Below are 53,667 nucleotides of genomic sequence, written 5' to 3' on the forward strand. Positions count from 1 at the left end.
GGAAGAAAGTGCTATGTAGGCTATATCATACAGTGACGGGGGACAAAAGTGATATGTAGGCTATATCATACGGGGATGGGGGACAAAAGTGCTATGTAGGCTCTATCACACTGTGACCGATGACAAAAGTGCTATGTAGGCTATATCATACAGTGACTGGGGACAAAAGTGCTATGTAGGCTACATCATATGGTGACGGGGGACAAAAGTGCTATGTAGGCTATATCATACGGTGACGGGGGACAAAAGTGCTATGTAGGCTATATCATACGGTGACAGAGGACAAAAGTGCTATGTAGGCTATATCATAAGGAAACGGGGAGACGAGTCCCACAGTGTATGTTGTCTGTATCATGTATGCACACCACATTGGTGGAAGACAAACTGTCCACAATGCATGTTTGTGGACTATGGAAACTGACAACACAAGTTTCACTAGCCGCTTGTCACTAAGGCCTCGCAAGCAGTGAGCGCAGGGGAATGTACAAATTCCCTGCCCTTGACTGATTTTGAACCTGCACACCGTGAGCCCCAGAGATTGAAAGGCAAGTATATATGCTTGAGGTTTAGCATTGTACCGGGTACTTAACAATTTTTTAGTCATATGTTCAATCATTAGGTGTGTGTGTATATATACTGCGTCTTTTTGTGGCGGGACAAGTCCATGCCATGAAAGTGCTGATGCCACTGAAGTATCATGCCGAAGACACCAGACATGACATTCCACCCAGTCACATCATACTCACGCTGGGCAAACCAGTCCTGTTTCCTTGCTCTAACCTCTCAGTGTTGAGCGCCAAGCGAGGCAGCAGAAAGCACCATTTTTAATGTCTTTGGATTGACCCAACCTGGGTTAAAAAAACAAAAGATAACCTCAAGAGTGACAAGCGCCACTAACGACATCCTCATTTAACTCGTAACAAAAAAATCTAGAAAAAATAAATGAATCTTTGCACATCTAGTTTTCAGCTGAGCATCTGATGAGTTTTATGTGATTTTTTATAGTTATTTGCCACTTGGCTGAACTTAATTGCCCTTTTCAGGCCAAGTTACAAATCAACATACAAGTATACATAAATCCAGCCACAGTGAATTGTGAAGTGTGGTTATGAAAAGATTAATGTATGTTTCATTGATTTCATTGAATTTTATGCTGTGCTAAAGAAAATTTTTTTTGACTGCTTTGCTGAGTTTGAGTGTCCGTCTCAAAGTCAGGAGACCTGGGATCAAACTTGGGTTGGGTCACGCCAAAAACATTATAATGATACTTGTAGCTGCCTCGCTTGGCACAAAGCACTAAGGGTCAGAGCAAGGAAACAGGACTTGCCATGCCACAGGATTCAGTCCATAAACACACTCATAATGACTTCCTGCTGTCATATGACAAAAAAATAGCTGGGCAAAGCATATATGCACATGTATAAGAATAAACAGATATATCTGTGTCATCTGAAAGCCTTTAACAGCAGAAAAATCCACACAATCTTATTTTCACTCCATTTTGTGTTTTTTTAGCCTGTTGGCTCGACTGCAGAACGCAAAATATAGTTGGCGTCACCTAACTTATGTCTCTCTCCATAAACAGATAACTTTTGAAAACAGTGAAGGAAACACGGTTCAATGAACGTCCTCTGCAAAGAACAACAAACTCTCACTAAAAGTTTTATAAAAAAAAAATTATTACATACATATACATCTATTTACAGCCAGCTTTAAATGAAATATTTTACAACAGGCTTTACAGAGTGTAACAAGTGACCAAACAAAGCTGCAACCCAGTTCTGAACATTTTCACTCACCCAACCCGCTCCCTACTACACCTTGCCAAAAATTGAACAAAATATCTACAATATCTAGGAAGCATTGGTGGTAAACTTTACTCTGTCGTTGATTCCTCATGGAATTATCTTGAAAGGTTTTGTCTATCGGGACAATGTTAAGTTTTGAAATTTGGAAGCAACCATTGGGTGGGGGGGTGGTGGAGAAATTGGCAGACTGCCAACACAGACAGGACAGCTCTTGCGTAAAAGTTGTAATGGGAGTTTCAATAAACCTAAGTGAAAATTTCAAATACACAACTGTTTGGGTAGTCTTGGTCATTTGATAAATATTTACAACCTGTTTGATTGAAACTTGAACATTTCCAATCACAGTGGATATACTTATCACAAACACCCACGCATCCCAATAACCCTTCCAACCAGTCCAAATTTTTAAAAAATTTGGAATATATCTCACAACAATGTCTCTCAGCTTTGCTGTACAACCTTGTCAACAAAATCTTCACAAGTCTGGGCAATCATTATTTTTGCATTCTTCGCTGTATTTCTTGAAATTTTTCACAAACGTTTCAGCAACCAAGAGTGGAAACAGTAATGTGGCTTCACCAAACACCTTAAAAAAAAAAACAACAAAATTTTATGTCAATAAATAAACATGTTCAACTCATAATACTTGTATATAAATATTTACTGTGTTGGATCTAAAATTTCGTCAATGACTAAGTCACTCGTTACACAGAATTCTGATTTTCTATTGATCTTTGTTCGTGGGAATGTCTGCCAGCAACCTACAGATGGTTGTGGGTTTCCCCCGGGCTGTGCCCAGTTTCCGACCATAATAATGCTAGCCGCCGTCGTATAAGTGAAATATTCTTGAGTACAACGTAAAACACCAATCAAAATAAAATAAATAACAATAAATAAATCTATTGATCTTAAATAGAGAATGTCTCAGTTTAGAAGGTAGGATATCCTTCTGGAATAAGTTTCACTTAAAAAATAATAAACCTCTCCCTTGTTACAGGACAGTTCATTACAACACGAGGCTCTACTCAATTAAACACACAAATGTGTCCCCTGGCCCCGGTTGTTCGAAATTGTTTTAAGACTTAATACCAGATTTAACTTTAAACCAAGTCTTCAATTTTGTAATTAGCCCAAAAATAATTGCATAACAGTATATTAAATATGACCTTAGTCTGCTGCTGTTATACTTTAGATTTTGGCCAACTGTACTGGCTGCTGAAATTGGCTAAAATCTCAATTATACAATTTGACTTCATACCAGTATTAGCTAATACACTTTTGAACAACTGGGCCCTGAATATTTCACAAAGTCGTTTTTGTTGTACACATCTGTAGATACATATACATTCGAAAGTTTCAGTTAATGTCAGTCATATTTGAAATGTGTAGGAAGTCTTACTTAATAACATGGTGTCTTAGTTTAGGGCTGTAACTGGCAATCACATACCTTGACAGGTGTGGCATCTGTCCTAATTTTCCCCCAAGACACGGCCTCATCAGGACTGGCTCCAGAATCACTCCCGTCAAATTCAGAGGCAGTGTTCAAATACACCGAGAAATTCGCTCCGTTTCGCTGTCAAACAAAACACAATTCTTTCAATGCTGAAAATTTTAAGTATGTAACAGTTCATAGTACAAACATCTACATCACAGTACATCACAAAATTTTGATTTGATATTTTGGTTTTCATAAATGAAAACCCACAAGACTACATGTGCATTGAAAAAGGGTACAAAATCACTTTCGAGTAGAGTGAATTATTTTTTATTAAAATGTGAAACTTAATAATTTATACAAGGGTAAGAGAGACCATGAGGTTAACATTACAGGTGTGGTTTCTGATCACTGACCATGGGGTTAACATGACAGGTGTGATGTTTGATCACTGACCGCGAGGTTAGCATTACAGGTGTGGTGTTTGATCACTGACCGTGAGGTTAGCATTACACGTGTGGTGTTTGGTCACTGACCATGAGGTTAGCATTACAGGAGTGGTGTTTGATCCCTGACCGGGAGGTTAGCATTACAGGTGTGGTGATTGCTCACAGACCATGAGGTTAGCATTACAGGTGTGGTGTTTGATCCCTGACCACGAGGTTAACATTACAGGAGTGGTGTTTGATCATTGACCATGAGGTTAACATTACAGGTGTGATGTTTGATCACTGACCATGAGGTTAACATTACAGGAGTAGTGTATGATCACTGACCATGAGGTTAACATTACAGGAGTGGTGTTTGATCACTAACAATGAGGTTAGCATTACAGGAGTGGTGTTTGATCACTGACCGTGAGGTTAGCATTACAGGTGTGGCGTTTGATTACTGACTGTGAGGATAGCATTACAGGTGTGGTGTTTGATCACTGACCGTGAGGTTAGCACTACAGGAGTGGTGTTTGATCACTGACCGTGAGGTTAGCATTACAGGTGTGGTGTTTGGTCACTGACCATGAGGTTAACATTACAGGTGTGGTGTTTGATCACTGACCTCAAGGTTAGCATTACAGGTGTGGTGCTTGATCATTGACCATGAGGTTGGCATTACAGGTGTGGTGTTTGATCACTGACCATTAGGTTAGCATTACAGGTGTGGTGTTTGATCACTCCTCCTCCAATGATGATCATTCCTGTGTTGATCGCATACACTGCCTGACTGTTTATTCGACGAATATCTGAGAAGAAAAAAATGAAGAAATGATAAATATTGAAAGCAAGCATAAAATCAGCCACTAAAGCTGAATTAATCAGTAAATTAGTATTCCAGAAATGTTTGAAAAATATTTTGAAAATTCTACAGCCCTTACCAACAAAATAAATAACTAACAATCGTCACTACCTGGCCACTCATTTGGTGACATGATTTTGCCATGTTATAGCTATCTAGAGTGACATCACAAAACCTAGGAGCTCTCCCGTACCATCGGTATTAAACAATGTGAAAATGAGAAAATAAAAAAAAAAACACAAATATACACAAAAAATAAACACAAATATGCCTGATAACCAACCAAAGAGTTTCAGCTCTGTTCCGTGTTTGAAGGGCCGATGTTTCTTTCAGTTTTGCACTCAGTCAGAGCAATGTTCGTGGACACAAGCGTTGTGTTTTAGCGGCCTTGCTCGTCCTTGTCCTGCACAGGTGTAGGCATTTGGCCTAGCTGGCAGTACCAATTTCAGGGATTTCACTGAACATAGCATGATTCTGATTGATAACAGACCCTTTCATTCATATTTTAAGGAGATATTTTCGTAATAAATCTGACATTGCTAAAGAAAAAAAATGCGAAGTCACAATATTTTTCTTCAAGCTCTCCTGAGGCAGTTTTCTTGCCAGCTCACCCTGACAAGTTGTTGCAATATCTTGCCCAGTCTCACAAGGGCAGCTGTTCTCAGTTCCCTCTTCCTAAACGTGTAGTCCAACATGCATCAGCTTAACACTTCAGCTAACCGCAAATTCCAATTGATTGCATCAGTATCTGTCTATCCACTAAAAGAAACCACCCTGACAATCGAGAGCCAACAGGTAACAGTGTTAATGATTGGCCAAGTTCGTAAGTGCTTCCACAACATGGCTGCTCGCAGCCGTCAGTGCCATATGCCCAATGCTGAACTTCATATTCTCAACTTTCAAAACTTTACAGAATTTTGTTACATGTTTTTCTGTGATAACTGTCCTATATCATTTTTTCTATGTATATATAGTGGCAGACTTTACGTTCACTTTAACACAGCCTCCCTCCTCCCCAAAACCAAGGCAAGACTCACTTATCAAAACAAGCTTATAATTATAGCAACATTGCAAATGTATTAAAAAAATACAACAAAAAAGATGTTATAAAAGTTCAACATGGTTCTACATCCATATTCCAAATTCAAATCTGAACGCCTTTTCAGATTTAGTCAATGGTTTGTTCAACAAATTCATCAAACTGGTTTAATTAATTTTGCAACATATATTCTTTTCAAGACACTGTCCCCAAAACAAGCCGAATAATTGTAAACGACACAAGACAGCTCAACTGCAAACTTGGGGGCCATTTTAGGGATTCCTCTATTCAGGATTTTAGAGACTCTGACATTTAACACACACTTAAAAATAGTCCAAACCCCATCAGCGCCTCTTTGTAGTAGGGATTTTCAACCAGTAACTAAAGCAGAAATCTTTAACCTTTCCTTAATCTTCAATCTTCCACTGTGAATGACATTCAAAATCTTGTCGCCATGCCGACCACTACTTCAACTTACCCTCCACAATATCCACGACTAGACCTGGGTTCTTGTACGAATGGAAGTATAACATGTCGCCAAGGGAACCGTCCGTCAGGGCAGGAGAAAACATTGGAATATTGTTCTGGAAATGTTAAACACATGCATATGTTTCTGCATTTACTTCTTTAATGTTGACTAGTAATTATTTAAATTGTTTTTTTTTTGCATAGGTATTTTTTTCCGCTTTGGGATTTAGATATATCTGCTTGGTTACAACCGTCTTCTGACACAGCTCCATTTTTCTGTCAGGCAGTTTGTCAACTACAACTGTATTCTAACATAGTAATTCGCATGAAACCATGCATTTTCAAAACATATTATTTTTGGTGCTGAAATTCATTCCTTCCAAACAATCCCTGAAAAAATGAGTAATCAAGTTATGTTAAATATAGAAATCACAACTTTCTGCCTTATTCTAAAATAATATTTCACTTGAATTTCAACACTCAGGGGTTTCAACAGTCAGGGGTTTCAACAGTCTTGGACATAAGTGACTGAATGATTGTCATTTGACACACAAGACTCAAGAATTTACCTTGTAAGCCCAGTAGCATACAGACTCTGGGTTGTCAATTTCCTTTCCCAATCTGTGGATGATTTTGGATGGCGTCCATGACATTCCTGGAAATCAGAAAGTGACAAATTACTGACAGTGCATTTGTCTGACACTGTTTCAAACAGGTCCCCTTTGCATTTGACTGACTGTGTTTGACACCCTATCTGACAGACGGGCTGTGCATTTGTCTGATTGACTGTGTACTTGGCACCCTCTCTGACAGAATGACTGTGCATTTGTCTGACTGAATGTGTATTTGACACCCTATCTGACAGATGGGCTGTGCATTTGTCTGACTGACTGTGTATTTGACACCCTATCTGACAGGTTGGCTGTGCATTTGTCTGACTGACTGTGTATTTGACACCTTATCTGACAGATGGGCTGTGCATTTGTCTGACTGTGTATTGGACACACTATCTGACAGATGGGCTGTGCATTTGTCTGACTGACTGTGTATTGGACACCCTATCTGACAGATGGGCTGTGCATTTGTCTGACTGACTGTGTATTTTGACACCCTATCTGACAGATGGGCTGTGCATTTGTCTGACTAAATGTGTATTGGACACCCTATCTGACAGATGGGCTGTGCATTTGTCTGATTGACTGTGTATTTGACACCCTATCTGACAGATGGGCTGTGCATTTGTCTGACTAAATGTGTATTGGTCACCCTAACTGACAGATGGGTTGTGCATTTGTCTGATTAAATGTGTATTGGACACCCTATCTGACAGATGGGCTGTGCATTTGTCTGACTGACTGTGTATTTGACACCCTATCTGACAGATGGGCTGTGCATTTGTCTGACTAAATGTGTATTGGACACCCTATCTGACAGATGGGTTGTGCATTTGTCTGACTGACTGTGTACTTGACACCCTATCTGACAGATGGGCTGTGCATTTGTCCGACTGACTGTGTATTTGACACCCTATCTGACAGATGGGCTATGCACTTGTCTGATTGATTTATGGGGGGAGGAAACTGAGCAGATCTATGATGGTGAAACCAACACACTTTATAAGGTATGTGAAACCTTCCAACAGAAACAGAGATGAACCATCAAGAACCTTGTTGTCAAAAATCTACCACAGGACTTAATTCTCAATTAACTCTCTCAATCAGCTGTTGTTGTCGTAGGATATTTCATTCTGTTGTACATTTTCTATTACAAACCTCCTCTTTTTGCTCCCTTAACATGTCATCCAATATCGGCATCAACCAGTCCTCAAATTTACAGTAGTTTTCATTCGGGACCAAAAGGTTGCCAATCCTGTTGATGCCCTTAGCTCGGAGTTCCTTCCCTTTAAGGCGGAAATCGCCCAGGTAGGTGGATCCCAGGCATTTGATAAGATCTTCTTCAATTCCACCTGCTGTTGTTGTTATGCAGTCAACCTGTTTGAGAGCAAAAAAAAATAACTTATCTATTTATCTTTTTCACTGCAGTTTAATGTTAGAGAATATTCCACCGTGGTAAGCTTCTGTTTACGGGTGGAGAAAACTGGGCATAGCCAGGAGAAAACCACATCCTTTTGGCATGCACCTGACAAACCTCTCGATTTAAAGCTGGTGATGAACCACTAGGAGTTGGATTTGAGTACATCTAATAGCAGAAACTGGAGGAAACCTGGCAAAACCTGGCAGAAACCAGACAGAACCTGGCAGAGACCACAGTGGGCCTTCTTTCATAAAACTTCGTACTGGTAATCATATTTCTGGTATGACAACTTTTTTTCGATAAAAGATGTGGTCTAGGTGACAGCGCCACAAGGCAACATCATTTATGGGAAAAGTTACAAAAAAATGACATTCGAAGTTTTGTGAAAGTAGTCCCAGAGGAAAACTAACAGAACATTTGACAGATTGAAGAAAACCAAATTACCTCACCAAGCACCTAACAAATCTCCTGATGTAGGCATCAGTCTTTGGCAATATTGATTTTTAGTTCAACATAATTTTTAGTTTAAAATGAAATTCCTGTTACATGTAACAGTGAATTACATGTACTTTGATTTCCGGTTTTAATACATTTTACAAGAAAACAACACAAACAAAACAGATGCTTAGTGGGTTAGCATTTTGTGCAGCAGTTATTTGATAGACAAAAAAGAACTTCAAGGGGTTATTAAGGAATCAGATATCATTTCATTTCGCACATCAATCTTTTTTTTGTAGAAATTATTCTTCTTTTCCTTACCATGTTATGTTGCACAAGGTATCGTATTGTCTCCCTAACTCCAGACGATATCAAGTTAGATGTGTACGCCAAAAAAATTGTGCAATTCGTCAGTTCTCTTTTGCACGGATTCATGTTGATTTCTGGTCGCTTATCTTCAGGGACTGGTTGGAATTTGGTATAAATCTGTATTAAAGAAGGGAAAAAAGATAAGAAATAAACATAATTAAAATACTGTAAACCTTAATTTTTCCTCACCACAAGTAAATCTGTTTTTGAACAACAAACCAACTTATGACCATCCTATTACCCTTATTCCTCAACCTTTTGTCACATGAAGGAGCAACTTTCAGTGCACTTTATGAATGTTTTTAATTTGATATTGGAGACAAAACTTACTTTGGATGAATTGGCCTATTTCAGGGCTTCACAAACATATAATTTTATAAGTCTACATAGAAAAATGCCCTCAGAATTTGCTAGAATAAACACCTTGCGAACTTGCCAAAAAGGTTGAACAATTAGGGCATGGTTCTATACTCTTATGTTCTCTTTAACAGAGGTATTAACAAAGAAACAAGCAAAAATTTGCAATAGCTGCCATATTGCACAAAAAGTCGACCGTGTCAGGTTTGTGTCAGCTTGCACAAAGGTCTTACCAATCAACCGACAGATAGACAGTATGACTTACACAGCTGTTTGCTGACCTTAGCTAAAAAAAGGTCAAAGGTCACATGTGTCTGTGATCACCTTTTCCAGCCAACCTTTGTAACCTATAATTCTTTAGTATGACCTTCAAAAACAATCAAATGAACTACCCTAATTTGCATATGAAACTTTCAGTGCAACTTATGCACATTTCTAATTTGACTTTGCAGACAAAACTACACTGGTTGGATTGACCCAGTTTCAAGGCTTCACAAAAGTATACATTTTTTGGGTCTACACAGAATAATGCCTTCGTAGTATGCATGAATAAACTCCTTGCAAACATGCGAAAAGGTTGAAGAATTACAGTACATTTTTCTGTTTAGTTATGCTCAAGGTTTTTTAAAGGAGAACCCCTACGGCTTTATTTTCACACTAAATGTTATTTATGCTAAGTTAGCTTGAAAAGCGCATTTAAAAAATATTATATTGACTAGTTTCATAGGATGTTCTGCCTGTTTTGTCAACAGCAGAGCCCTGGCCAGGTGACACCCCATGAATCCCCGCCGGGATTGTGTATCGAAAAGCCCTGCAATGCATAGCCAAATCCATGCACTAGGCCTACCCACAGTATGCTTTTCCAGAAGCTATTGTGCGACTTAATCTACAGTCACCCCTTACATGCACAGCTCTTATTCAGCACCCTGAAAATAATACAAGTAAAACAATTTTACAACAAATATTTTGAAGCATAGGCTAACGGAGTTGTATTAGATCCGGGAAAAGCCTGTACGGCTTCGAGGCTGGGCGATACAATGGCCGATTCTTCGCTCACATATACACCACGCATATGACAGAAATGCGCTCCCATCTGGTTTCTCTGAATTTCACATTCGGACATTTCACCGAATTATGGTTGTACCTGTGGGGAATTTGGCATGCTTTCACAATTAACAGAGTGTAAATTTTTACAGCCAAATCGAACAACGCTGGCTGCAACACAAGGATCCATGCAGTCAGGCCAGCCGATTGCGAGTTGCACTGATGATAACAGTCTGTCACTCAACACCGGTGAAACTAACAACTGTGTTTTAAAAAAGTATCACTGGCAAAAATAAATAAGGCTTGAATTATATTGAATGGAAACAACAACTGGTATCACACGGAAATGTCTGGGTTCAAATGGTGGGCTTTTGGGTCTGGTTTCCCATTATGGGCTTCAAGGTACGGCATGCTGTGGCGTTTAACGAGCGCATAGCGGTCTGTAGGCAATGTGTGAACTAAGCAAAGGGCAAAGGCTATAGGCCGCTCCCTACAGTTCCTGTCACAGCCTGCGGCTTCAAGCAAGCAAGTAGCCAGACAACTTCTGCATCCTGGGAGTGAAAATCGGGGACATCTCTTTCGTTTGGTTTTTTGGGGGTATTATAATGCTCGTCCTTCGGCCTTATATTTTAGTACGCATGACTGAATGAGCAAGTCGCATACGAATATGATTGTCCCCCTTAATCAAAGAGCGTTTTTGACGAGATCTTGCCCATATTTTCTAAATCGATGCCATTTTTAGGCCGTGTATGTAACTTTACAGTACCCTGAGTTGTGTTACTGCAGTTGCAAAGCCACACTTGGGCAGGGAATAATCTTGAAATCAGTTGTAAAAGTATAGCGATTGTCTTCTGTGGTCTCTGTTGTACACAGAGAAGCCTCACATGCATGCAGGGAATGTACCGCTGGGACGTCACAAGGTCAACAGTGGCTCTGTCGTATTGGAGTAAATTTTCTGATGTTTGATGACCAAATTCTGCTGTTTTTCTTCCGTTTTCGACATTTTGAACAAGCGGACTGGATTCAGGGCTAAACCACCAACCTTTGGCAAGTAACTGACAAACTTTTCCAATAGACTTGCACACCATGTTGGTGGGAGACAACTGGTCTTCAACAAACGTAAGATTGCTCAAACAGCCCATCTAGCACCACCTACAGGCCTTACTGTCTCAAAGATCCCTGGACAAAATTTGTAAGCCATTGAAACTATGTTTCAGGCCTGTATACATAAAAAAATGGGCCGTACTTTGAAGCTGCATTGCTCCATTATCCTTTGTTCAAACCCTTTCAAACTTTAGACATTCAAATGGCATGATTTTGTTAATATACTGACCAATTTTCAAAGTCATAGCTTGAGTAGTCTGTACACAGGATTAAAATGAAAACATAGCCTCAAAAACGCACGTTCCGGTTACCCACATTGCATCACCTGTCAGGTGTCATGAGTAGAGCATGCGCTGCACCTGTGTGACATGCGTCAATCAAGTGTCCTCTGGAAAAATTGTCTGGCTTTAGTGTCAGAGAAACCCTTCTGACAGACAGGCACAAGTTTTGCTGAATCAAGATGGTTTTCTCTGCAGCAGACAAGGAATTGATCACCTTTTCAAGTAAAACAAGGTAGAACATCATTTTGAAATGTCCGGAACATGTGTTTTTGACTCTATTCTGATTTTGGCCCCATGAACATTAAACTTAAAGGATGAAATTGAAATTTAGTCCGTACACTTAAGACATAATGGCTTTTGAGTGTGTAAATTTTCAGGAGCTGACGTAAGAGGGTTTCGGAGATATTGAGTGTCAAAGTACAGCCCATTTTTTTATGCCCACCCGATGTATTGCTTCATTTTGTTATCTGAAGAATGAATTACATTTCGCTCACAACCATTTACATCAAAGTCCTACCATTTTGTTGATTTCCTCCACCGCCCGACCAAAATTTGTCGCCTGGAATCCCGTAGTAGTGTATGACTTGAGCAACTCGTGGAAATCCAGCCCTTTGTTGAAATCGTACCCCTGGACTTTGATTGCATCTTCTGCCATCTGCTGGCTCTCTACCAAGACTGCTGCAGCAGCCACCTGAGGGATGCCACTTTGTGACGAGTCCATGGCCGACAAGTCTGAAGAACAGAGGGGTGTTTCTCCGCTTATTTTATTGTTTGATTTGGGTTTTAAGTCAGCTGTGCTTAAGAATATCTCGCTATACTAACTGAGAAAATCTGGAAAATTACAAAAGTATGGCCGTTTTTACAAAAAGCTTTTTTTTTATTTGGGCTTTGATTGATTGATTGATTGATTGATTGATTTCTACTTCCATTTCTACTTAAGAGTTTTCGACCTGTACGTAAGGTTTTGGAAAGGGGATAACAAACACTATTATCATATATGTACTAATTTTTGTCGAAAGACAAATAAAAATAAAGCCAAGAAAACACAATTTGTTAACTGCAAGTAATTTATGCGATTACTGCCGTACATAATGCAGTTTACGCATAACTTTTCCAGCTGTCAACTCCAATTTGAAGGCAGAGAACTATAGTGGTAAGTTGTAAAGACTAGGTTACGCTGTTTATGTTATGCTTTCCGCATGACTCCTTTCATCAGTTAATTCATGCTTCCAAGTTCCCCGAATGAGCCTGAGTGGACAAAGACTGCAAGCAGGAGAGACCATTTTCCAATACTGTGCACGTGACAAAAGTATGTGACACACAAGCGCATATGCATTTAACCCTTACCACATTCGTCTTTCTCAAACATTTTCACATTCAAATTTATTTATTTATTTGATTGGTGTTTTACGCCCTACTCAAGAATATTTCACTTATATGACCGCAGCCAGCATTATGGTGGGGTTAAACCGGGCAGAGCCGGGGGAAAACCCACGACCATCCACAGATTGCTGCCAGACCTTCCCACTTATGGTCAGAGAGGAAGCAAGCATGAGCTGGACTTGAACTCACAGCGACCGCATTGGTGAGAGGCTTCTGGGTCTTTACGCTGCCTTAGCGCACTAACCAAATGAGCCACGCAGGTCCCCTTCACATTCAAATGGTTTAGTGGTAAAGACAACATCGGGCAACTGTATGGACCCAAAGTGCTGTCTGAGAACTGTCTGATGGAAGTTTGAATCCAATTATATTCACGGGAACCACAAAGGTAACACAATTAGATGTATACAATCCACTCATGACTGTACATGCAAGTGACATAGTACAATACATAGTATGAAAAAAATGCATTTAAGCTGAATCACCATTTCATTTATTTATTTGATTGGTGTTTTACGTCGTATTGAAGAATATTTCACTCTTCCGACAGCGGCCAGCATTACTGAGAGAGAAAACCCAGCAGAACCTGAGATTAATATTTCAGGAGTCTCACAAGCTCATGCAGGTTTATGCGAGATAAGGTGAAAAAAAAATAAATCGCATAATAACCTGGCTAAAACATATGAGTTTACGGAAGCTGCTAATGCCATTGAACTGATCAAGATGTTTAGGGCATTGTAAAGATTATTTGTGCCATAAGGTAGAGTGACATCAATAAGCCCAATCCATTATACGAGTCTAACAAATTCACCCAGATACAGGCAAAACAAGGTGGGGGGGTTCTCGCAAAGTAACATAGATAAAAGGCATGATTTAATTGTAGTTGCCAGATAGCAAATACACCTGTCTGTCAACTCAACACTGCAGTTTGCACCTGACATAAAATCACCTCTTTTAGCCGCTGTAGTTTGCAAGAGCCATCCCCCTGTTTCACCTAAATCTGCGTGAGCACCCACAACCCCGAAACGCTGCCTGGGGATGTTCATGCGAAGAACCCCCATAACAATGAACATCTGAAAAGTGGGTCAGCGACCATAAAAAGGTATCAATCACATTAGCCCCGAAAGGCTCCAACACCTTTTCTTACACTGGCCTAGCGTAGTTGGAGTCTTGACGCTTACAATGTGAATTTCATACTTACTGACAGTCCAGGCTGATTATCTTTGTCATAGAAAAAGTCTTGCGCAAATAAAAGACATCAGTCTAAAGACCTGCTTTCTGCACCCACCACATCGCACCATAAAGGCTTCTATGGTATATACTCCTCTGCAACTGCGGCCATGCTGAGGAGCTACGTGCATGTCCTGCTTCATAGTGGAGCAGTGGGAAGATGGCAGCATACAGTGGAAGCCTTCATGGCTGTTATAAATCTATTCTAAATTGAGTAAGGGCGTGCATGTATGGCGGTTGTGCAGTGGGTGCGGAAAACACATCTTTAGGTTGGTGCCTTTTATTTGTGCGAGACTTCTTCTAGACTCCAACGACACTAGGCCAGTATAAGAAAAGGAGCTGGAGTCTTTTGGGGCTAGAATCTTAAATTAACTTAAACCTCTTTTTGCAAATCAAATATCTCTACCATTCTTTTTGTTAACCAATGACCTGACGATTCCAATGACCTGCAGAGCAGCAGGTAAATAGCAACCTAGTCCTTACAACTCCCCTGCGGCGTCCATAACGTCAACATAATGTCATTAACAGCTAAGAAAGTGTCAAGTTTCAGTCTTGCTCTAAACCTCAAGGACTCACGTGGTGCTCAGATATCGTCACTGTGTACTCACACTTTGAGATCTTGAAGAGGTCGTACGTATAGTCAACTAATGACAACAATGAAAATATTGTTCACTTAAGTTCAACTTGTTCTGTGATTGCACAGGCATGGAAAACACAAATCGTCGTTGCACAACACCAATTAAATGTCAATCTTGCACGTGTTTGGTAGTAGCGAGTATGTACACTGAATTTGATTTAGTAAACAATCGTGGATTCCGACATATTTTACCCCGAAAATCAAACACCCCAAGAGTTGAATGACGTGGCTTTGTGAAACCGAAATTTGTTTTCGGACGAGGACCGAATTGATAATTCATTGCAAAACATTGGTAAATTAAACCCTCAGTTAGGTTAACCTTGAATAACTATATTTGTGATTTTATTTATGTCTTTACTTGATTTGGTGTTTTTGGAGTTTTTTTTTGTCTGAAGCAAATATAGCAAGGAGTGCATGGCTACTGTTAGGTAGGCCGATAATATGAAATGTAAAGAAATATCAAGTGGAGTCTTACATTTTATAAAGCATGCAAGAAATAGCCTATTCTTTGGTGTTGATTTCTTCAACAATGCTCTTTCGATGTTTCTAAAGACAGATTATCACTTCTTAATGGCCGAGATTGACAACAGAGGCATTTCTGGTACTTATAGACTCAGGATCGATATATTCGGGACAATTCGGAACTATATTCGTGTTATATATTACAACCGCAAACGTTTACCGAACAACTACTTGGCCCTCATGCCGATACCCTAAGTGATATTTGGATATGCATTTGTATGCCCCTACATGTACTTATAATATATTCTCCGAAAATTTTGCTTTTGTCATTGATTACTGTCTTTCATTTTGCAGAGAATCACCTACATGTAGGCCTATATGTTGTTTACTATTACTGTTTTAAAGTTTTGCCGAGATTCTAGAAATGGTCATGCGTGTGTGTGCGTGTGTATAAGGTGCAGTCAGGACTCTGTAAGGGTTGTCATGGTCGGCGTTGAGCACATAATGGCCTGCATGACTAAAAGTGGTCTGCACGGAGGAAAATCGGCCTATCATGATTTGGAGAACAGACTCGTACGTGTTGTTGAACACAAAATCAAGTTTCCTAAAAGATTCACTAATACAATAGCATTATCTCGGAGAAGACTTCTGCAAGTGGAACTTTGGGAATCCTATTTGGCCCTAATTAATGGCAGTTATTCGATCTTCATCACACAGAACAAATTTTTATAGACCTAAGTCATGAAAGAACTTTCAAGAATAAAAGAGTTTTCAAGTATAATTTCAAATTGAGAGGAAAAAAAAAAGAATGCTTCAGAGACAATTTATATCTCGAGATTTGGATTAAGAAGCATGGGTTGATACCATAACGTAGTACAGGTGGGGTAGTATTATTGGTGAAACAAGGATATTAGAGGAAACTTTCGTGCTTTCGTGCCTCGCAATTGTTCATTTTTCTCTTAGACATATAATGTGATACAATAAAAAAACATCTACAGCATTTTCAAAACAGCCTTGATGAGCCGAAAAATAATACAGATGGCTTTTTTCACCGATAGATCGATGGTTATATACGTTGTATATTATTAACTAGGGTTATATTTCAGTGGGATGTAATCGGTGTTTGTAGTAAAGTAGTTTCAGTCTACAACCGTAAAAAAGCTTGGGTCCACTTCCGCATTTGCGCTCTCCGTTTAGATTGCTTCTCAGGCCATGAATTAAAAATGGTATTGTTGCGACAGTGGGTGATTTCTGTCAGATTTGACTGTGATTTTCCGCGGATGAATACGTAAAACAGCATCTTTTTCATCAGTTGGTGATAATTTCCACGTTACGTCAAAGGTGCGTGGGTGACATTTTGGTTAGAGAATAAGCCGCAACCAGCAAACAAAATTCAACATGTCGTCCGACGTAGGTATGGATGAGAACGAAAGGAAAATAGTGAACGAATTCTGTCATCTACTGGAGAAATCAAAGCAGCTTTTCAACGGCCTCAGGTGAGTTTAGCAATTCTGCTAACAGTTTGTGCCATTGGTTCAATTATTGCACTCTCAGTCTGAGAAAAAGGCGCAAAATGTTGCAGTTGATAGTGACGCACGTCCAGCCTAGGCCTTAGGCGACGTGTGTTGACAGCTGACAGAACCCTGGCATTGTCATCTCGGGCGGAAATAACAAAGTGTCTGACATTTAATTGTTAAGCCAAGACAGTCAGCTAGCAGATCTGTTTCTCATATAGAAGGCATAAAGTCTCTAATTTTTAAGCTGTTGCTTCTACACAATGAAATAGTAGGCATCAGATGTAGATAGTAAAATGATAATGTAGTATAGTCCTAATGCTAAGTCTGCACTACTTCCCTAGCCAGTTCATCACTCAGCTTGTAGAAAAGTCAAACTCTGCATTGATAAACTGTCTTTCAACATTAATGGAGCGAAATTTTTCATTCCAACATGTTCGCTATCGTTGAAAGTTGAAAATTAACTTAAAATATTTTAACACCAGCCTTGTGGACCTTTTACCTTTTTTCTGATAAATGATTTTGCTCTCTGCTTATGACGGTTTAATGTCCATCAACTAATCCAACTGACTGGGTTTGGAAGAAAAAGAGAGCGTGAAGAGTAAAGTACCATTTCCGGGCTGCGGAGAAAGCCCACTGGTTGTCTATGAAGCTGTAGATTTCATACTTGCGTTCTTTTTTCATGCACATGGATGGAGATCAGCGATATAGGTCGTATTTATATTATACTAGTTATAAGGCAAATATGCTTGTGTTAAAAACAAACCAAACCAAAACATTATAAATCAACTTGCTTTCATATTTGTATTTTGTTGAGTACAGTGTAAGACATAATTTTCTGAAACATTGAAATATTTATGGATTTCTTTCTGTTACAGAGATCTGCCTCAGTATGGACATAAGCAGTGGCAGGCATATTTCGGACGGACTTTCGATGTGTACACAAAGCTTTGGAAGTTTCAGCAACAGCACAGGTGCCATGTTTTGTTTTTTTGTGTTGTAGTTTACTAGGTTTAAAGTTGAAGAAGCTGTAATGCCTTAAATGTTCAAAGTACTAGCTCGCTGAGACTATCAGGCCCTTGAGGTCACAGGTTCAAATCCAGCTCTCGCTGTTTTAGCTGCGACTTTAAGTCAGCAGGTTTTTCAGATACTTGACGAAGGTAAGTGGTTAACCCTGGAAGCTCAGTTTTCTCCAACCGCAAGCGTCGAGTCCAGTGGGGTTTATCAACACAACACAGATTCATGAGTACAACACCACTCCATAATGTACAAAAAACTCGCGAACTGGCCAAGGACTTTAATATCAAATACAAATAACCCCGAGTAGAAATACCTATATAAAGTTGATGTTGTATAAAAATATGAAAACTGGCTTGGAGAAAGGTTTTGTTGATCGCCATGTTCTCATCAGGCAGTGCACTGTGTATCCAATGCTTGACTATTCCTGACTTGCTTTTAGTTTTTGCCTTTGTACATGTATTTTGCAGAATTGAAGAATCCACAAATGTGTCAACTTTTGAGAAAACACAGATAGCCGTTGACTTCCAGTTGCCTTAAGCATTTTAAGTTACAATGTACCGTTCTTTGCTACTGTACAATACAAAAAATTACGGGTCTTCAGGATCCAATATATCGCCAAGTATGGCATCTGATTAATCTGATTGGACCTCAATGCTACGCGGTTCAAACCAAACTTTTGCAGATGTTTTATACTACTGCTTAGACAGTGTGATAGTTTCATGTCGAATACTGTACAGTCAATGACCGTATGGTATGGCGCACTCACGAATCCTTACGTTAGTGTCCAGAAGCTATACGGTACCAAACATTTGCTGTGCAGTACTTTATATAAAATATTATTTATAACAGTGTGTTACTGCGTATGGATCTTTACACTGCTTAGTACATGTAAGTTCTGCGTGTTAAGCGCACTGCACTATGCAGTGAAAGTTTTCATATGTAGTACCCAATGATCCAAGCACAAGTAATGTTTGAAATCAAGACTGCCATATCAAGTACAAAAGGTACGTCATGTAATATTAAATTTAGAATACAGCCTGACCATCCTGACGCAGAGTTGGTAATACTGTTCGCCTTAAAGTTGAAAATGATGTCTGCTTCCATTGTCAGATGAACAGCTCTGGGTGGTCTGGTACTGTACCTCATATCTGTGCTACTGTAAATCTTCAACATTTTGGCATGTTTGCAAGGTGTTTATTCAAGCACATTCTGAAGGCATTTTTCTATGTAGACTGATAAAATTACTCTTTTGGTGAAGACCTGAAATAGGCCAACCCAACCAATGTAGTTTTGTTAAATCCAATTAAAAATGTTCATGTGTGGCACTAAATGTTGCTCTTTCATGTGTAAAAAGAGCAATTAGGGTATTTATGTGTATAAGAGCATGGCTATATCTTATGTAAAAAAAAACCCTGAAGTTTCTGATCTCAAACTTTGAGGTGACATTGTCACTGTACAGCATTAGATGCAACTCAAATGATGCTTTCTGAGAGCTTTTAAGTCTGTGAATGAAAGAAATTTGTGTAAACTTTTTATTGGTAAACTATCATGTTTTTGATCATTTTATGTAGTATCATTAGAACAGCTTAATTAGTAGGGCCCAACGGTTTGGGAGCCCAAACCCTCTCCAGAACTGACAAAAGGGCCCAGGACGTGGCCTAAAAGTACATAAATACACCGAACACATTTTGCAGTTAGTATACAATCTCCATGGAGAAAATCATCAGGAAACGTTTCTTTGCTCACATTATATGTTGAGATCCATGCTCCATATTTCCTGACTTTTTCATTTTCATTGTCTCATCTTTTTTGGTTTTTTTTTTGTTAGCCAGTGTACATTTACACCTGCAGAGTGAAAGAGTTGATATGTGCTTAGACAGTAAATGTACATGTGTTGACACTGGAAATGTACGTTTTTACACAGGAAATGTACATGTACATGTATTTACATAGGAAATGAACATGTACATGTATTTACACAGGAAATGTACATGTACATGTGTTTACACAGGAAAGGTACATGTACATGTATTTACACAGGAAATGTACATGTACATGTACATGTATTTACACAGGAAATGTACATGTACATGTGTTTACACAGGAAAGGTACATGTGTTTACACAAGAAATGTACTTGTACATGTGTTTACATAGGAAATGTACATGTGTTTACACAAGAAATGTACTTGTACATGTGTTTACATAGGAAATGTACATGTGTTTACACAAGAAATGTACATGTGCTTACACAGGAAATGTTTATGTACATGTGTTAACACAGGAAATGTGCATGTGTTTGTACATACAGTTTTAATGCTGATTAATGACTAAAGTTGCAGCTCTGTGTTTTAAACATAGCTAAAATAAAGTTTCAAGTTATTTAAGTTAATCTTACAAGGCACATGCTTTGTACGAAAAGTGTCAAAGGCACTGTGCAAGAACTTGAACTGTATTTGACTTTTATCCATGGCTCAGGTTTCTTATATGCTTCATTCTGGGAGCTCTATTGCTTTGAAAAAGGTATTTTGAGGTTTGTTGTTTTTTTAGCAAGGTAGGATGATATTCTGCTGGTCAAGTATACATATAACACCACAGGTAATATTTCACGACATTTATGTGCATCTTAAAATGTTTTTCGTTGGGCGAATTTTTAGGGCAAAAACACGTTCTCTATAATGATTTAGCGTGTTATGATGGAGTATATACAGACAAAGCGTGAGGGTGTTGTTCAATGGTCATTATCCCAAACAATCCTAATTTCTCAAACCGCTGAAGCTGGATCATATTATGTAAAACAAAGGACTACAACATGGAGAGCGAAACTAGAACATCAGCATCAGCTTGATCAATAGTCCCTAGTAACCCGGTGAAATCTGGCCTCTTGCCAGTTTACATCAGTTCCCAACTGCTCATTTAAATGCTAAAAAGGTGGCAACTTTATTAATACAGGCCTTCTAGCACCATGGCTTCAGCAGAATTGCATACAAAAACATGAATCCAATGATTGCGGTATTTATTGCAGTTTATTAGACATCACCGGTCTAAAAATGACTCAAAATACTGTGTTGTCATCACATTTAATAAATATTTAAAGTGGTTTTACTTATGATTTTTGGCCTATTAAAGTTTATCAGCAGTAATCCATTCAAATTTTAGCTGTAGCCCATGTGTTAAAAGGTTGAGGAATTAGGGTAGATTGAATTGTAAATTTGAAAAAGTTATAATGCGACATTTAGGAAATTTATTCCGGATTTTAAATGATGACTTGTGCACAGATGAGACTGAAGTTTTGTGAAAGGTAATTATTTGGGCTACAGCTAAAATTTGATTGGATAAGTGTGCATAAATTGCACTGAAAGTTGCTATTTTATTTGTGAAAAGGTTGGGGAAATAGGATAGACTACATGTTTGTCCATTTTGTAGAGGCCCACAGAGCACATATAGTTTTACTACAATTACGCGTACATAGACAGTGCCTGTCTGTAGTGTAACTTGCACACACACTGTATGCACATTGTTAAATTCTGTGAGGCTGGGCGATTGTCTGACACCACATTTGATTAATTTCGGCTTTTAGTGCCACAACATTCATTGTCTTGTCACTACATTTGACATTGTCACGGCATCAAGGTAGTTGTTGCCATGGCAACGCAGCATGCCTTCCTTCGTATGTATACATACACTAGTATATACTGTAGGTGTATGTACCCGAGCTTTTAACTGGGATATTATGATGCAATACAGATCGGCAAGCGCCTCTTTAATATGGATTTTATGGTAATCATGTTAGATTGGAAATGTTGGAATATTCCAGGCCTTTAAAAGATTTGCATATATATCATAAAGCTGTTTTCATATATGGGATAGATAATGAATGTTAAACAGGTTCTGAAATGAAAACCAGAATAACTGATCCAATGCATTTATTACTTATTTGAAATTTGATATCAGTAGTAGTAGTAAAGGTTATATTAGATTGGGACTAGCAGGTTATTTCAGGCCATCCCTAAAATGAATTCGTTTGGTATAACTCAACCAAAAAAAAAATAATAAAAAAATAAAAAAGAGAAAAATGGTAGGGCTGTTTTTTTTATTTAAAGTTTAGGTTATTAAAAATGATAGAAATTTTAAAGAATTAACATTGAAAGAAAAAGTAGAAAAATCCAGAGTAGGGCCCTTTTTTGAGGGTTTAATTGACAGCTTATCCCAGTCAGCATTTTTTTTTTTTAAATCATGGCCTTAGACGAGAACTGGTACGTTACTCTTGATTCTAAATGTAATGTAAATCCTTATGCAACGTAAATCCTTATGCAACGTAAATCCTTATGCAATGTAAATCCTTATGCAACGTAATTACAATAATCTTATCAAATAAATAATACATATGTAAATGGTATTTACATATTCCAGGCATAAAAGATGCTTTTCAGGACAGTTCTGTTGAAAGTTTCTAGTTTAAGATAGGAAGCATACTCCAAGTATACATGGTGGAGCAAAAGTCTGGACCCATAGGCAGTTGTGATTTATGCTAACAAACCAAGAACATTACAAGCATTAAAAGATAACATCACACACGAAATTGAAACCATAAGAGGGAATAACTCTATACTGGTTGATTCTGGGACCAATCCTATTCCCATTATATATAAATGACATATCGAAAGTAACAGACGTTCTGAATATCATAATCTTTGCGGACGATACTAGCACAACTTATTCCTGTGAAAATGTCGATGAGGCTATCACGACTTCATCTTACAAGCTAGGAAAGCTGAACACTTGGTTCTGTGCAAACCACCTTTCACTAAATGGTAACAAAACAAAGTATATGTTAATCTCGCCCACGAGTTGACATAGACCACAAATTACTGTTCCCTTGACGGTTCTGGGACAGATGTTAACGAGTCAGGGAGTTCAAATTGCTTTGTTTTATGTTTAACGAAAAGCTAAATTGGACGTCACACATAGATTGTATTCGTAAAAAGGTCTCGAGGAATCTAGGTATATTAAACAACTTTCAGGATTCAGTGAATAAAAAACACTTTTTATCCTTTGATCTACCCCTATTTTTCATAAGGGAATATTTTGTGGACAAACACGTATAAGTCTCACTTGCAACATCTGCAAATATTGCAAAAACGCGCTATTCGAATTGTGACTGTCTAGGTCCCTAGAACACAAAAAGCCATTTTTTTGTGCTGTTGAAATTCTGCCCTTATCTGAATTGAACATTTTTTCTATTAATATGATGTTGCATTAATTTTTCCATCACCCTGAAGTATAACCACCTAGCTTTACTAATTACATTATTAAAAACATTGACATATGTCACTACGGCACAACACCTCGGCCATTAGATCTGTATCGAACCCCCTTTAAAAGTAATCTGTCCTATCGTTCAATTCAAGTGACTGGCCCTCGGGAATGGAACAAACTCCCTTCATACTTACGCAATATTCAGTCAATTTCCTTATTCAAATCTAAACTGATATCGTATATCCTGCAGCACTTATTCTCCGTTTAGTCTAACACACAATAATATACTTTATAGTCGTTACCATAAGCACCTGTATATATTATTTATTTATTTACTTTTTTTTTTTTTCACAGGAACAGATAATCACCATGTTTATAAATCACAGTAGTTCACATGCCTGTAATATTTACATATTGTATGTTAATAGGATAGAGCAAGTTTCACGGAGCTTTACTCCCGCGAGTATGTTTCTGTATGTTTATATAAATCTTATGTTTAGTATATTATATTGGTGAATAAACAAACAAACAAACAAACAATACTTCGAAATGTGCAGAGATCATGTGTCTCCTGAGTAAGAAAGTGTTTGGAGGAAGGTGGAAGTCAGTTCGAACACTTATGGTAAACTGTAAATTGTTATATAGTAAATTGCCTATGGGTCCAGACTTTTGCTCCACCCTGTATATTAGCAAAATTCCTCAATCTTTTCACATATTAAAGAGTAACTCTTAGTGCAATATATGCACATTTTTAATTTGATTTCAGAGACAAAACTATGTTGGTTGGATAGGCCATTTTCAGGTCTTCACAAAAAGTATAATTTTATCAGTCTACTCAGAATAATGCCTTCAGAATATACAAGAATAACACCTTTCGTACATGCGAATTCCACCAGCAAAATTTGAGTACTTTGCACGGTCTCTGCAAGGTTAAGTGTATGAAGTTAACATTGTCCAAATATGAATTTAAATCTAAATGTACCCTGGCAAGTTTCAAGGCTTCACAAAAAGTATAATTTTATCCGTCTACACAGAATAATGCCTTCAGAATATGCTTGAATAAACACCTTACAGTTAGACCTTGCAAAAATTAGAGTATCAGTTTTCGTGTAGAAATTGGGATGTCTGAATGAACATTACTGACTGAACATGTAGTTACGTGTACTGTGTTTCACATAAATTTAAGCATTTTTCAAGTGTCGCATTTTGTTGGATTCTGATTGTGTCATCCACGTTATAGGACCACTTAACATTTTGAAAATTTTTTTTGTTAAAGATTAATTTCTTTAATTTCTCATTTAAATGTTGGCATCAAATGTGTCTTTTTTTTTTGCCTTGCTGAAATTGCAGATTACAGGCCAAACTTTAGAAATTGACATATCCCCAGAGTTGGGTGTGTATTTACTGTTACAACTCATTCAGAATCCCAAACCAAGTCCTGCTGAACACTGAGATTGTTAATAGCATCACAGAGACACCTGCTAAATCATGGGTGCTAAATCTAGACATGGATGAATTATTTAGATCGCCATTTCAGAGTTGAATTGACAAACGCTGAGCTAAGCAGCAGTTTTCCGTGATCAGATTAAAAGGAATTGATTGTAAGTTCATGTATATTAAAGGTGCTATGCGTGACAAATTGTACATGTACAGCATGCACAATGTCGCAGGATACAGGGGTCGAGTTAAGAAAAAAAAATTTGTGAGTGGGTTTAGGTTTACTAAAAGGCTGTGCAGGTGAATTCTTTTGGGTATACCAGTTTTGGTGCAAAATGTTGGTTTAAACCATGTACTTTTACGTTTGTTATCTGTCCCTGTATAAATCAGTTGTAATATCTATCTGACTGTCAAGTTTTTTTATTCTGTTTATGTATTTATTTATTTATTTGATTGGTGTCTTACAGCGCACCCAAGAATCTCTCACTTGTCCAACAAAGGCCAGCATTCTGGTGGGAGGGAACTGGGCTAAATTGTGGACATCCTTTCTTTTAACATTGGGCCTTATATCTTCTAATATGGGCCATTCTCTTAGTGAAAAGGGCCTGGATGCACAGAATCTTCTGTGGGGGGGGGGGGGGGGGGGGGGGGATGTCATGTCTACACATGGAGCGACTTAATGTTTAATTGCACTTCCTGGACACGTAATTCGTATAATTGAAATGGAAACGTAATTGTCAGTATACCCTAAACGACCTAAAATGTCACAAACAAAAGTGCATTTTAGAGGCAAGTAAATGTCACGAAATATTTGTTTTTGGAGCTGAACCTTTCAACAGTGGAACATGAACCCATTATCCAAGCAAACTTCAAAACACCTTTTTAAATTCGTAACTCTCGGAATCAGGAAAAATTGGCAAATTAGTCATTGACGAAATTTAGGGTCATTTAGGATACTTAGCGAGTTAAGTTGAAAGTCAGAACACAGTGTTTGGTTGTGGATGGCAGTAGTTTTTGTTGACTTTTTGGGGGGGGGGGGGAGATATTTCTGTTTGCTTCTTTCTTTTTGCCTCTGACAAGCTTTTAATGCATAATTTTCAGATTTAATTCGTCACAGGTATTTATGCAGCTGACTGAAAATGGCAATTTTTTGACCATACTTTGGCTTGTTTGTGTATTAAAACAGGTCTGCTTAGTAGAACATCCACCAAAAGAGCATTTGAATTGACTTGATTACAACTATAGGGCAAAGGCGTGGAACTTCAGATGCTCTTGGCCAGTGGCTGAAAAACGGTGTATGTGCATGTAGTAGTTAGCTGAAATATATCCGAATTACGAAGAATTTCAACATGAGCTCAAACCTGTGTGGTAAGCAGCTTTTCCCCAAACTTCATTTATTGGCGAAGAAAAATCAAGCTGTTTACATTCAAGGGACCTTAAAAATTTTTTTTTTTTTTAACGAACAACTTTATATATAAAAACTGATTTTTCTTTTACGTAATAACAAATTCAAGCCCAGAGCTAGATAACGTTTCCTGGTTTCTCCCTCCACCTCTCTCAGAACACCTGAAGCCTAATGTACACGTTTGGGCAGGGCATGTTTTATAATTGTTGAGCTAATTTCAAATCTGCCCCAAGATACCCAAACGTCCTAATATTACCCTACTGGATGTATGTATCTGAATAGTGCTGACTACAACTGCTACGTTCAGACTCACTTTGGCCTGTGTACAAGTGTATAGAAAATAGGCCAGCGGGGGTGCCATCCGCATTATTGGGAAATGTCACAAATTTGCTAACAGCTTGTCCATGAACCCATCAGGGATTTAAAATGAATATTTAATTAAGGTACAAGTGTATATTTCATTCAGTTCATCACTACCCTGTCTTTATTTGTCGGTTAGTATCAAGGCTGCCAGCTGGCCGTTTAGGTTTTGTTAATCTTGTCTGCATTAAACTTTACACCACCTGCTCTGAGGTATTCATATACGTACATGTGGCTGTGAATATAATGGTGACTCTCTACTAGTCTTAAAGGAGTCTGGGCAGTCAATGCAGTTTTGTTTCCAAAAAAAATTAAAAATGTGCATGCATTGCACTGAAAGTTGCTCTTTCATATGCAAAAAAGTAGAGGTATTAGGGTAATAAAAGCTTTAAGAGTAGGGCATTTATTGAAGGCGCCCATAGGTAATGCCCAAAGAACATATTTTCAATGATAGCCTTTTACAGTTCCAGTATTAAAGGAGAAGAAAACTTAAAAACACGACACTATAGGTTGAAAAAAGCACATTTTTTTTTCTATCTGGTGGTGCCTGCTGCATAATTTTGCGATTTTTTCCTCGCCATGCACGTAAAGCCTGAAAACGGCAAAGCTGGCATAAATCGCTGAGTCAATCGCGTCCTCCATTTTTAACACCCTGTAATTTATGCTGGGGGTGTGTTCCCTCTCAGCCATTGTGAGTCGTTAAAACTGCCAGCTTGTTCGCGTAAATTCGGAACCTACGTCCAACATTCCGGTTTCCTGATCATCAAGCGGAAAATGAACTCTACTGTTCGCTACCTTCTGGAAAGAAGAGTTCTACAGGAAATTCGACAGCAATTCTCCTCCTAACACAGAAGACTTCAGGACTAGTTCTTAGGCAATATTGAATCACCCGCAGAGGATGTTGGCACGGACTTTATTTATGATTTATCAACTTGAGGTACATATGAGAATTTTTTTATGGCATGCACGTGCGAGCAAATGCATACTCTTTTCGATGGTATTTGATTGATATTTAAATTTTCTTCTCCTTTAAACTAGGTAGGAACATTTACTGCGTGTTCAGTGTTACCCCCCCCCCCCCCCCCCCCACCTCTCCACCCCTCCACCCCCTCCACCACCCCTCCAGTGAACAGAGATTGAAGAACAACAGATGTAAATGCATCCTACTTTGTCATAAAATAGATCAATGAATTATAACCTAAGGAAGCAATACGATCTCGGTAAGGTACTGGTAAGATGTGGTTACCATAGCAACATGATCATGATCGTGTTTATGATCCTGACCTTACATTACAGTGGTCAAAGTGTTTGATCATTCGCTTGTTTTTAAGAGCTCAAAATAAAAATGATGACCTCAAATTGTGCACAAGTCGTCATAAAGATGATTTTTGTATCGTGCAAATTTTCATAATTTTGAACTCCTGGATGGTTGTTATATTTTATAAACTTCCATGTTGCTTTGCCTTCTGGTAAATGAAATCTAATACATTTGCCACCTTTACTTCGTGTTCGATGACCGCACTTTTTGTTGAGCTCATCATTTTCAAGAGCTGAAAATACCGTACATTCTGACCCTTGCATCATTGAACATTCCAAACCATCATCTAAAGATAAAGGGAGTCAAGTGACATTTCATAGTCATTGGTCACACAATACCAGTTAAGTTGCTTTTCTTGAAAAGTTATACATTTAAGTGCAATAAGTAATGCTTTCAATGGATGGCAATATGGGTTCAAATCCAGCGGTGTTGAATTTGACTTGATATATAATTTTGATCTAGGTCTGCCAGCAACCTGTGGATGGTTGTGGGTTTCCACCGGGCCCTGCCCGGTTTCCTCCCACCATAATGCTGGTCTCCGTCGTATAAGTGAAATATCCTTGAGTACGGCGTAAAACAACAATCAAATAAATAAATAAATAAATAATTTTGATCTTGTTTGCAGGCCTGTGCTTGATGGAAAGTATGGACTTAAGCGATGGCAGATTGGGGAGATTGCATCAAAGATAGGACAACTTTACTACCACTATTAGTATGTACACTTTGTATAGAGTTCTTGTCTGAAAATGTGAACTACCTGTACATGAAATTGAATAGGTTAGAAGAAAAGAAACAACAAGGAAACAAAATAAAAAAAATTAAAAAATCAACTGGTGTTACTACCTTTTAGCGGAACTTAGTACCAGATTTAACTTTAAGCCAAGTATACAATTTTGTGCTTTGCCCAAAAATAATTTCTCAGAAGTATATTATATATGAAGTGAATCTTCTGGTCTTATACTTTCAAGAACAACTGCATTCGGCTGCTGAATTTGGCTAAAATGTTATATGTAAAATATGACTTAATACCAGTATTAGGGGGATTCGTGGCCGTGGAGGTTAGCACACCAGCGTGCGGCAATGAACCAGGAGCCTCTCACCAACGCGGTTGTTGTGAGATCAAGACAAGTAAGGCAACCTGTGAATGGTCCTGGGTTTCTTCCGGGCTCGGCTTGGTTTCCTCCCACCACAATGCTGGCTACTGTCGTATAACTGAGATATCCCTGAGAATGATGTAAACCAGCAGTCAAATAAATTAATAAATAAATACCAGTATTAGCTAATACATTTTTGAACAGCGGAGTCCCCCATAACAAGCCACAGTAGGATTAAATATAAGCCAGATTAGTACACATCCAGGAAGAGCTTACTTGTAAAAGGCGCATCATTGCCAAGGTGTTAAGATGATTATCTTCAAATGTCTGGGAAACATGAAGTGTCAGTTCCATCCCAGACAGTGGATTTTGATGCCTTCTCTGCCATTTATGCTCGTATTGGGAGCCTCGGTGGCAATAATTTGTTGACAGCTATCATAGAATAATTTGTGTGGTCTTCCATGAATTTTGTGAGATATCAGTTACTTTTTACATTTATGCCATGCACATCATTGTCTGTCAGTGAAGATCAGTGTGTCACATGTGGGAAAGTTTGTCAGTTATTTGCCAAAGGTTGGTGGTTTTCTCTGACCACAGATGTGTATGTGTGAAAAATTCTCCATAAGGGAGAATAAAACCTGTTCAGAAAAATAAAACCATAGAAATGTCTTGTAAATGATGGTGTGATTCTGTACAAATTGTGAATCATTCCAGCTTTAAGGCTTTGCATTCGCAGATATGAGCCAGATGAAATGTGCATGCATACATTGCTTATCTTTGGGTGGGTATTGGATGGGACAAGACTGGATGGGACAAGACTTACTGTTCCACCTTACTAAGGGTTCATTCCAGCAGTGTATGTATGTGTTTGTCAAGATGTTAGGTCAATCGATAATTTTTCTCCCAGCAAAACAGTCTAGAAGAGCAATGTCTCAAATGCTGTTGAAGTCCACAAAGAGATTAATCACTGGCATTTGTTTTCATCCAGAGCATATCTCTGCATAAAGTTCCCCACTTAAAAACAGCAGGGCTTTGCTAAATAACAGAAGTAGGGCACTAGAGAAACTTACTCAGGGCTTCTCAATTCTCTAGTCCTTGAGTGCTTTAAATGTATATATATATACTGTATATATAATCTTGTTGTTGTTGTTGCAGCCTACGTACCAGCGAGACTAATTATCTGAACGAATCTTATTCGTTTTATGCCGCTATTCGAATGAGAGCGTACTACTCCAAAGCAGCTAAAGATGACAGGTATGTCAGCGATGTTATCTGCGTAGCTACATTATTTCATTTTAATCCCTTTGTTAATCTGGATTTAGCCCCAAATGGGTTGGTAGCACTAATATCTTTCCCCGCCTACAACCATTATATAATAGTTTCATGTCTGTCGGGTTTTAGGTACTCAGCGCAAAGTCTACAGCTTTTTTATCTGTTGTTATTAATAGTGATAATATTATGGTATGATATTGTCTGTCCATGAAGTTTTTGATGTTACCACTTTTTCTGCGGAGCAACTTTTAGGATTTTAGGTGTTAGGATTTTTTTTCACTTTTTCCGAACAGAATCCTACTTAAAAATGGAATGACTTTGCTTTCAAATTTATTCCCACTATTTCTTTTTACACAGACATTTTCTATATCATCACTACTTTACTTAGTTCTTTGAAATAGGACAACCATATATGTATTTCGATCAACACCAAGCCTGGTGGCCTCAGAGGTTCCAAGTCTGTTGTTGTCACAGGAATTACATGCTCTAACTAAAAGATGTTTTTAAAATAAATTTTGTGGAAGATGAAGTTGAAGGATCACAACATATGTTAGTTATACAAGTGTTAGAAAACTGGGATTCCTGCTAATATCATTCTAACATAAAACGAAGGATAACAACAACAACAACATTCTCATCATCAGTCACAGTGCTGAAAACTGGATCTTAAATTTAGTTGGAAGTGTTTTTGTACAAACTACATGAATTAAAATACGTTCAAAATATTTCCATTCTAAGGTGGGCTGTGTAGGCCATTTTGATGGTGTTGAGTGTCAATGATATCACAAGCCTTTCTTCATTGTATTTATAGCCATAATAGCGCTTCAGTGTTGATTTGTGCACACTACATACATAATACACTTATTTACCATACCAGTATTTACATTGGCCAAGTTTAAATGTTAAGAATTTATTTATTTATTTTATTTGATTGGTGTTTATGACGTATTCAAGAATTTTTCACTTATATGACGACGGCCATCATTATGGTGGTAGGATTCTAGGCCGAGCCTGGGGGAAGCTCACAACCATCCACAGGTTGCTGGCAGACCTTCCCACAGTTGGGCAGAGAGGAAGCCAGCATGAGTTGGACTTGAACTCATAGCCACCACAGTGAGAGGCTCCTGAGTCATTGTGCTGAACTGGCGTGCTACTCCCTACGGCCACGAAGGCCCCCAGTCCCTGTGAATCTCAGCAATAAAAATGTCACCCACAAGGCTCACCTTAGATTTCAACCATTTATTATTTTACACTAACTTCTTTTCCATATGATATTGCTAACTGAGTTGTCTAGCCTGTGTCTGAAGAGCAGGTCTGTTGTTGTTGCTGTTGTCCTTCAAGTTCACTTCCTGATGGTATTCATTTATCACCACAGCTTCTCGGAGTGATCTCCCTTTGAAAGTCATTCAAGCATTATATAATCTTAAAGTTGGTGTTTGGGATCCTGCGCAGAACGGGTGATAAGAAGGATAAACAAAGGCACATGACCATTTATGCTTATACAGCCTAATACAGACTTGAACGACTGCCCAGGATTCAGCTTTTTTTCTTTTGAATTTTTTTTTATTAGTTTTTTTTTGACTTAAAATGGCCTCAGGTGTCACGAAATATGCAAAATTTGTGTGTGACTGCCTGGGTGATATTGCTTTAACATGGCCGAATGGTTTTGTTTGTCCCACAGCAAAGAAATCCCTACCATGCACACTCAAAACAACTATTACACTTAACTTGGAAGGGTTTGATTGGCTTCCAAAGGGAGATCACTCTGTGCGCCTGTGTTTACCACCTTTCTTAACCCCACTAACCTTTATTCTGTCTAACCCACACCTGCCTACTAAAAAGAAAAGATTCCAGGAGCTCCAGAGATACCAATGACATTTCCCGGGACTATTTTCTGGGGCGAAGTGACTCGGTTCTACCCAGGTTTGTGATTTGACAGAAGCTTTACTAACAGTAATCATCATCAAACATCTGTCTGCAGGTCTTTTGCATTTTGGCTTACAACATGTTTTTATTGTGCATTTGTCAGTCAGTTTTTCCATACCATTGTCCTATGTGTGTGGTTATCATACGTGTACAACACCTTTGTGAAAATGACTGGCCCCGATAGCACAGTTGATAAAGTGTCCGCTTCGGGAGCGGTAGATCCAGGGTCAATCCTTGTTTGAGTCACACCTAAAACTTTAAAAAGAGGTAGTTGTAACTTCCTCGTTCACCATGAAGGGGATAGCGCAGTGACAGGTTGACCCGTATCAGTATAATGGCTCAGGCGGGGCGGCTTACTTGCCTTCGGTGTGTCGTCTCAGTGAAGCAGCACTAGATAGAAGAGCGGTGGAAATCCGTCCTGCAGCAAGGAGGCACATTACATGCACTTTAATGATTCCTTCGTCATGTGACTGAATAATTGTTAAGAACGACGTTAAACCCCAAGCACTCACTCGCACTCTGTATGAAAATGGACCCTGTTCCCTTTATGATTCATGCATATGCATTGGTTGCTAACTTTGCTTTGGTTCAGTCAGTTTCTGTTTGTTTGCTTACGGTATGTATAGACTATATGGCTTATAGCATCTTCATTTAATAGTTAGGTTTTAGCTTGAATGAGTGAAAATTATTTGATTCTGGAGGAGTGGTCTAAAGTGTTGCCTCTGGAAACACTTTAGTCCAGAAGAAAAGTGATGAAAATTTTAATATAGGCCTTTCTGGATTTATATGAGGAACTTTTATGGTGCTGTGAAAGATAGGGTGGTTTCCCCCTGGACTTTACCAGGTTTCCCCATAACTGTTACAAGTTTCATCTGACTTTTACTGGTTTCCTGTGTGGACCGAATCTAGCAACAGTTAATTGAGCGAAATATGATAATGGTAAAAATGATGAGTTTTATGTTTGAAGGTAAAAACACGGAATGACAGACTCCTAATCTTCTAGACTTACCTACATATATTCTTCATTATGATGAAAAAAAAGCAGCGTGTGTTCTGATAAATAAACATGTAAAGGATTGAAAATAAATTCCTTTCTTGCACCAAAATAACCATATTGTGATAGATATTTTTGCTTTTACTGTATTAATTGTGCTGTAATTTTAACTCCTCCAGCTCATGCTGGCTTCCTCTCCGGTTGTAATTGGGAACGTCTGCCAGCAACCTGCAGATGGTCGTGGGTTTCCCCCTGGGCTTTGCTTAGTTTCCTCCCACCATAATGCTGGCCGCCGTCGTATAAGTGAAATATTCTTGAGTACGGCGTAAAACACCAATCAAATAAATAAATAAATAAATAAACTCCTGCTACCATACATGGCTCATCAGAGTTCAGGTAAATGTTTTGATTAGACAATCTGTTACAATGAATCAGAGTCTTTCCGCTGTGTTGTGACAGACCAGACCTGATGGTGAAGAAACTACGCTATTACGCCCGCTTCATTGTGGTGTGCTTGTTACTGAAGAAAATGAAACTAGTCAGAGACTTAGTGAGGGTAAGTTTTTAGTAACTCTTTGAAAGAAGGTATAGTTGTCCCATTATATACATTGATTCATATAAAGCTGTGTACAAACAGTGCTGTTTGTCATATTGACTGTTAAATTCAACTAGTCAAAGGAAAATCTGCATTACCTGAGAATTGGGCCTTAGGAAATCTTCTTCAGCTCAGAAATGGGCCTTAAAAAATCTGTTTGACCTTAGAATTGGGCCCTAGGAAATCTGTTAGACCTGAGAATTGGGACATAGCAAATCTGCTTTACCTGAGAATTGGGCCTTAGGATTCTGCTTTACCTGAGTATTGGGCTCGAAGAAATGTGTTTACCTGAGAATTGGGCCTTAGGAATTCTACTTTACCTAAGAATTGGGCCTTGGGAAATCTGATTCATCTGAGAATTGGGCCTTAGGAAATCTGTTTTACCTGAGAATTGGGCCTTAGGAAATCTGTTTTGCTTGAGGAAAGCTTACCTCTTATGTTGGTTTGTTGCTGTTGCACATATCAGGAATTGGCCAAACAGATTGATGATTACACAACAACATATGAGCCAGAGGACCAAATGGAATGGAATCTAGTACTGGCGGAGATCAAGGCTTTTATTGAGGCAAGTGAACAAATTGACAACTACATTATTATTGATTTCTTCTTGTAAGAATCAATGATTAGAACTGCCAGCATGTTTTATGATTTGTTTTCTACATAATATATCATATTTTTTTGTATTGCCATAGCCAGATTCTACACCCTCTTTACATCTTGTAAAATTTTTTGCTCGTTATTCTGTGTGGCAGAATAAAATAGATTTGAGAGGGAAAATACTGACACTGCACCTGTAACATTGGGATAAATTGATTCGTCATTTTGATTCTGATGTCACTTTGATTCTGATGTCATTTTGATTCTTTTGTACCATTTCTGTCGACAGGCTGATGGGATGCTGAGTGTGGTAGACGTGGACTCTTCCCCAGTGGTGTTGTCTTATCGTCTGACGCCCTTGAATACCCCACCCCTGGAGAAGGGCACACCCATGTACTTAACCCTGCAGGAGATCCTCATTGTGGGAAACTGTCACGAACAGGTATATACCTTGCTGTGTGTATCTCAGACCCAATAGCCAATCGTACAACCTCTTTGGGTACAAACTTAAAAGAGCTGACAACACCTGACTAAATGTATACATGAATATGCATTGATAAAGTTTAAAGAGCATAACGTTTGGTCTTTGTGATGCTACATTGGGGAAATTCAGTTATTGTATCAAAATCAACATTGAGAACATGTAAAGCATTGCCATTTTATCAGTTTTGGTCAGTCGGGCACAAGTTATCTCTACAACCCGAGAACACAGCTGTTTTCGCTTTTGTTCCGCGAACCCGTTTTGCCTTTTAACCCATAAATGTTTGGGGTATGAGTGGCAATATTATATTGTTACATTTACAACACTAATCATGTCTATATGTGTATGTGTCAGGTAAAGCTCAGTGAACTGACACTAATCCTGTGTATTTGTGTGTATTTTTCCCAGTTGAAGCTCAGTGAACTGACACTAATTCTGTGTATTCGTGTGTATTTTTGTCAGATGAAGTTTAATGAGCTGACACCAATCTTATTTATTTTTGTGTATTTTTCCCAGTTGAAATTCAGTGAGCTAATACTAGCCCTGTATATTTGTGTGTATTTTTGCAAGGTGAAGTTCATTGAGTTGATACTAATCTTGTGTATGTGTGTGTATTTCTGTCTGGTGAAGTTCAGTGAGCTGACACCAATCCTGTTTGTTTTTGTGTATTTTTTCCAGTTGAAATTCAGTGAACTGACACTAACCTAGTGTATTTGTATTTTCCCCAGGTGAAGCTCACTGAGCTGACGCTAATCTTGTGTATTTGTGTTTATTTTCCTCAGGTGAAGTTCAGCAAGCTGACACTAATCTTGTGTATTTGTATTTTCCCAGGTGAAGTTCAGTGAACTGACACTAATCCTGTGTATTTGTATTTTTTCCAGGTGAAGTTCAGCCAGGTGACACGTATGTTGTGTACTTGTATTTTCCCAGGTGAAGTTCAGTGAGCTGACAATAAGGTTGTGTATTTGTGTTTTCCCAGGTGAAGTTCAGTGAGCTGACACTAATCTTGTGTATTTTTGTTTTCCCCAGGTGAAGTTCAGTGAACTGACACTAATGTTGTGTATTTGTATTTTCCCCAGGTGAAGTTCAGTGAGCTGACATTAATGTTGTGTATTTGTATTTTCCCCAGGTGAAGTTCAGTGAGCTGACACTAATCCTGTGTATTTGTATTTTCCCAGGTGAAGTTCAGTGAGCTGACACAAATCTTGTGTATTTGTATTTTCCCCAGGTGAAGTTCAGCAAACTGACACTAATGTTGTGTATTTGTGTTTTCCCAGGTGAAGTTCAGTGAGCTGACACAAAGGTTGTGTATTTGTATTTTCCTCAGGTGAAGTTCAGCAAACTGACACTAATGGTGTGTATTTGTGTTTTCCCAGGTGAAGTTCAGCCAACTGACACTAATCTTGTGTATTTGTGTTTAATTCCCCAGGTGAAGTTCAGTGAACTGACACTAATGTTGTGTATTTGTATTTTCCCCAGGTGAAGTTCAGTGAGCTGACATTAATGTTGTGTATTTGTATTTTCCCCAGGTGAAGTTCAGTGAGCTGACATTAATGTTGTGTATTTGTATTTTCCCCAGGTGAAGTTCAGTGAGCTGACACTAATGTTGTGTATTTGTATTTTCCCCAGGTGAAGTTCAGTGAGCTGACATTAATGTTGTGTATTTGTATTTTCCCCAGGTGAAGTTCAGCCAACTGACACTAATCTTGTGTATTTGTGTTTAATTCCCCAGGTGAAGTTCAGTGAGCTGACACTAATCCTGTGTATTTGTATTTTCCCAGGTGAAGTTCAGTGAGCTGACACTAATGTTGTGTATTTGTATTTTCCCCAGGTGAAGTTCAGCAAACTGATACTAATGTTGTGTATTTGTGTTTTCCCAGGTGAAGTTCAGTGAGCTGACACAAATCTTGTGTATTTGTATTTTCCCCAGGTGAAGTTCAGCCAACTGACACTAATCTTGTGTATTTGTGTTTAATTCCCCAGGTGAAGTTCAGTGAGCTGACACTAATGTTGTGTATTTGTATTTTCCCAGGTGAAGTTCAGTGAGCTGACATAAAGGTTGTGTATTTGTATTTTCCTCAGGTGAAGTTCAGTGAACTGACACTAATCTTGTGTATTTGTGTTTTCCCAGGTGAAGTTCAGTGAACTGACACTAATGGTGTGTATTTGTATTTTCCCAGGTGAAGTTCAGTGAGCTGACAATAATGTTGTGTATTTGTGTTTTCCCAGGTGAAGTTCAGTGAGCTGACACTAATCTTGTGTAAATGGTGTGTATTTGTATTTTCCCAGGTGAAGTTCAGTGAGCTGACAATAATGTTGTGTATTTGTGTTTTCCCAGGTGAAGTTCAGTGAGCTGACAATAATGTTGTGTATTTGTATTTTCCCAGGTGAAGTTCAGTGAGCTGACAATAATGTTGTGTATTTGTGTTTTCCCAGGTGAAGTTCAGTGAGCTGACACTAATCTTGTGTATTTGTGTTTTCCCAGGTGAAGTTCAGTGAGCTGACACTAATCTTGTGTATTTGTATTTTCCTCAGGTGAAGTTCAGTGAGCTGACACTAATCTTGTGTATTTGTATTTTCCTCAGGTGAAGTTCAGTGAGCTGACCCTGGACATGTTCCGCATGTTACAGACGTTAGAGAGAGAACCACAGGAGGATTTGTCCACACAGATCTACGACACATCCCCAGCCCCGGGCAAACAACCTTTTGTAAGAAAATAGACTTATCAATGGGTCAACAAATGGCTCATGTTGTCAGATTTTGACAGATGCATGATTTTTGAGACATATTCACCTGGTGCAATGTGATTAACTGTGGTATAATATGCATAGACAGAATGGAATTTTTTGACAAAATTTTCTGGCATGTGTTTTACTGTGTATACCAAGAGCTAAGAAGCCAAATCGCTTAGAAAATCAAGTTTTAATGTGAAACTGAATCTGCTGTATAAATTCAAATATCTGAAGTCTCTGTTTGTGGCTGCCTTTTGCCAACATCTCGGGTTTCGTGAAATTGTGAAATTCATCTGTTGGTGTAGGGTAGTACTGCTGTAATAGTCAACATTGATGTTAATACATTCAGCTCTGTGTTTAGTATCGTAATTCGTCGAACTTTTTGACCAGCTGAGCAGCACATGTTGTTGAAATCCTCAGGGGGAAAGTTGAGGAAACAGGGTCAGGGGATGTAGGGGAATCTGATCAGATACCTCCTGCCTTTAGATTTATGTGTTCATTTGATTAGTGTTTCTGTTTCAAGAGTTCTGATGTCGCCCTATTGTCAAACTGTAGGTTCTTTTTAAGGAAACTACAGATAGTGTACATTCTTATTCTGAAAATTACAGTATGACGGAGAACTTAGTGTACAGAGACACCAAAATCAGCATTACATGGTGAAATAATGCAGAATGCAATCCCAGCCTTGCATTAGACACTCTTGCAAACGACGGCCTTTGCCATGCAAGTGCCATAGCATGTTCTACCATGATGCTGTTTGCTCAGTTAGTGCATGTGTTCAAAGATCCATGAAACACGGACTTAGATATCCAACACAATTTAACTTGGTCTGCTTGTATAAAGCAACCGCATATAAACTCACGAACATGTTACATAAAAAGACGGTAATAAAGTTTCTTATACAGTTCAAATTCACTGATTAAAATAGGACAATTACTGTCAAATATTTACTCCACCTATCATATGAGTGGAGTAGAAAGTCACTCCGGTACATGAATATTGTTAGTCACTCTTGTTTAAGACGGAGAAAGCACTCGCAACAGTACTTTCCTAAAAGAATCGACTCGGAGCTATCGTGTCTCGTTGAATCTCTTTTTTTTTTTTTCTCCATTACATATTTCACTTATACATGTGCGACGACAGCCAGCATTTTTATTAGAGGAAACCAAGCATCGCTCAGAGGAAACCCAGGACCATCCTGAGAGGCTTTAAGTATCAAAAATATTGGAATGATGAGACCTCCATGGCCTAGTGGTTAACGTGCTAGCGAAGTACAAATACCCAGGAACCTTTCACCAATGTGGTGGCTGTGAGTTCAAGTCCAGCTCAAAATGACTTCCTCTATGTCGGAAGGTCTGTCAGCAACCTGCGGATGGTCATGGATTTCCAGTTGGCTGTGTCCGGTTTCATCTCATCGTAGTGCAAGGCGTTGTCGTATAAATGAAATGTTTTCTAGTACGGTGTAAAATCCCAATCAAATAAATATTTAAATATTGGAATGATTACTCTGGGTATCAGATTGTTCATTCAAAATAAAGTTTGAATGAACAGTTTTTCTTGGTGAAGTGTATTACATGTACATATATTGTAGTATATTGATGAAATTCCCGCGTTTTAGTCTTTACAGCTTTTCCAGGAAAATGGTGACCGGTTATCAAGACGAGAGAATCCCCACAAGTATCTATTATACAAACCCACCTACGGTCAACTCAACACCTTTCTTGCCTCCGGCTTCAAAGAGCTCCCACCCAATGGTGCAATGTTGCTGTACATATCTGCTGATGGTTGTCATGGTAACGCCAAACACACGGATGATGGTAAGTTTAAGGAGCCACAAAATACCGTATTTCACCTAAAGTTTGACGTTTGACTTTTAGAAGCACATAAAGGCCTAAAAAAAACTTATGATCCTAATACTAAAGTTTTCTTATGAAACATCAATCACACTTCAGCAAAAAAAGCTAAGTGGCCCTATAAGTTGGATGAATCAATAAAACTGTGTCGGTTGAAAAATGCTAAACTTCGGGTGAATTACAGTACGTTTTCACATGCCTTTCTTGGTGGACTCGCATTAAAAGCTGAAGTTATTGCAAGGTTAAAACTGTAATGTCAAAGCGGTTTTGATAATGAAGGTTTATTTATTTCTTTATTTGATTGGTGTTTTGTGCTGCACACAAGAATTCTTCACTTGTACGGTGGTGGCCAGCATTAAGGTGGGAGGAGACTGGGCAGAGCCTGGGGAAACCCACAACCATTCGCAGGTTGCTGACAGAACTTTCCACGTACGGCCAGAGAGAAAGCCAGCATGAGCTGGACTTGAATTCTCAGTGATTGCATTGGTAAGATGCTCCTGGGTGATTGTGCTGTGCAGTTAAGGTTGATATGTATGACTTCTGTGTGATACAGTCACTTTACATTTGATTGTTTTCAGCTGCCTATGACCTTGGAGGAGTTGTCACAAATAGCAGGCGAGATTTGGAGTTCAACAACAAAGGCAAGCGGCCTGGTAGTCTTAAAGAGCACCACTGGTATGTACCTTGCTCTCACCAGGTCTACTCTCTTCATTTACTGTAATTTATTGCATGTTTGCAAGGTGCTCATTCAAGCAGATTCTGAGGACATTATTCTGTGTAGATGGATAAAATTATACTTTATGTGGAGCTTGAAAATTGGCCAATCCAACCAATGTGGTTTTGTCTCCAAAATGAAATTATAATTGTTCATAAATTGCACTGAAAGTTGCTCTTTCATCTGCAGAAAGGCTGAGGAATAAGAATATATTAAAAGAAAAGACAGCAAATTTTCCAAATGTTTATATGCATTGATGAAGTTTAAAAAGCATAACTTTTCATTTTTTTTTCTTGATGCTTCATAACCGTGAGTTTTCACATGATAAATCTGCTTAATTCAAAGTAGAATAATTAATTTAATTTTCTATCAAGTTAAACCAGAATTTTGGTATAAACCATAAAATTGAAGATCATTCAGTCACATGTTTGATGTTCATGTTGCAGTCTTCACCCCGGTGACCTTTATCCTTACACCAGAAAACCCTTATTCCTCATCATTGACAGTGATAATAGTTCATCCTTCCAGGTAAGAGTAACCTCTGTTGTATTAATGGGGGTGGGGGTTTTGGGGGAGTTCCGTCACCAATGGGCTAGTGTTCTAAAGCAGCATCCAAGAGCCTCACCCAAGTGTCATCATTGTCCAGCTCAAGCTGGCTTCCTCTCCATGGGAATGTCTGCCAGCACCCTGCAGATGGTAGTAGGTTTTTCTCCGGTCTGCCCAGTTTCCTCACACCATAAAGCTGGCCATTGTGATAGAAGTGAAATATTCTTGAGTACAGAGGAAATCACCAATTGGGAAAAAAAAGAGACAGAAAAATTCTATTAAGCCGAAAGCACTTTAGCCCTGGACCAATAGAGGTTGCAGGATAAAACCGGTGTCCTTCCGGCACGGACGTTATGATATGTTCACTGGTTTTCCTTGTGCACTGCTTGATTCCATCCCACCCATAAACCTTACATCTGTCATGTAAGTGGAAAAGCCTAACAGCATTAAATATCAAAAAGTCAAATAAATAAATATTTTATTTAATTAACTGGCCTAGTATGAGTTTTCCACATTAAATCTTTGCATTATATGTTACATTGTTGTCTACTGCGCATCATAATTTGGTTTTTCGTTCATTATAAGTTGGATTGCCTGCATATCAGTATTTGGTCTGTTGTTCATTTTAACTTGGACGCCCTGCATATCAGCATTTGGTCTGTTGTTCATTATAATTTGGATTGTTTGCATGTCAAGATTTGGTCTGTGGTTCATTAAAATTTGGATGGCCTGCACATCATGAATTGGTCTGTTGTTCATTATAAAGAATTTTGATTGCCTGCATGTCATAATGTGGTGTGTTGTTCATTAGAATTTTGATTGCCTGCACATCATGATTTGGTCTGTTGTTCATTTCCTGAGCATTTTTTCCCCAACTTACAGTGTACATGTTCAACCATATTTGAGATTGTTTTGCAAATTCTATACTTGGTTTTTCCTCGCACCATAATGGTGGCCGCTGTTGTATAAGTAAAATATTCTTGACAACAGCATCAATCAAATAAAATGTATAAATTTATAATAAATTCTGTTCTTAAATGCTTATTAATAACACATTTCTATGTGATTTGACCTATTTTTACAGAATTTTCCCAACCTGTTTGGCCAGCCAGTTGTGTGTTTGTTGTCCCCAGAGCAGACTCCCACAACGCTACAAGGTAACATGGGTTTATTGATTTTAGTTCTTGTAAGTTGTATTGTTTGATTGTAACTGTTACTCGGGACATTCTACCCATATACCTGGCCATTTTCAGGTATGGCTTATAACTTATATTCAGATAAGAATATTGCTACAGTGGACTGCTACAGACTTTTACAAATATCTTCAAATGTTTTCACCTTGATCCCAAAATGTCTTCACCTTGATCCCAAAATGTCTTCACCTTGATCCCAAAATGTTTCCAGCTTTACTTTCATCATTAAATGTCTCACCTTCATCACTAAATGTCTTCACTTTTGTCACTAAATATATCCACCTGCACCTTCATCTCTGAATGTGTTCACTTTCGTCCCTAAATGTCTTCACATTCATCACTAAATGTCTTCACTTTGTCACTAAATGTCTTCACCTGCACCTTCATCACTGAATGTCTTCACCTGCACCTTCATCACTAAATGTCTTCACCTGCACCTTCATCACTAAATGTCTTCATGTGCACCTTCATCGCTAAATGTCTTCACCTTCATCACTAAATGGCATCACCTTCATCACTTACTGGCTTCACCTGCACCTCCATCTCTAAATGTCTTCACCTTCATCACTAAATGTTTTTGTCACTATTTTTGTTTCTGTTTGCAGACCAACACCAGAAGGGAAACCTGTTTACCTTGTTCCTTCACAGCCCCCTGACTGCCTTCTGCTACATCTGTAATATCATTGAGATTCCCATCCTCATGTGGGACAAGTGTCAAGGTCATATAGACAAGTTCATGAGTGAGGCCAGCAAACTCTTCGCCAGGTCCAGAAAATTAGGTCAGTACATCAGTTTTAGCATAATACGTCAGTAGTTGTGTAGGAAACTAGGTCAGTACAGGAGTTTTAACAAAATAGATGTGATATTTAGTATAGTGGGTGAATGGGAGACTCGGGAAAGAGCTACATAGAAGGTCAGTAGAATGCATTGTTTTCTTCTGCGACGTTGCAGTGTGTGTGTACTTCATATATGTTTTATGAGCATACATAAACCAAGAATTGTGACATAATAAAGGAAAGAACAAATGAGTTGACAGCTTTGAACTGTCTTGATACAGGCGGGAAGGAGTTTTACGAGTTCCCCATTTCTGGAATACTGGGTCAGTGGTTGTCTAAAAAACTAAGTCAGTGTTTGTCTACAGAATGTTCAGCCTGACTTACGCAGTACTATACATCCTTTTTCTGTTGTGGGGAATCCGTGGCTCAATTGGTTAGCGCGCTAGCGCAGCGTAATGACCCAGGAGCCTCTCACCAATGTGGCCGCTGAGAGTTCAAGCCCAGCTTATGCTGGCTTCCTCTCTGACTGTACATGGGAAGGTCTGCCAGCAACCTGCGGATGGTCGTGGGTCTCTCCCAGGCTCTGCCGGGATTAATTAATTAAAGAAATCTTTCTTTTGTATTGCAGACCATGCCTTCATGCAGTTTTTTGGCGATGACTTCCTCCGTCTTCTGCTGTTAAGATTTGTCCTGTGTTATTGTGTGCTTATAAACCATCGTGGCTTCAAGGTAATAATACTATCTCACCTGGCTCACTAGCACTCGTGAGATGTGGGTTCAAGCCCGGCTTTGGACGGGGAATTTATAGATTTTCCCTCTCTCACTTTTAGTGCGCCTTAGGTGATGATAAGCGGTAGACTGTGCTCCTGTGGCCAGTTGTGCAGTCTTACATTCATTAATAGGACATGTGACTTCCACAAATGTGGTGTACATATATATAAGTCACTTGTGAAAAGTTTGTCAGTAATTTGCCAAAGGTTGATGGTTTTACCTCTGACGCTGTGGTTTTCCCCCTGATGCTGTGGTTTCCCCCCAATGCTGTGATTTCCCCCCATCCACATTACTGATCACCATCGTATAACTGAAAATTCTTGAGTATAGGCTCTGGGGGACATTTGTTCAGATTGCTACTCTATACCCCATTCACACGGCCAAAATTTAATTCAGATCTAATCTGAACCGGTTTAAAGTTGAAATCAAAGCTAATTGTAAAATTGTGTGCGTTCTCACAAGCAGGTGTTAAGCCAGTTCAGGCATTTGTCTGTTCACACGGTGACATTTAGGCCAGTTTAGTAATTGCAATGTCATCCTGACCTCCATGTACCGAGGGCATTTAATCCAGTTACCATTCACATGACAAACTGATGTCAAAAGATAAACTGGCTCATGACCTGAAACTGGTGCACAGCCATGTCTCTAGCAGGGCAACCAGAATTAAACTCTCCTGTTTGCATTCACACGAGTCAGATTAAACAGGCTTAAAGCCACTTTTGTATGTAAACTGACTTAACTTCGCCTGTGTGAACGGGATATTAAAGAGCCAAAATCTTGTCATATAAATGTATGCCCACTTCATATACTGTATCCCACTACAAATCAATGTACCATTGGTTAAAAAATCTTTTTTGTTATATTTTTGGAATGTATTATTTTTTTGGAATTCATTATTTTATTATTTGTTCACAAATTCAGTGGACTAGGGCTAACGCTAACAGCATGTGTGTTTTTTCTGTTTTTTTTTTAACTCACACCAACCCAGGGTACCGTCTACTATCCTCTGTCCCACCCTGCCCTACCCACCGATGAAATTCTGGAACACCCAAGCCTCGTTAAGATCGTGCTGGATTTGGCCAACACGCTAGATGTGAGGGGACTGTTCTCCGAGCCGGGGGAGGCGGACATGCATACGTCGTCATGACAACAACAGTTCTCGCCGGAGTTTGTCTAGGCAGTATAGTATGGATTTAAGGTTCACAAGGCCGCGTGTACAACAACAACAACAACAACGTACTGCATGGTCATGGCGTGAGTCAGACAACACTCCAGCAAGGAAAATTAACCAAAGCATCAACAACAACACGACCACCGATGGCAGTAATGGTTTTGATGATCATGAGAATATGTCTTGGCCATGCAATATTGATCTCAAAACCACAGCAACAACAACAAAACGATATCGATAACTAAAGCATGTCCCGACTACCATATTTCAACACCGATTCGAAAATATTAATTACACATGGCAACCATGTGTTGATATTAAAGCTACAACTACAACAACATCGGTTACCCCATTTCTGGTTAACTTTGTAGCCAAAGGGATTTCAATTTTTTTTGTGTGAAAATGCAGTAAATGTCACAGTAAGCAAACCTGCGAATCAAGTGAATGTAGCTTGTCATTACAGTTCTTCTGCATTTTCACGGTTGGTGACTAAAGCTGACAGATAATTGTTGATTTCAGATAATTGTAAATTCCCTGTTATTACATGTAAGCCAGTTCTGTGTTAAACAGGACTGCTGTTCCACCAAGCACACTCCCTCCTACAGCAAGAGGTAATGTATGTTGAAGCCCATGCAGTGGCCACTTGTACAAAACTTTGTAAGTCATATTTCTTGTAACTTTATTCGTAAAAGACATTGTCAAAGTTACGGTGCCATTAGGCGACGTCAACCAACCAAGATGTAATTTGAAAACATAGTGTTTTAACATGACAGAGAATTTACTAGAAAATGCTTCTGTTCAATAACCGGCAACATTACATAACCCTGTTAACATTACCCCCATTGTAAAATCTGCATAGGGAGGGAAATAGAACAGCTGGCTTTTATCTTTAACATGGGTGAATGAGACTCTGATATAGTTGATACAGTATCGGTAGTACGACTACATTAACAACCAGGCTACAACAAAAACGTGTTGAAAGACGGTATATAAAGCACAGTTGCCTTTTTATTCAGAAGCCTTATGGTTTCTCTCAGAGAAACTATACTAGTACGTAATTACCATTTGAAAGAAGGATCAAAAATGTTTTGTTCTAGTTGTTTGCTAGAGGCAAAAAAAGGTATACCCTATTATTGATCACTCAGCTGGGTGATTGATTTCATAGGTATTGGAGCATGGATGAAACAAGTTTCAAATTTTGAACCAAACTTTGGATGTGTTAATTGTGCGTTGATGGTCTAGAAAATTTTGTAGCCTTTGCTCTTGACTACGTAGTATTCTCATGCCTATAAACAACAGAAACCATCCAATAGAATTGTAATGCTGGAGAACAGAAACAACCAACACACCATTAATGTTAAATATCATGCTAAAAAAAAAAAGAATGAAAAGAAAAGAAAGATGGTACCTGGCAGAATGTAATGTATACTCCACCCATAATCCCTGCTATGGTCAAATTTGTGACAAACTTCAAAAAGCAATCAAATAAACGAACGAAAAATGTATGAAGTGGGCATACATTTATATGACAAAAAAGGCATTAGATTTCTTTTTATTGACAAATATAGATCTGTGTCCAAGTCTCATCTGATCTTTTTTTGATATGAAAACCCTGATGTTCTCAAAATCAGGAGACAGTAATGTAGATTTCCTTCTCGCAAGCCTTAATATATCACACAAATGTGAGTCTCCGTATAGTCTATTCTTACATGAAACGGAAGGACACAGGAGATTAAAACACGGACAAAGTTTGACAGAATTAGTATGCATAATTTTTTTTAGGCATGTCGTGCTTTGTGATGCTTCATTAACCACTGGGACATAACTGGGATTCCTCACCCCGTGGTAATTGTTCAGTGTTCATTATTCAACCAAGGTTATTCATGGTTTATTCATATCCTTTTCAAGTGTTCATACTTTCATATTCACTTCATTTGTGAGACCGGTGAGATTCAGAATTTGAAGAAATGAGATTCCAATTTAAAGCAGAAATGTTTTCACATTAAAGAGACAGTGAAAAAAGGTCAGTTTTAAATTTAAGAAATTTGGGAGTTTATCATTTGTCTTATGAAGTGTAGGAGACTTGTTCCTGTACAGTATTGTCCATAGATTGGAAATTATCTTTTTAATTCACAGGAAATTTTTTTCTTTTGTTTACAAAACTTTTTAGTTACATTTAGCTTCTTCAATTCAAGTGCCTCCATTTGTTCGTTCCGTACATATCAAAGTTGTATAGTGTTATTGCTGTTGTTGTTCATATCTTTAGTGTCGTCCAACATGGAACTCATTCCATGGCAACAGACATGCATATCAGATCTTGGAAATTTGTTACGAGTGTTTTTTTCTTCCTTCATCTAGACAATGTATTTTATGCAAGAATGCATGGCTAAGAAACTATTGCTACGCAGTTTTTAATGTTTCTTACCGTCCTGTTTCATTGAGAATTTGGTCATTGTTTTTAGATGTTTTTGTTAAAAGTAGAATTTGTAGTATTATTTAAAAGAAGATTTGTATATATGTTATGGGTCATCAGCTTTTTGGAGTTATGTAAAATTTAACTGAATGAAAAACCTCTGCATTGTACTTAAAGAACCAAAGAGTGCATATTCAAAGAATAATAAATAGATAAATAAATAAAGGTTAGAAATTTTAAAACTGTATGAAACCTAAAGAATGAAAATCATACCCACCCATGGAATGTACATATGTTTGGGTCAGGAGTGGCAGTTAAGAAAGATGTGAATAGTTTCTGTGCTTGACACTTACTTTAAGAAGTAATGGCTTGTAAGGTTTATCAGAAAAATTAAGAAATGATGGCTCATTATCTTTATACCCATGTTTAGTGTGTCGTAGGATTATTTCTTACCCATGGAATAACGACAAGCAGTTTTTAGAATGCATAGCCATTTAACATTGGCAATGCTCGATCCAACTGTCACAGGACTGTTTCATGACACATTTAATGCACACTAAAGTCCTAAGCTTTATAAGCATTCAAAATGTGATCTGTTTTAAACGAATCTTTGATTGTTTTTTTTTTTTCTTTTTCTTCAGAAAATGTACCCTGGTAGATTTTAGAAACATTCTTTATTTTGTTAGCCCCAACTTTGTTGTTGTTTTTCTTGTACATGTACAATGAAAGTATTTATTTTATTGACACACTTTTACTACACACATTCACGATATATTGCTGATAGATGTGCATAATTTTATCATAGATCCCATTTGGTTTATGTGAAGTAGATTTTTTTTATTATTGTTTATGTATTTGTTTATTTATTGATTGATTGATTTATTTATTTATTTATTTATGAAAAATGTGTTGATAAAGATGTATGTGTCTAGTCATTTGATTTGCTTCATAATCTGACCATTAATATGCGTTCATTCCTGGTGTATGAATATTTATATTGTTCAGTGAAAAAATATTGGTTCTAACTTAGTCCAATGACTGACTTTTTCTACATTGTGATACTTCATGAATTCCATATCTAACAGCACATTTGCAGCATAATTATTTCAGTAGTATTAAGTTTTAATAGTCATTTTAAGTTTTGGTTTATTTTCTTACATTTAAGAGTGAAATATACATTGGTTACCTTTACCCATGCTCTGTTCGTAGTAATGAAAGTTATTACGTGTTATACGTCATTTTTCAATTTTTACATTTTAACTGTTTATCTTCCAATAGATGATACATGTTTATATTCAGTATTCAGTGCTCAAACCACTTTATCCATTATACGTATTTCAAAGTCCACGTTAAGATTATTGTATTACATTGTAGCTATAATTAAAACCTATTAGAAAATGAATGCACAGAAAGTGTACAGTTTGAAAAATGCTTTCAGGTGGGATGTAGAATGTCAAATTTACCCTTGTTGGAGTGCAGTGTATTTTGTACAAAACCATTCCCAGAGTTTTTTCCCCCAGTTTCGTGCTTTAATATTTATCATGCCTTACATGGGAAGGTCTGTCAGCAACCTGTGGATAGTTGTGGGTTTCCCCCGGGCTCTGTCTGGTTTCCACCCACCATAATGCTGGCCGCCGTCGTACAGTGTAAGTAAAATATTCTTGAGTGCGGCATAAAACATCAATCAAATAAATAAAGAATATTTGTTATGTATGTGATGGCTTTAAAGAGTCTGCACTGGACAATTTTTTGCAAAAAAAATGTCCCCATTCGGTGGTCAAATCAAACTTTACTGGTTTTCGGTAAATGTCAGTCTCGAATCTGTACTATTTGTACTGCTGAATGATCGGCAAGTTTTGTTTTATAGATTTTAGGAATTGCATGACCTATTGTAAATGGTAGGACACCCAGAGACAAGGCCAATGTTTTGTGAAAGCTAATTTTTTTGGTTACTCTAAAATATCAGCAAAAATTCGATTAAAACACGCCGATTGTTTTTAGCCAAAAATCTCTGCTAGAGCCTCTTAATTTTAACAGTGACACAACTATATCTATAAAAGTCCCTGGCACTGTGGATGCAAAATTACATTTATATAGTAAGGAAAGCTTGATTGATTTTCTGAAGTGAGAAAATTTTGCTTAAATCCAGAAGAAATCACAAAAATCTTAAACTGGTGTAAGTGAGTGCGTAAAATCTGATCGAAATTTTGAAAAAGATAATCTTGTGACTGTAAAACACCGATTGAATCAAATAACTGCATTCTTTTTGAACCCTTTATTTTCAATAATATGAACATGTTTTTAGTTTGTTTCATTTTATATTGAAGGCGAATCTTCTGTAGGCCTACTTTTATAACTTTCTCACTTCAAGCTGAGAGATAAAGAACCTCAAATAAACTGCTAGATAATAAAACTATAGAACCTTGAAAATTTATGACTTCATATTAACATAGTGTTCATATGTTTCAGATGTTTGTATTGTATGTAATTTAAATATAATAAACATTGTGGTTCAATGGAAATTTCTTCTCCTACTGTTCAAGTCTTATGTTACCTTTTTTCCCCCTTCATCTGAAGTATATAAATAATATAATATATATATATAATATATATATATTTATATTACGAACATAATGTTTTGGTATAACTGTGAATTTTAAATGTGCTCCCATCGAAGGGTTACTATTATGCCACACATAACAATACCCCAGTGCAGTCTGTGCAGTGATCCACATTATTTCCAAACCATACTTCGATCCTCACATTATTGTATATGGTGTTTGATACTCTTTGTTATCCATTTTAACTATAAATAAATTACGTGTATGTATCTCACGGTGTGTCAGTTGTATTTCTTTTAATTGGTTATTCCGTACGTGGGAAGGTGTGGCAACAACCTGCAGATGGTCGTGGGTTTCCCCCAAGCTGTGCCCGGTTTCCACCCACCATAATGCTGGCCGAGGTCGTATAAGTGAAATATTCTTGAGTACGGCGTAAAACACCAATCAAATAAATAAATAATTGGTTATTTTTAGCTCACATGTACAAAATGCAGGCATATACATGTACCAATGCCCTGTCATACCCAGGGCATTGGCGTCCAATATAAAGTCAAATCTGCGCTAAGGTAAACATTATGCGTACCAGCATAAAAAGTACTGTAACGTACAAAATTCACGACTAAGTTCCTTCGGTGTTAAAATCAGTGTTATGGTAATTATTGAAAGGGTGGCGCATAAAACTAAGGGATGTGTTGAGCTCTCGTTTTGCACACGTAATGCACAATAATAGGGGGTGGCAGGGTACTATCATTGATGTCTTTTGTGTGTTTTTGTTACAACAAATTACAAAATCTCTGATCTTCGCATTTCTTTTTATGTATAAGAATCCATAGTAAGGTAAATGTTTGGGTACGAAGGCTGAAGGTATGTACTCGTGTCTCCAACATTTAAGCCACCTCATCTGCCGTGGGGCCATTATTTAAAGAAGGGATGAAAATTTTCACCTGATCAGCTATTTCAGCTGATTTCAAAGAAAACATGAAAGGCTTTGTTTCTATTTTCTGCTATGGAGTATATGATGTGGCCCAGAATGTAAAAGTACGAAAAAACGTTTCTCAGCTTTCTCCTTGTGGAGTAAAAATGTCTTTAAACTAGTTTTCCCCTAGGCGCCCCAGCGGTCAGGCTCAAAATAAGTAGTCTGCTGTCGTGATGGTAATAGCTGTCTAAGTAAAGAACTTTGTTTGGGGGAGAGTCCGCTATGTTGATCCTGCATTCACAGTAAGGCCATTGATGTCAAATTGGGATCAGCTAGGACCCCTTGCAACAAGATGGGAAATTGTCCCCCTGTCGCTCAGGTTGATTGTCATAGTGACAGATCATCTTCAAAATGAGGCAAAGGCTTCCCCGGTATGCAGTTGAAGTTATGTAACAGTTGTAGTGGATCAAATTGGCCAAGCTAAAATATTCGCTTCTAACTATCAGCCTACTATATGACAGTAAATGCATAGGATAACATTCTTTTCTGTCTAATGTTGGTATTTTAAACAAATTCTGTTTTATGAATTATACCTCAAATATATGATGGAGTCTTGATTAGACATTTATTACAAAGCTAAACTGATAAACAGGTGCCCCACTTCTCAATGTAATAGTACGATATGCTGTTAGCCATAAGTGAATGGGGTTGAGCTTTCAATCTCAATGGCATATATATAGCTTGACAATATATGTAGAAATTAAAGAAAGAATTTCTTCTGTGGATTAAATTACCTGACAGACAATTTGCCCCGAATATAACAAACTTGTGGGAGAAATTCTGTCTGGCATGTCAGGAAGTGTCACAGTTAATTGCCAAAGGCAAGTGGTTTACTCTTAGCATTATTGTTAATGTTTACTTCAACTGTAGAATCTGACCTTGGATGTGGATGGTAAATTCAGCATTAAAAACCACTATCTAATAGCTAAGATGATATCCTCAAATGTACCAAGACTTACAAAAAACATTTCAGCTGATTGTATCTAGATCTGCACCCTTTTTACTTTTACATGCATATTTGATTCAGAATACTATCTCTAAAACCCGCTATTCCATAAATTGTTCTTTACTGTACAAATTTCATTGAAACTTGAAATTTGTACACTGAAGCTTGTACCATAACAAGTAATGGACAGATACCAAACCATCTGTTTTAGTTTTTGTTTTATTTACAAGCAAATGTCTTCAAAACTGTACACATTTATACAAGAACAAAAGCAAAGTAACATACAATGTTAACATGAAGAGCTGAATCAAAAACAATATTGCTTTCTGAACTGCAATTTAAATATGAAAAGGAAGGTTTCCACAAGGGGATGTAACTGGGACAGGAGATTATTACAGCTTGATCAGCCAAGCACAATCAGCTCTAAAAGATGACAACCATGTATGAAGTGCACCATGTCCATTATGAAGTCAGCTGTGTACCAGTGATTGGGGAATATTGTGGGAATAATTCTGCTGTATCACTGAAATTTAACACCGCATTTAACAATATTTCACACGGCGTAAACCAACGACCTTTCTCTGATAGCTGACAAACTTACTGACATAGAAGAGGTTTTGTTGTTAATGCGAGAACACCTAGTTAAATCATAAATAATGAACTATGGACACAGACCTCCTCAAAACTCTAAAACAAACAAAGCTGATTTGAATAGAGGGGAAGTCATAAATAATTCCCCTGATATATGCCTGAAAATAATAGCATCTCCCACGGGGTTCGCTGTCCCTCTACAGAGGGAAGCAAATCTTGCAACTTGTATTACAGCAATGCCCTCCTCATGAATAATTATAATATAACTGAAATCACTGGTATTAGTAGCCAAATTCATATTGGTAAAGAGCACTGCTGTTTTAAGACTAGCAAGATTTGTCCCCCTTTGTAGAGGGCCAGAGAACCCTATTTATAAATAATCCTTTGGCTATCCCTCCTGTGTGTATTCAAAAGGGCCTCTATTTTCCATGAACAAGCTATAACACTATATGTAACTTGTCTTAAAAGACCCCCAGTCCCTAAAACTAAAGCCTTTAACCTGCATTTGCAAACTCTTACCACATAATGCAAGATGTTATCACTCCATTCTCAGATGACCAAGGTTGAAAGTACATCAGAAGACGAAAAAAAAAACAACAATGTAATTGATAGATCCGAAAGGAATTTAGGGATGGAGCCATTTCCATTACGGCGAGGACAAAAAATCTAAAAACACACACACAAAAAAAACACTGTAAGGCTTTAGAGTGGCAGACAATGAGTTTCAATCTAAAGTAATTTGTTGACCAGTACAAAGTTATCTCCCTTCAATGCATTCTGCGTTGCATCGATCAGTTGAACTTTCTAAGCTATGGCACCAAACTCGAGACTTTCCACCAGTAATTACACTAAGATTCATCAGAACATTCCACAGAGTTTCAAACTGTCCGTGAGAAAAAAAACAAAAAAAAAAAACTCAACAAAACATTTAAAAAGAAATCATATTTAAATAAGAAGTTGACTTGTTTTCATGGAAACTACTTCATCCACACAAAATCATAACTGTTTACATAACGTTTACATACATAAAACAACTTTTATACATGTCTGGCTCAAAAGTTGTAGATTCCACTCCTGTCGAACAAAACGCACATGGAATTCGAAACAGAACCAACCTGGAAAAACTAGCACAAACATCCAACAGGGAATCGCCTTCCCCTAATTCCTCAACTTTTACGCATATAATATAATTTTAGCAGTCCAGTCAGAGTAATGCCTTCAGAATGTGCTCAAAAGAAACAACCTGCAAACATGCAAAAAGGTCAATGAATTATAGTGCCAGTACCAAGAGCATGGGAACCTCCAGATACCTCCAACATGGTAGAGTGTGTAACGGACAATGCTATCAGCATTGATGTTGATGGCCAAAGTCCCATCTCAACCTCTGAAGCGAAGCAGTTCTTCAAATAAAGTGTTGACATGCAAGACTGCTGCATCACAAAAAAGGTCAGGACTCTTACAAACTTTACAGCGAAGTGAGTTGTATTCAATACGAATAGGCTCTGACAGGCAAAACTTAGGCCAAAGGTGAGAGATATAATACTAAAGGATCATTCGCATACTTAATGTAATACTTTAATTCAAGTGTAGTGTGTTGTACACCCATGAATCCCCCACTTCTAAAGAGTGGATCTTTTATGTATAAAACCAGTCAGAGATTGTTGTGATAATTTAGCTTCTGCCTAAAATCTTGTAAGCATTCCTAAGCCGGACAAGTATTGAAAACTCGTCTTCATGCCGAGATGAACAGAAAGAACTTCATGTTGCAAGAAC

General features: G+C 38.1%; 2 protein-coding genes across 3 annotated transcripts; one reads left to right on the forward strand and one right to left on the reverse strand.

Annotated features, from left to right (window-relative positions):
* Positions 1 to 1,756: 1,756 nt before the first annotated feature.
* Positions 1,757 to 15,055, reverse strand: LOC135480370 (deoxyhypusine synthase-like). Its single transcript, XM_064760199.1, has 9 exons — positions 14,857 to 15,055; positions 12,188 to 12,402; positions 8,837 to 9,001; positions 7,815 to 8,034; positions 6,613 to 6,698; positions 6,054 to 6,159; positions 4,380 to 4,483; positions 3,256 to 3,381; positions 1,757 to 2,394 (listed from the first exon to the last, which is right to left on the reverse strand). The coding sequence occupies exons 2-9, from the start codon at positions 12,389 to 12,391 to the stop codon at positions 2,284 to 2,286; spliced, it is 1,122 nt and encodes a 373-aa protein (XP_064616269.1). The 5' UTR covers positions 12,392 to 12,402; positions 14,857 to 15,055; the 3' UTR covers positions 1,757 to 2,283.
* Positions 15,056 to 16,604: 1,549 nt separating this feature from the next.
* LOC135480530 (protein SCAI-like) lies at positions 16,605 to 44,669 on the forward strand. 2 transcript variants are annotated; one of them, XM_064760383.1, is made up of 15 exons: positions 16,605 to 16,875; positions 17,772 to 17,867; positions 28,317 to 28,403; positions 29,941 to 30,039; positions 33,437 to 33,533; positions 34,039 to 34,137; positions 34,459 to 34,611; positions 37,236 to 37,358; positions 39,001 to 39,199; positions 39,814 to 39,910; positions 40,397 to 40,478; positions 41,581 to 41,653; positions 42,295 to 42,468; positions 43,094 to 43,194; positions 44,225 to 44,669. In XM_064760383.1, exons 1-15 carry the CDS (start codon positions 16,778 to 16,780, stop codon positions 44,381 to 44,383), a joined length of 1,737 nt encoding a protein of 578 aa, XP_064616453.1. In that variant the 5' UTR covers positions 16,605 to 16,777; the 3' UTR covers positions 44,384 to 44,669. The 2 variants fall into 2 exon arrangements, with proteins under 2 accessions (XP_064616453.1, XP_064616454.1); XM_064760384.1 differs by having other exon boundaries at positions 39,019 to 39,199.
* The last annotated feature ends 8,998 nt before the right edge of the window (positions 44,670 to 53,667 follow it).

Source organism: Liolophura sinensis, chromosome 13, assembly GCF_032854445.1.
Source record: "Liolophura sinensis isolate JHLJ2023 chromosome 13, CUHK_Ljap_v2, whole genome shotgun sequence".
NCBI lineage: Eukaryota > Metazoa > Mollusca > Polyplacophora > Chitonida > Chitonidae > Liolophura > Liolophura sinensis.

Coding starts and splice junctions, on each gene's coding strand:
- LOC135480530 (XM_064760383.1), top strand. CDS start 16,778: ATGTCGTCCGACGTAGGTATGGATGAGAACGAAAGGAAAATAGTGAAC. Junction 30,040..33,436: donor AAAGCAGCTAAAGATGACAG/GTATGTCAGCGA, acceptor GTGTTGTGACAG/ACCAGACCTGATGGTGAAGA. Junction 37,359..39,000: donor CCCCGGGCAAACAACCTTTT/GTAAGAAAATAG, acceptor CCCGCGTTTTAG/TCTTTACAGCTTTTCCAGGA.
- LOC135480370 (XM_064760199.1), bottom strand. CDS start 12,391: ATGGACTCGTCACAAAGTGGCATCCCTCAGGTGGCTGCTGCAGCAGTC. Junction 6,699..7,814: donor AAGGGAGCAAAAAGAGGAGG/TTTGTAATAGAA, acceptor TCTGATTTCCAG/GAATGTCATGGACGCCATCC. Junction 2,395..3,255: donor CAGATGCCACACCTGTCAAG/GTATGTGATTGC, acceptor TTTTTTTTTAAG/GTGTTTGGTGAAGCCACATT.